Raw genomic sequence first — 70567 nt, 5'->3', positions numbered from 1 at the left:
ACAACATATATGAACAAAGATCGCTGCGCACACGTGCCCATGTTAACAAACTTGCGCAGCTCATGTGCTCGTGTGCACTATCAATTAGTACCGAAACACAGTGAGTGGTATATTAACCATAATTGCATTTACGTTTAGTCACAAATCGTCTCGAAGAGAATAGGAGGCCCATAGATCCAAGCACTACGGCAGATGAAAGTTTCGAATGCCAGAAGCAATCCAAGAGTAAAATGGCTTTACTGAACTGTACAGAAGCTGTATATAATTTCAACCTCCCCAAATTAGTTCAAAATCTATCATCTCTGTCAATAACTGTCCGTTCATTGACACACCCTGATTGCGCATAATCTGCACTGTTCATGTGTAGGCGCTGCGTGCTGAGCACAAGATTGCGGGATCGAATCACGTCCGCGGCGCCCGCATTTCGATGGAGGCGAAATGCAAAAACGCCCGTGTGCTTGCGTTGTAGTGCACGTTAAAGAACCCCAGGAAATCAAAATTAATCCGGAGCCCTCCACTTCGGCGTGCCTCATAATCAGAACTGGTTTTGGCACGTAAAAAACTCCAGAAAGAAGACGCGTTGCTGTGACTACTGTAGCGCTGCCTGTCGGCGCTCGTTAGTATCACAATGCAGTAGGTCATTTCAACTCTCCGAGATGGCGGCGTCATCCCTGTCAACAAAACATATTCTACTCGTTGGCGTTTTCAGGCATTGAGTGGCGCCTGACGGCGGCAAAAAAAAAAAATATTGCCGAGAGCTAGTGGGGCTATACTAATCCACGTGCAACGAAATTAGGAAGGCCCACTAAGCTTCAACAAAGTCACTCTCTCACCAGAACAGGAATTGCCCTCCCTGATGCAGTATTCGGCCACTATTTTTCTCATGGCTCCAGCAATTAATCCATGGCCGTCAGTCCCGAGCGGCTGCGAAGCACCTGACCAAGGCAGCGGTCAGATTGGCGACGCGGCAGAGGGTACTAAGGATCTCTGGGTCCGGACAGACCGCGACTGGAATCTTAACCTGGCAACAATCAACACGCGCATCCTGTCGAATGAGGCTAGCTTAGCAGCGCTATTTGAAGAATTATCAGGTATTGCCCGGGATATTACTGGCCTGAGTGAGGTTAGGAGAACTGGTGAGGCTTATACAGTGCTGACTAACGGTCACGTTCTCTGCTACAGATGTCTTCCAGATAAGAGAGAATTCGGAGTAGGATTTCTAGTCCATAAGGACATAGCGCGTAACATTTCTCAATTATACAGAATTAATGAGAGGGCAGCAGTCGTCGTAATAAAGCTGAATAGGAGGTATAGAATGAAGCTAGTAAAAGCCTACGCTCCAACCTCCAGTCACGACGATGAAGAAATAGAACAAACAGTTATAGAAGATGTTGAATTAACAATCAGAAAGGTGAAAATACAGTATGCTGTAGTCATGGGAGATTTTAATACCCAAGCCGGGAAAAACAGGCTGGTGAGCAAGCAATTGGCAACTACGGCATCGGTTCTAGGAACACTAGAGGAGAGATGTTGGTAGAATTCGCGGAAAGAAATAGGCTCCGAATAATGAATACCTTCCTCAGGAAGCGCAACAAGAGGATGTGGACCTGGAAAAGCCCTAATGGAGAAACAAGGAATGAAATAGATTTCATAGTCACTGCAGATCCCAGCATAGTGCAAGATGTAGCAGTGTTAGGTAGGGTAAAGTGCAGTGACCAAAGGTTAGTAAGGTCTAGGATTTCTCTCAATTTGAAGAGAGAAAATAAAATTAGTCAAGAAGAAACAGTTCAACCTATAGACGCAGTAAGGGTAAAAGCAGACTAATTCAGGGTGGTGCTCGCAAAGAAATATGCAGCTTTAGAACGGGAAGATGAAGACAACATAGAGGTAATGAATGAAACCGCAACTAGGCTGATCTCAGAAGCAGCAATTAAAGTGGGAGGTAGGACACCAAGGCAACCAGTTGGTAAGCTCTCCCAAGTAACAAAGGACCTAATGAAGAAATGGCAAAACATGAAAGTGTCAAGCTCGAGAGATCGGATAGAATTCGCGTAACTATCGAAACTGATCAAGAAAAAGAAAGTATACGGGATATCCGAAATTATAACGTGGAAAAGATTCAGGAATCAGTAAAATAGGGAGGCAGCATGAAATCAGTGAAGAGAAAACGTGGCTTGGGACAAGGTAAAATGTATGCACTGAAAGATAAGCAGCGTAATATCAGCAATTTCGATGACATAGTAAAAACAGCGGAAGAATTCTATACTGGCCTGTACAGTTCCCAGAGCAGCCAAGCAACTTTCATTCGAAGTAGTGAACAGGATACAGAGGCTCCTTCTATAACTAGCGATGAAGTGAGAAGGACCTTGCAAGCCATGACCAGGGGAAAAACTGCTGGATTAGATGGAATAACAGCCGATTTAATAAAAGATGGAGGAGATATCATGCTTGAAAAGCTTGCGGCCCTTTATACGCAATGCCTCACGACTTCAAGTGTACCAGAAAGCTGGAAGAACGCCAACATTATACTGATTGATAAGAAGGAAGACGTTAAAGAATTGAAGAATTATAGACCCATTAGCTCGCGTTTGGTATTGTATAAAATATTCACCAAGATAATTTCCAATTGAGTCAGGGAACCGAAGAAACCGAGGGAGCAGGCTGGCTTCAGGAAGGGATATTCTACGATGGATCATATGCCTGTCATAAATAAGGTAATAGAGAAATCTGCGGAGTACAATCAACCTCTCTATATGACTTTCATAGATTATGAAAAAGCATGTAATTCAGTAGAGATACCAGCAGTTATCAAGGCATTGCCTAATCAAGGAGTACAGGAAGCGTACGTGAATATGTTGGAAAATATCTACAAGGATTGTATCGACATCTAAGTGCCGAGTGAAACGCCGGGACAGCAGTAGAAGAGTGAACGACGTTGTTTATTGAATGCGGTAATATACTACCGCAGGGAGAGGGAAAAAAGGGGGTGTGTTCGTTGATAAAGACATGGGTGTTGGCGCACATGCGACAGTGCTGACAGTGCTTCGTATTGCTAACTTCGCCTTCTCGCGCTACTAATGTCCGCCTCTTCGACTAACCCAGCTCAACGATAACAATTATTCTACCTGCCACGGGCCATTTTTGAAAAATCCCGTAAAACTTAAAAATGAACACCAAGTATTTGATTATTCCTTCATTAGTCACTAGTGGTAATTGTAGTTTGCCTTTAACAAATTAAACATTATTCTTTATCAAAGTTTGTACGCTTGTATTTCTTATCCTGGTTCAACCTTTCAAGCATTAAAATAGGTAAATACGTTAGTAGATAACTGTGTTTCAGCCTTTTTAAAGCGCCCGAAAAAAAAGGTCGTTTAAACGATTAATCGACGCAAGATCTCGCATCGTAAGCGAATAATTGATTATAGGCTAAAACAACGAACGATTCATCGGTAATCGATTAAAAAATTGAATCGACCATCTCTAGCCTGCTGTTGTTGCGCATTCCTTTCCAACGAGCAAACTCGGGTAGAACTCGCGCGGACGAGAATCTCGGCGCATCTTGCATAGCACCCCCGCAGAGTGTTTTTAAAACGATGATGTAATAGAAAACAGCAACTCTTAGCCACGCCTGTGCGTCGCTTCTCATATGACGCTGCTGGCGTCAGGGGTTGTCGCACCATGCGCGCAAGCATGTGAAAGCTTACGCTACCGCGCGCTGTTCTGTCAACACTTCTCTGCTTCAGCATATTCTCTTCATCCGCACATCGAGCTGCCCCGGGTGCAGACGTTGACGGCATTCGGCTTCGATTGGCGGAGAAAACAACGGCTCTAGTGGCGACAGCAGCACCGCCGCCCCTCAGTGGGCTGCGCGTTGGGGTAGTCCTCTCCTCTCTAGTGGCGTCACTGGTATGGCGAGTGCATTGTTGCACTATTTGCTCGCGCTCTCTTGCAAGTGCTCATCGTTATCAAGTTATCGCGGCAGCACACAAGGGGCTGGCTGGATAGAAAACTGGACGAACACGTCGTTGCGATTTCTATAGCGAGGCAGGTTTGACTTATCAGATTGCATGTACGACGGCAAAGGTGTTTTTAAATGCGAAGCATTTCTTAGCGAACATTTGCTACTTTGACAGTATCTACCTATCTATCCATCTGTCTATCTATCTATCTAGCCGGCCACGTCTCTATGCTCTCATGGTTTTTTCGTTAACTTGGTATGTACCTAAATTGGCATGCTATGACAAGAGTATATGACGAACATAAATGATATGTCATGACGTGAATGTCATGACAATGTGTCATGGAGGTCATGGCAATAATCCAGCAAAACATATTAGCACTGAAAAACCACTTAAATGGGTTGTGACGTGGGTACTAACTGAAGGAAACACTAAAGCACGATGGTAGAAGTCATAGTCATGAGCATGACTCAGTGAAAATGACAATGAGTCATCGAAAAAAGTGTAGCACTCCAAAACCACTGAAATGGGTTCGGGCGTGGGTACTAAGGGAAGGAAGCGCTAAAGAATGCTGGTAGAGGTCATAGCCATGAGCATGACTCAGCGAAAATGACAATGACTCAGCGAAAAAAGAATAACACTCAAAAACCGCTGGAATGGGCTGGGATCATGGCACTAAGTGAAGGAAACACTAAAGGATGCTGGTAGATGTCATAGTCATGAGCATGACTCAGCAAAAATCACAATGACTCAGCGAAAAAAGATAACACTGAAGAACCACAGGAATGGGTTCGGACGTGGGCACTAAGTGAAGGAAACACTAAATGATGATGGTAGAGATCATAGTCATGAGCTTGACAGAACAAAAATGACAAGAAAAATGATTAACACTCAAAAACCACTGAAATGGGTTCGGACTTGAGTACTAAGTGAAGGAAACACTAAAGGATTGTGGTAGAAGTCATAGTCATAAGCATGAGTCAGCAAAATTGGCAATGGCTCAGCGAAAAAAAGGTTAACACTCAAAAACCACTGAAATGGATTGTGGGTACTAAGTGAAGGAAACACTAAAGGAGGGTGGTAGAAGTCATAGACATGAGCATGACTAAGCAAAACGTCAGTGACTCAGCGAAAAAGATCAACACTAAAAAACCCAATGGAATGGGTGTGGATGTGGTACTAAGTGAAGGAAAAGGCTAAAGGTTGATGGTTGAAGTCATTGTCTTAATCATGACTAAAGCTTTCGCCTTAAGGTCTCTTAGGTGTATCTAAATGGAGTCCTGAGGACTCATAACATGAATGTCATGGTATGCGTGTCATGTACGTCATGAAAGAGCCGCCTACGTATTGGTGCTCTTATGGTCATTTCGTTAACTTGGTAGGCTATCTGCACACTGCTTCGCATAACATCGAATCCCGCAGGGCGTGGGATCTGCCGGATTTTTTCAACCTGAAATATTTTTGAGCAACCACGTTTTCGGCGCAATGTGGGGAGACACAGGTGGAAATACCGATCCGATTGATGAAGTTCGAGTACATTTTACGAGCGCCGATTCTTGCCATTAGTGTAGTAATTTAGGGCTGCTTTTGATTCTGGATAACAGCTCTCTCATAAATAGGTGCGCATATTGATTCATTCTTCCTGATAATATTTCTGCTTTTCCATCAACACGCTGTGGCAAAAAAGATGAAAAGTTAGGGTAATCTACGTTAAGCGACGTTAAACCTTTTAAGTTAATTGCTATGCAAAAAGACACGCGGTGTGCGCAATTATAACTCATTTCCTAAGCATTTCTTGCACTTCTGCATATGGTGTATGTCTGCTATGTTTTAGAACCTGTCTAAATAAAAACTCAAGATCACATGTACACCTACGCCGGGGTCTCCTATCAACGTGGAATTCGAGAAGTTACGCACAGTCCGACGGCACGCTGAAAGGAAATAGAGAAGGACGAAATCCACGTACGATCTCACCCTTTGTTGCCGAGCTCAACGACAAATAAAGCGCCATCTCGAGAAATTAGGAAGGAAGCGCTGACGAAAGTTCTGTTCATCACTCGATCCTCGCAAGCCGCTGTAACGTATTTGGCATGTAGTCAGGAGCCTGCCTTCTCCCCCACAAGAAAGGTACCACTTCAGTGCTCTGGCCCTTTACCAACGTCGCACTGATGTAGAGGTAGCGGACGACTGATGTAGAGGTAGCGCACAACTCGGCTGGCCTCAATTCAATTCGAGGTTTTTGCGCCACCTTCCCCAAGTGACCACTACGACTTGCTCTTTACGATGCCTGAATTAGAGGCTGCTCTTGCGTCGTGTCACCATTCATCTGCCCCTGGCCCTGACGGGATTTCGTACTCGTCTCTCTCTCACCTTGGCAGGGCTGGTCACACTGCGCTGCTCAATTATTACAATGACACATGGGTCTCCGGTATTGTGCCGGAGCAGTGGAAGATAAGCCGCCTGGTTGCTCTCTAGAAGCCTGGAAAGAGTCCTTATGAGTTTACCTCATACCGGCCAGTTGCATTAGCCAGCTGTGTTGGAAAAGTTATGGAACGAATGCTCCTGGCGAGGCTCGAATGGTTTCTGGAGAGAAATGATCTGTATCCGAACATGATGACCTGCTTTCGGCGGGGTCGTTCTTCGATTGACAGTGTCATTGACCTCGTTATGACAGTGGAACATGAAAAACGTCCACGCCGACTTGTCGCCGCTGTTCTCTTAGATATCAAAGGGGCCTACGACAACATCCTTCGTGAAACCATTCTCGATGCCCTAGATGACTTGGGCATTGGCGGCCGGCTCTACCTGTGGATTGTGAGCTACCTCAGCGGCCGTTTCGTTTACATGTCCACGCCTGACGGAGAGACTAATCGTCATCAGGTATGCCGTGGAATTCCTTAGGGAGGAGTTCTCAGCCCAACATTACATAATGTGGCACTGATTGGCCTGGCGAGTGAACTTCCAGCTCACATCCACATCAGTGCATATGCAGATGACATCTCCATCTGGGCTTCTGGTACAACCCGCCCACAACTACGTGCCAGATTACAACGTGCTGTTTCATCTACTTCACGATACATAGGGCGTCAGGGTTTGCTCTTAGCTGCTGAGAAATGGGCTGTGGTTGCATTCACGCACAAATAAGTCTGCCGCTATCCAATCTCCCTTAACGGTGTTATATTACCTAATGTATCCCACCACAAATTCTTGGGCATTATCATTGACCGCCGTTTGTCATGGTCGAGGCATGTAAATATGTTGAAGCAATGACAATCTGTTTTGCCACGTTCTTCGCTTCGTAACAGAAATGAAATGGGGCCCCACGGAAGGCCCCTTACTACGACTTTATCAGTCTCTATTTGTAGGCTACATTCGATACAGCCTCCCGATACTCTCAAACTTGAGTATTTCCTGCTTACGGACATAGAGAGCGTTCAAGCGCAGGCTCTCAAAATATGCCTCGGCTTGCCGTGGCGTGGCTGCAACAAAGGCACAATTCAGGAAGCCCGCGTATGCCCATTATCGGTATACCTGTCCCATGAACCACTTCGTGTATATCTACGCTTAATAACATGGCACCATTGCCATCCATTCACGTCGGTTCTACATGAGCGGCCGGACAGCAGTTTCGCAGGTGCACTCCACTGCCATCTACCCCACGTAACATCAAGCTATGCCCTTCCATATCACCCCGTCAAACCACCGTATGCGTGCATGTCCTCGTCATACTCAAGAAATCATTGGTTCCCGTTAGCGGACTACAACAACTTGCTCTGGCATACACCTGGTCAGAATACCAGACCTATGTTCATGTTTACACAGATGGATCCGCGTCACCAAAGGCATCGACAGCAGCGGTGCTAATACCAGCCCAGCAGATGACTCGAGGTTTCATTCTAGATCGTAATTCAACATCAACCGCTGCAGAGCTGGTGGCTATTCGGGAAGCGGTTTGCCACATCTGCGGCGAAAGACCCTAAGAGTGGTGCATTTTCACGGACTCAAAACCCGCGCTGCAAATTTTGGCATGCTTTCTGCGCCACACCGCAAATCAGGTTCTGGCATTGCAGATCACTGAGCTGTATACTTTCATGCGCTCAAGAAAAACACGACTGCATAGTGTTCCAATGGATATCGGGACACTGTGGGCTCAATGGTAATGAGATGGCCGATGCTGAAGCAAGGCGCGCCCTCAGCAATGGCTTCTGAACTGTAGTGCCGTTCTCTAGACCGGACATCACACGCCTCCTGTCGAAATTAATGAAGAGTGCGACGAGAACATACTGGGCCCAGCCAGACGCTCGTCACGTCCGCCTTAAAAGGCTGGATCCCGATATGCAATTTCCTGTTCTGCTTGGAATTCCACGGCCTCATACATGCCTGATACACAGACTGCGATTAGACGTCTCTTTCACGCGCGAATACTTACACATCATTTGACGGACAGACTCCCCGGACTGTTCAGTGTATGGTGTTGAAGAGACTGTAGACCACGTGCTCGTGGTGTGCCCTGAGTACGCGCGCGAAAGACTGGCACTGGCAGCTATCTTGAGGCATTTATACAATAAACCACTGTCGGAGGACCTTTTGCTAGGCTCAGGGCCACAGAGTTGGCAGACGATAGAGGCACTGCGTGCTTTTTCACGTTTATTAGGAGACACGGGCCTGGACTCAGCTTGTGATAACATTTATGCAATGTGTCCTTTAACTTATTTTCTCCCATTACCATCCCCTATTGTGACCCTCTTTCTTCCCCTCTTGCCCTTCCCTTACGTAATGTAGCAGGCCAGATGCTCCATTTTCCGGCCGACCTCTCTACATTTTCCAATCATTAAACTACTTCTTCAAGATCACATGGTCTCATGGTAGGCGACGTAGATGGAGCGATGACTTGCACGTTATTGCAAGGTTTTGTGCGTGCTGAAGCAAGCATTGCGAGCAGAGATGTGTGGCACAGAGTTGTATCAAAGAGAGGGGCGCGTATTTAACGCCTTCAAGATCGCCGAATAATACGTGATCAAACACACCCGCCACCCAGCGAGATGTCCTTTCTCTTGCCTTTGTAAATATCCCTTGGCCTCAAGATACTTTCGATGCTTTTTCCTCATCGTGCCGTGGCTGTGAAACCATGCTACGTCTACTCAACGAGACACCGAAGTTCAACCCGCAGGAAGAGGCAAAGACACTATGTTCACACTTAAGTGACTGTAATGTGACAGCCCTATCATGGTTATCAGGATTGTACTGGAATGATGGAATAGCTCGCCTTAAAAACCACATTGGACATTTTAAATGACCACAGAGGCATTTTGAGCACGTGCGTATTCCGAAATATCCCGAAAGATGACTACAGAAGCACTAGCTGGATAGAAAAAAGGCACATTCAACACTTGAGCACGTGTGTGTGTGTGTGTGTGTGTGTGTGTGTGTGTGTGTGTGTGTGTGTGTGTGTGTCCAATTTGCGCTTCCTGAGTCATCCATGAAATGACCCATGTTGCAATGGTGTAGGGATCGATGAAGGAAGTCCAACCTAGGATTACGCAGTCTCTAGGACCGACTCAGCTTTGATTACAGCGTCTCACCGATCGGCTGACTTTTGAGTGCATTGCCTCCGGGATCGATGCGTTTTAATCGGCATTGAATTGAATAATGGACAGACAGGCAACCACAGTGCCAGTGTAGGAGCGGATGTGTAGGTAGAAGTTTTGCTTTAAAGGGCCCCTAAACAACCCAGAGGTCGAAATTTAGTTGTGGTGTTGCAGTTGTGCACGAGTCTACAACGAACACGTAGCCGCCAGAATTTTTCGAAATGGTGCCGTAATAGCGGTGTTACACGCGTTTGATGATCGAAAAACGGCCCTCGCTCGTTTCGCTATTTCCTTCGCTACTCTCCTCGTCGGCTGGTCTCCCCTTCTCGCCGAGTGCTGCTCGAAATGTCACGTGACATACGTCATCGCCAACGCGCTTCTCAAAACACTGCCTACTTCCGGTTAAGGCACGTCCACGCTAGCCATGCTTGCGCCACATATACGGACGACGATACGGCCTCCAGTCTGCCGCGCGAGAGGTGTCCAAAGTATACGACAGTTCGGCCGGCGCCCCGCCCGCTGCACGATCAACGGACACGACCGCGAAGCTGCGCGCCTCTGCCACCGGCAACGAAAACATCGCCTGCAGCTGAGTGCACGGCTACCGACGGGAGAAGACCGGCTCAGCTGTGCTCGCATCGCAGCCGACGGCGCCGCTAAAATCAGCGTATTTTTCTTCTGTGTGTACAACTATTGCGAAGAGCGATAACAACGATAATAAAATATTGCGGCTTGTGAGCGTCGGTAATTCATTTCGAAGCGCCGTCCGCTTTAGCTTTGAAGGGAATCGGAAAAGGCCTAGCGACGATATCGGCGCCGTCGGGCGATCAGCGGCGGTGAGGCTGCCGCACAAATGAGTCCCGGTCTCATCCTCTCTACGTACGCAAGGAAATCTCGCCGCTCGCGAGCAAAACCGCTGTCGAACGGCGGCCCGCGAATGGCAAACGGCGTGCGGCGAGTTAGCGTGCCGGTAACGTGGACGTGAACTCGGCGCTTCTCGGCTACCCGCTGTTGCTCCGGTGCCGGCGCGTGTTATACGAAGCGTGCCGCTATAGACCCTGTGTTGCGCGCATGTCTTGACAGGCCAACACTGTCGCACCTGTTCGCGCAACTAATGAGACCGCTAAGCATGACTGTGTTGGAACACGAGCGATTTGGCACTTGCGTTGCGGGCTGTAATTACCGATACGCAAGCGCGCACAAGCGAGCAATACGGCGAGGACGAGCAGGGAGCGCGCGTACCTGCTAGCAGACAAACCGGAAGTCGTAGGTTCTTGTTCGACCAATGGACATCGTTTCCGCCGTTGACATCACCAGATTCCCTCCTGCTGACATCATGACGACCGCTGGGGTTACCGGAAAGGTGAGTGGAGGTGGGAAGCATTGTTTTTTTTGGTTTTGTGGCGCGCCCGCGGCGCGTAGCGCTGCAGCGTTTGGCATCGTTGATCGTGACGGCATTCTGAACTCGATGCGCCTGTTTACTTGCAATGTTCAAAAAATATCTGAGGTGGTTTAGGGGCCCTTTAACATTTTTCAGTGGTATTAGTAACATGCAGATAAGAAATATAAGAACGTTACCTTGAAGAGCGTTGAACTCCCCCGCTAGCTGTCGTATACGCTCTTGAACGCTGGTATAGGAAGCCCGGGCCTTGGGCACTGACAGCACGCCGGATCGTTGCAGAAGCGACAATGCACAGAATGATGATTACACATTCCATAGTGTATTGACGCAAGTACCTGCATTTTTCATAAGTAGATAATTTTATTGAAGCTGGCCAAGGTTTCTTACCAAAAAAAAATTTAATTGTCGTCGGATATTTCATCTGCATGACTCTGCAGGGCAGCCTTGAAGTTATACAGGGCTTGTGCAGTCCACCATAGCAGTATTGCTAACTTACATGTCGACCACTGTGAACTATTGGAAGGCCTGATTTTTGCGCTTACGAAAAAAAAATAATTTTAACTTTTTAGAATTTTTCAAACGGGTGATTATATTTATTCGATTGTGATGAGAGCTAAATGCGAAGGTTACATTGACGGCCAATTTAGGTAGAGGTATTACTGAAATACAATATTACGAAGAGAAATAAGATGCCACTGATCAACATCATTTATTTTCTCACGATTGCATCGACGATTCAGTCTGATTAGAAAAATTGAGGCTAATTCCAGATTATTTCGCTATGAATAATATACGGATGTGAAATAGCGCTTTTTAACGACACTTAGGCCTGGAATATCTCCTTAATCTTAAATGTAACCTGTAACCATGTGGCTTGAACGGGGACGCATAGTAGTAGTAGTAGTAGTAGTAGTAGTAGTAGTAGTAGAAGAAGTAGTAGTAGCAGTAAAACTTTATTATATTCAGAAACTGGACAGGCTCCTACCTCAGTCCACAGAGGGGGTAGGGGGTTAAAGACGAAGTTTGTCCTGCAGGGTGGTGCCCCTATTCCAAGGCCCCACTAGCACGGACCATCCGCTCAGCTCGTTGGATCAGTCGTAGCTGATCTTCCAGTGCCGGGCTAGACAGCAGCACCTCCCATTCGTTCCACGTGCCGTTTGTTTCGTGTTCTTCTCCGTGTTCTGCACACTCCCACGTGATATGAAAGAGTGTTGGTGTTGCTCCACACCACGGGCATATGTCTCTGTATGCCGGGGGGTAGATAAGGTGGAGTGTGTGCAAATTTATGTAGGTGTTCGTCTGTAATCTTCGCAACACGGTTGCCTCCGCAGCGCTGAGTTTACCGTGCGGGGGTGGGGACGCATAGAAACAAAATATGCGGAAGACATACCCAATGCCTGCGCATATAAGCGAAGCTTTCTTAGTCTTTGAGAGTGGTTCATTGAAACACAACATATGGTGTGTACAATATGCAGCACTGTCGCGCCACCGCGCCCCTGTGCGTTTAGTGGCGCGCAACGGATAAACTCACCTGCTGTGCGAGACCTTGCAGGCCGAGGGGAAGCTTTAACCACCATTAAAGCATATTGAATCACAAGACACCACGTGCTCGGCTTTCTAGAAATGTGCCTTAGAGGCAAAACACGATGAGACAGGGACAGTAAATTTCAGTGGTGAGCACGTCCCGGTGCTTCCTTTTCATCCACATTTAATGCTCATGCTCACTTTTAATGCAAAACATTCTTGTGCGAGTTAACCCAGTTTTTTGCATTTATCTGGCATTTTCGTGGAATGACCCGAATAACAGTGCAGTGTAAAATTATGCACCAGCGACCACTACGTATGCGCCAATCGGCCTATGCAACTGAACCAGTGTGTGCAACTGGGTGTGCTCCGTTGGATATGTGCCCTTCGGCCACTCTTCAACGAACCACTTTGACTCCAAGCTGGGTATTTGCCACTGGGTATATTGCCCTAATCACGAGAAGTAAATTTACGTAAGAATAAAACTGGGTTGGAGTGCATACGGCAGGCATTGCCGGAGCTTACCACTGTCGTTGGAAAGAAAAGTGTACAATTAGTAGTTTACTACTAACTGTAGTAGTAATTAGTAGTTTACAATTAGTAGTAGTAATTAAAGTCCGACAACGAAGCCTAGGAATGTACGGGGAAAATAACGAAGCTTGAAAGTCAACTGCAGGAAATAGTAAAGAAAAGGGGAATGAAAGTCTACGAGAAGATAACTTGCCGCTGGTGGGCGCCGAACCCACACATCCGCGTTAGGTTTGACCGCTCGAGGCATTTTGTGTGTATCCGCGGGCACATTTAACGCTCAGCAAAATACTTTTATCTAGCACGTATTCGGAAAGAGCAAGCTGTATCGGGATTTATTCCTGTTGCTCGTCAATTTGTGTCATTGACACTTGTCATCCAATTATATTGAAAAAGTTCTCTTGAAAAGGTAATTCATTACGACTAATTATGTAATTAGGCGGAAGAGAAGAATAATTTGAGTATCTCCAAATGACGACAATTAACATTGCATTTGTTCTGTGCAGCTACGTGGCATTTGCATATCTTCAAAGTTTGGGTAAATTTACCTGGTACACCTTGAATACAGGGTGATCATGTTTAGGCTTTACGGATTTTTTAAAGATCGCCTGTACCAGATAGCGTAATTCTTGTCCATCATCTGGAATATTCGATGAGGCGGACATAACTAGCACGACAAATTGAAGTACATATTCAACTAATCAACAACAATTGACTAATTGTCTTCGTAATTACTTTACGGCAGATGTTGCAATTTGCGAATTGTAGCCGGTGAGCTTGCAAGACGTATTCATTTGAAATGAATTTGCAGGACGACACCAGTTTCGAGGTATTGTTTCCCAAAGTGTGGAATGAAATACGCGGGCGTTCCAGTTACTTTCGTGCTTCTGTTCATAAAAGAGTGTTTCGTTTAAAAAGTTAGGGAAACAACAGTGCATTTTTACGGCAAGTTTGATGGCACATATCTCCAAACTGTCATCATTCTGGAAATTCACTCCAAGTGGATACGCCTTGTAATCTCGCCGGCTAGAATTCGTAAATTGCAATAGGTGCCCTCAGGTAATAGATTCAAAAGATGATTAGTGGATTTTTGGTAATTAGCTGAAAATTTGTTTCGAGCTCGGGCAAGTAATGTCTGCCTCTCTGAATACTCCAGCTCAAGAACTAGAAGAAAGGGAACTGAGGGGCCCGATTTTTATTAATCATATCATAAGAAGCCAACAAACAATTACACCAATGACAACATAGGGGAACTTACGTCTACTTAATAATTGAAAAAAAAAGAAATGATAAGAAATGAAAATGGATGAAAAAACAACTCGCCGCAGGTGGGGAACGAACCCACGTCTTCACATTACGCGTGCGATGCTCTCACCATTAAGCTACCATGGCGCCGTTTTCCCATCCACATTCTGGGGTATTTATGTCTTACAGCTATAATTAACCTGGGAGTGTTAGCCAGCGCCACCACTCATAAACTAAGGCGGCGGATGTGGAACATCCTTTCTGACGCAGGCGTCAAGAGTACGTGATCTTTATTGGGTCAAAGCAGCTGGTCAATAAACCCACATATGCTACCTGCAGGCATCAGTGTTGCCGGATTCGAGACCCTCGTTATCTAATGAACGAGAATAAAGGGAACCGAGGGGCCCAATTTTTATTAATCATATCATAAGAAGCCAACAAACAATGACACCAAGGACAACATAGGGAAAACTTGAAAAAAAAATAGCTACATAACTAATCTCTCCCGTCGCAACGCTGGGCCAGAGAGCGCCAGCGTTGTGCGGATAACAAAAATTGGCAGCAGTGCACGAAATAAGGACTGGGGCCCGTAATCACAATAACAATGTCCAGGTTATAACTGTTGGTAAAACAAAATCACACCCAATCATGCTTACAGACATGATTTGCTGGCCAATGGGAAAGGACACTTGATATAAAAAAGGTTGGTGAATTAGGCCCTAGTTTATTGAGCAGGCTCTGAATCTCCCCAAAAGCCAATAGGTGCAACATATCACGCAAATAAAAAAAATGTGTACCACATGGCGGTAGAAGAATACCAGAAGAACATTGCAAGATTTCAAAAAGGAGAAATGAAACAGGAAAGGTAGGGATATATGCTAGAAAACTGTCTGGTTCACTACCATACGCTGCGTAAAGGGAAAAAAGTCACAGATCTGCGCGGCACACGCAGCACAGTCACAGCTTAAGCTGGTGGAGTGGCTCAAGAGTAACTCCAGTTTGGGCACCACGCACAACAGGGTCTTCGCGGCAGTCTGTTCGCCTCGTTTGGACGAGAACGATCTCTACCAGCAGCGCATGCGCATGCGCAGCAGCGCATGCGCACCAAGTTCACTCGAAGCGCAAATTTAGTCTGCTAGGCTCTTTCCACAAGCATGACACCACACCTGTTGTTCTATTTTGTATTGTTGTATTTGTTTTAACCGCACGTGCGCACTCCAGACGCCTTTCCTAGAGAAAGCGAAATGGACCCCTCGTCTGGTCGGAATAGAGAGTGGAGACGAAAACACCTCGATGGAGGCAACCTATGCGTTCGGTGATTGACGTAGAGCAGGGCGTCGCTCCTGTTGTGTTAACATCTTGGAGGCGGGGTGGAGTTTCGACGACGAGAGGGGACGGACCGTGTGCGCGTGTGTGTTTGTGTGAGAGAGATAGAGAAGAGACGCTCTTGAGAGACGCTCTTGAGAATGGAAGCGTCCCTGCTTATTGGAGACCGCAAGTGCTCGTCAACCCGGACGCGTGCTTTTTATAGCACATGCCACTGTATATATTGTCACGGTAGTAGTGACAGTGAAGAAAACTGTCGCAAAACTGTGAAAGACGAAACTAACTTTTCATTGGCCGAACCGGTGCCCACAAAAGTAAGTTACACTCAAAGCACAACGATAGCGGCGAACACAGTCGGCAATCGTCGACTCTTATAAATCACTCGTCGAAGGTTCCAGTGTAATCGCTGGTGCACACGTGGTATCCACAAACTACTACACAAACCGTGTCGCTCATGCAATCTGATTAACAAGGTTTGGTGAGGACATACAGAACACATACACCAATGATAACATTCGTGTAGGTTCTAAATCATGTAGTAACATCTTCCGCTGCGCGAAAACGTTTAACGTTTGTTGGCCGGTGAACGCGGTTACCGAAGACAGACAAACAAGTACACGTGTTAATATAGTCCATATGCGTCGTGAGGTGAAGAACAAAACGCCCAAAAAAGGACAAATAGTTGGCGCAGCACCTTTGAAACTGCTCGGTCGGTGGTTAGAGACCCGGTCTCTACGCTTCGACTTAAGGTCGCGTGTTTCCCGACAACTTGACAATATTGTCTCCCGGATCGATGCGTTTTACTCGGCCTTAAACTGATTGACGGACAGACTGGTAACGATGGTGACAGGGAAGGTGGCGAATGTGTAATCAAAAGAAGTTTTGCTTTATCATTTTTCAGTAATATTAGCGGCACATAGATAAGCGGGATAAGAAGGTTATACCTTCAAGAGCGTTGAAGTCCTCCGCTAGCTGCCGCATACGCTCTGGAACTCTGTTGTTCGAAACCAGGGCCTGGGGCATCGACAGCACGCTGTTCGTAACACAAGCGATGATGCACAGAATGGCAATTGCCGGTTCCATAGTGTCCTGCCACCTGTACCTGCGCTGGTCAGGCATTCGTTGTCATGCGGCCGTTCTGTGGCTGTCACTCCAGCTTCATCATCCGACACTCGTCACGCCGTCGTCGTGACGCGATCGCCGTAATGCCCTCGTCGTCATCGCATCATGCTCAAACCATTGTAAGGCTACCGCCATCATTGCGCGGTCGTCATAGTACGCCATTATTCGTTCTTTGCCATATTTTTGTCGTGATGCGGTCGTCGTCGTTCCATCGTCGTCATTCAAACTTCGTCATCCCACTTTTGTCATGTCGTCGTCGTCATATTATTGTCGTCATGTCGTCGTTGTCATGCTGTCCTTTTACTATCGTAAGCAGTTCAAAAACGTCACACCATTCAATTCGGGCTGTCGTCGATATGCTGCCTGCTTGGTTCCACCGATAACATCCTTTCTCGGTCATTCCAGGGCAATCATACCGTCGTCATTCAATCGCGATTATGCCGCTGTTCTGTTATCGTCGTCATTGCGTCGTGACCGCCATTGTCGTCATACTATCGTTAGATATTCAATACGGCATGTTTCACAGCCAAGCAGTGGAATTAGAATACAAAATTCTCACCTGATATATTTTGCCATATTCTTTATTTCAGGAAAAACACATTTGCCTTCCGCGCACGCCATTCTCAAAGATTCATAAGGTCAAGAATGCATGAGTGTTTTCGTTTATTCAACGACCACAAAGCCACAACCAACAAGCAGACAAGAATACGTTACATCATACTAGTCTTCTGTGCTTTCTCGTTTTGCTATATGTGCTGCAGCAAGGTAAAAGAAAACACAGCCTGTAGGTGAGCGATACCAAGTGTCAGCTTCTTGCGCGTCGAAATACGACTGATGGACTCTGGTAATAGAGCAGTGGGAATCCTTTAAGACTAGCCGACCAAAGAGCGCTGACCACTTAGCCTGACCCTGTTGGTCGGATCATCATTCGAACGTTTGGATAAGAGTAATGGTACAGAGTTTCGTGCGTGGCCCAGTCAATGCCGTCGCCCATACTATCGTGTGGCCCATTCAGATTGAGCCCGTTTAGGTTGCCACTTAGACAACTAGCGTACCACCATCCGCCACGGAAGCGGAAAGCGCAATTAGTACTGGAATCGTCATTGTCACTATCGAAGGTTGAGAATTTCTGGCCGGAAGCTAGCCGAATGGCGTCCCAACCTGGAAGAGAGAGTTTTGAAATGTGTTATGATTAAGCGGAACGCACAGTTGAGAGTAAACAGTCTGAATCGCTATAGAAATTGCCGTTAGGAGTGTTCACGCGATTGACTGTACTATTACAAATGTAGAGACAAAGGATGCATACAAAGACAGGTAGCTTAACCGTAGATAGTTTCGGTTGGCTTCCCGACACTGGGGTAGAAGTATAGAAAAATAGAGGAAGGAAAATAATAGGAGAGCGCATACCGCAACGCGATTGTCGCTGACTGTGGTGGTCCAACACGTAATGAAAACGTCAGAGCACGGACGATACGTCAGAGTGCGCGGTAGGTTTTTGTACTCCCGGTCAATTTTTTTTTCAATACCCATTCGAAACCATTTGTAACTTTTGAAATAAAGAAAAACAAGACCGAGGAAAGCGCAAAAATCTTTTTCCTTCCTACATGTGAGCAGCTGCCGGCCGAGCGCCCACCGAATAAAAACTACCGGTAACTAAACGTCTGGGCACATCTCGATTCTCCGTGATCTTGACGCAAAAGGTCAGGTGTTGGGCCACCACTGCTGGCTTCACGAAGCGTTCGCTTGCAAAGGCTGTCTGCGTGACGTAATGCTCCATCCTGTATTTTCCTTCCTCCATGGATAGAAAGAGAGCGACAGATGAGCACAAACCAACCGCGTACATTATAGAGCGATAGCGGGCGGCGTTATTATGGTCTATAATGAAGGTCAGTGGACGACACAAACCTTTTTAGCGCGAATAGAGCCTTCTGCTCGGACTTTCTTTGGGAGCACTAGCAAAGAACGCTTATTTCTTCTTTTAGAAGAATGCCTAATTGAAGAATTTCACATAGTATGCTATATACTTCTGCTCGTTAAGGTTGCCCTGTTTACCATGCGTAGTAATAAGATGATGACTCTTTGTGTAGTTATTTTCACCCATTCGCAAATTATTTTTAATATAATGGTGGTACTGAAGCAAGCCTTTATTACACTGATGCACTCACAAGCCTGTGTTGTATTTTCACTTCTTTTAAAAAAACAGGCCCGCGCGGCACACGCAGCACAGTCACAGCGTAAGCTGGAGTAGCGGCTCAAGAGTAGCTCCAATTTCGGCGCCACGCACAATAGGGTCTTCGCGGCGAAGTATCTTCACCTCGTTTTCAAGAGAACAATCTGAACTGTGCGCCCGGCATCGAACGCGAGCTGCGGCTTGTACTGCTCTCTGCACAGCAGTCTGCCGAGCCCGATGATACCTGGTTGCAGCCGCGCATGTAGCTCTACGATTCGATTCTTCAGCAGCGGCTCGTACATTGTGAGGAGGCGCCATGACGTGTATGAAGAGGTATCCGGAATACATGGCCCACATCTCACATCCCTTGACCCATGGCACGGTACATTGTTATTGATGATGATGATGGTGTACTGGCATCTTCGAAACGGTGTGGTGACAAATAGTAACACAGCCTGTTTGACGTAACCAGGTCCAGCTACATGCAGCATGCAACTGCTATATGCAACTGCTACATGTCGGGACACGTAGTGGAATATTACCGAACTGAAAAGGAAATTTTGTACGTATTCAAGCTACGCGGCACACATGTCTCAAGGCGTGTCAAACAGCACGATACGATGCTAATGATGATGGTTATGATGTAATGGCGTTTCTTTTAAAACGGGATGGTGACAAACTGTCACCTAGCCAGCTTCAATCAATCAGGTATGCCGGACATGTTTTCATTACATCAATATTTATACATCCCCAGAATCGGCTTTTCTTTTTTCCTCAAGACTTCTGGATGGATGGATGGATGGATGGATGGATGGATGGATGGATGCCATGAGCGTCCCCTTTGAAACGGGGTGGTGGGTTGCGCCACCAAGCTCTTGTTAATATTTTGCCTAATGTCGTACATTTAGTTTTGAGAAACACACAAACACAAAGAATTCCAAACATCAGCCTCTTTAAACCATTACTGGGAACTCTGCTTCTGTAGGTCTCCGTTATTGGTGGTCTCCCTACTTTTCTGCCACTAAACCACCAAGCGCCTCTTACTAATCTTTATAGCAGACATACATATAGCAGACTATAGCATACGGGGCAGAAACTTGGAGGTTAACAAAGAAGCTCGAGAACAAGTTAAGGACCGCACAAAGAGCAATGGAACGAAAAATCTTAGGAGTAACGTTAAGAGACAGGAAGAGAGCGGTGTGGATCAGAGAACAAATGTCTTACACCGTTCACCACCAGATCAAAGAACAAACACCAGATCAGAGAACAAACGGGGGTAGACGATATTCTAGTTGACATTAAGCGGAAGAAATGGAGCTGGGCAGGCCATGTAATGCGTAGGATGGATAACCGGTGGACCATTAGGGTTACAGAATGGATACCAACAGAAGGGAAGCGCAGTCGAGGACGGCAGAAAGTTAGGTGGGATGATGAGGTTAGGAAATTCGCAGGCGCAAGTTGGAATTCGCTAGCGCAAGACAGGGGTAATTGGAGATCGCAGGGAGAGGCCTTCGTCCTGCAGTGGACATAAATATAGGCTGATGATGATGATGATGATGATGATGATGATAGCAGACATGTTTACTTTTCCCCCTGCTATCCCTGAACCCAAGGGCTTCAAGGAGGTCAGAAGAGGCTACAGTTGCAGCTGGGTAGATTTATTCACATTCTAATAAATCATGTTCCCCCGATTCTCTAGCCTTACCACAGCAAGCACATACGTCGGTGTCCTTCGTGTACCTCGCTTTATAACTACGCGTTCTAAGGCATCTTGATCTCGCTTCGAAAAGTAAAAAATTAATTATGGGGTTTTACGTGCCAAAACCACGATCTGATTATGAGGCACGCCGTACTGGGGGACTCCGGAAATTTAGACCACCTGGGGTTCTTTAACGTGCGCCTAAATCTAAGTACACGGCTGTTTTAGCATTTCGCCCCCATCGAAATGCGGCCGCTGTGGCCGGGATTCAATCCCGCGACCTCGTGCTCAGCAATCCAATACCATAGCCACTGAGCAACCACGGGGGGTCTTCGAAAAGTAAGGAGCTTCCCTTTGAGTTATCATAAATTGTTTCTTTCGTGATTTCTCCATCCACCTTGTAATGCCACCTATGCAACTGTTACATGGCGTGCCACCTGGGGCAATAATTTGCTACTGCAATGCAAATGGTGCACGTATAGATGCTACGCGGCGCCCATCTCACATCGCAAGGCAAGTGGCAGGATGCGATGCTAATGATGGTGATGATTTATAGACAGCTACCCAGCATGATTTAATCAGGTACACAATCTATATTTTTTCTATCATTCATGTATACAACTGCTTAAAATTCTGTTTCATCCTCAAATATTCTGCCTTGTAGCGCTAACTGTGCAACTGCGACATGGCGTTCTACCTGGTGTAATAATATGCAACTGCAATGCAAAATGTGCACGTATCGACGCTACGTGGCACGTATGCCACATCGCGCTTATTGATAAAAAAAAGCAATGAAGACCGGAACTTTCACAGTCTTAGGTAGCGGCACAAGGCAAATAAAAAAGATTCAGGAGATGTATACAGAAATGCTAGATAAAAACATGTATAGCATATCTGATTAAATCAAGCAGGCTAAGTGACCATTTGTAACAGCCCAGTTTCAGAGGGGATGCAATTAAATCATTGTCACCATCATTGTGTCTCCTCGGGCGCTAGGGCGCGTTTATAGGGCATTTTTCCGTTGCCTGATTGCAAGCGCTTGCGTGGCTCAGTTATTCTGCTCCCGGTCACCGACGCGTGCGGACACAGGATGGTTTGCTCTGAGCGAGCTGCGACAGCGGTCGTCAATGGTCGTGGTAGCCCGTCGTTTTCCGTGCCCAAGGACTACAGGATTATTCTGCCCAACGTTTCATCAGGTGAAGCTATGAAGCGTGCAGTCATGATGCACTGCGACATCTCAGGTCGTCCATATCGCATCGAAAACTTTCGAAAGCCTTTGCCAGACACCGGCGTCATCAAGGCCGTCGCTGTAATAGGTGCCTACCAGATGTCCCACGTCTGGCTCGTTAACCTGTGGACAGATGAAGCTAAAAAGATGCTTATAGAAGCGGGAAGGTTGGTCGTCAAGGATCCTCTTTGTATCGTCATCGACCCCAACAGGCAAGAGGTGCGTCTGAAGTTGCATTGGGTGGCTTTGGATGTAATGAACGATAACATGCGGAGGGCATTCAGTGAATACGGCGAAGTGAAGGAGGTGACCAATGACAGGTGGAAGTGGAGGCCTTCGAATGTGCTGACTCTCTGACAAAGTTTGCGCGATTTTTTTTTGAAAGAGGGTATCTCACTGGACCACATACCGCACCAGATGCGCCTTGGCAGCGGCACAGTGCTCATTGTGGCGCCAGGACGAGCCCTTCTTTGTCTTCGTTGCAAGCACACGGGTCATATACAGCGTGATTGCAGGATACCGAAGTGCGCCGAATGCCGTGCGTTTGGCCATGGACAGGAGGCATGTACTCGCAGCTACGCCAGAGCCGTTGGTAGATCTACGGTTGTAGACCAAAGCTAGCTTGTCATGGACGAGGAAGAGGCAGAGCAAGCTGCGGCACCCGCGACAGCTGACAAGAGCGGAACCGATCAGGGAGCTGACAAGGAAGACCGCGTCTCGGGGCTACAGACGCCGGCCATGACGGTGTCCAGCATCGGTGAGCACCAAGACACTAGACAGTTTTAGCAGAGCGTTCACGGTCCGCTCCGCTCAGACCATCGTGTCCGAACGATTCGCGCAGAGCCGCTCAGCGGAACGCTAGCGGGAACGCTAATGCGCGTGCGCACAACGCTCATATCGGCAGCGGAACGAAGAACGCGGCCCACGGTCCGCTACGAAGCCATTTGAGCGGAGCGTTTGGGTGCGTCTACTGGTGGCTTTGCGGTTTTACAGTCGCGCTGAGCGCCCGTGGCCGGCGTCTCTGGCAGACGCGCTTGTCAAACAAGCCAAATCAACGCAGTTCACGCAGCCAGTGGTGTGCGTGAAACGTTAGCGGAGCGGAGCGTAAGCAACGCTCTGCTAAAACTGTCTACTGCTACAGCGAACACGGTTGGCGTTGGTCTGGTGCTCCAGGATGAGGGCCCCACGGGAATGTCCTCGGACGCGACCAGCGTCTCTCAAACGCGGCAGGCAGCAAGCATAAAGCCAGCGGTCGACGAAAGTGCTGTGGGAAAGATGGACGTGGAGGCAACCCCGGCAAAGCGTCGCCATGACGACGTGGTTGCTGTGTCGCAGGAGCAGCGTCTGAGGCTGGTCGAAGCTTCACTGGAAGCGAATGGGGTGAAGAAGAAACCTCGCAGCGCCGTTCGGACGCGCGCGTCGTCCCTGACAAGGGGCGGCAAAGAGGTGAACTCTTGGACGCCACTATGGCGACTGCACAAAGAGTCGAGATGGGAATTGAGGGCGTCTTGCCGGCGGTCTCGTCCGACAGGAAAATTGTGTCGTTGGAAAAGTCCCTGCGCGTAGGAACAAATAATGTACGAAGATTAGGGACTAAAAGAGGGCAAAATCAGTTGTATCGTATTGCGATGGAACAACAATTAGATATAATCGCAGAGCAGGAAACAAAACTTCAAGGCGAGGACCAGACCGACGGCATGTTACGCCCGTTCTCGGCGCATTCTAATGCGTCAGTCAGTGTGGTGGGGACGTCAGGAGGGTGTGTATTATTTGTGCGTAGTTGCTTAGGAATTGTTATACAGTCTGTTATAAGCTGTCCATCTGGCCGCTTTGTAGTTTGTGACTTTGTTTTTGCCGGCAATGAATGGTGCGTGGTTTGTTTGTATGCTCCAACTGACGTTGCACAGCGTCTAGATTTTTTCTGCCACATTATTATGTATTGTAACACTGATCGTATACTCATCCTTCTCGGTGATTTTAATTGTGTATGCTCAGCACGAGACAAAACGAGTACAACGCCGCACCGCGAGACTAGCACGATAATGTTAACGGATATCATCTACGAACTCGCCCTTGAAGATGTGGGAGAATGTATTACCAGTGGGCATAATGTCAAACTCACGCATTTTCAATGTTCTAGTCACGCACGCTTAGATCGTGCATATGTGTCGCTGGATATTGTGCCTCTGTGTAAGGATTATTGCGTAACAGCTCTCTCCTTCACTGACCATTGTCTCGTGATGTTTAGAATTTGCAGCAAAACAGAAAGAAAGGGAAAATTTAACTGGGATTCATGGAAAATAATAATAAACTACTTGATGATGATGTTTTCAATGTTTTAGTACATGAGGGCATACAAGAACTATACCGTGACAATAACTCAGAAGTTGGGTCTAAATGGGAAGCATTTAAGCAAAAAATTAAAATGAAAGCTGTAGAAAGAAGCAGCATACTTAAGCATGAAGAACGAATTCGTGAGAGACTGTTACGTTCAACTTGCAAACTCTTGTCAAAGAAGAGTGTCTAACGCCTGGAAGCTTTAAGGGAGATATCCGTGTGGTGAAAGAAAAATTGGAGTTGTTAGACATGGAAAGATTTCGGGGTGCAATTATAAGAGCGAGAGCAGAGTAAACGGTAATGGCCGAAAGGCCTACAAAGCGCGCGCTAGGGACGGAAAAGAGTTACGCGCAACGTAATATAATTGCAGAAATAACATATAATGGTGCCTTGAGAAGTGCGAAAGACGAGATTGAGAAAGCCTTTTACAAGTATTATAGTGCTCTGTTTTCTTTAGGTACGGTAGATAGCGACCACTTCAAAAGTGAATTTTTGTCCATCATGCCACATTTAGATGACCAAACAAAGTATAGAGTGGAACTTTCAATCTCGGTAGGAGAGGTAGAGAAAGCAATCGAAGACCTAAATCCCGGGAAGTCCCCTGGCCCTGACGGGTAAGTGCGGCTTTGTTTATGACCTTCAAGCGAGAAATATCTCCGATATTAGGGCGCTTATTCAATGAAGCCTTTGAGTTTAAATCTCTGCCTCCATCATTTCTCACTTCCCATACCATTTTTATTTCTAAAACAAACGATTCTATCAAACTTCGGCAGGTATCAGCCTACCGTCCTATTAGTCTGACAAATGTAGATTACAAAATTTTTATGAAAATAGTGGCTAGAAGGTTGCAAAGCGTAATAAAAGAAATAGTGGGCCCGCATCAAACATGTGGAATAAAGGACAGAAGCATTTTTACCAACATTCACAAAGCGAGGTGTGTATTACAGTGTTGTGACGTCATGAAGGGTGCAGTTGCGATGCTCCAGATTGATTTTGAGAAGGCCTTTGTCCACGTGCCACATGACTTGCTTATAACTATCTTAGAACATGCAAATGTTGGTACAGTAATAACTGAAGCTGTTCGTATGGCGTACAGTGGTTGTAGTACCAGGCTCATTGTTAATAAAGAAGTCCAAATCCCATCCAAGTGCGGCGCTCAGTTCGCCAAGGATGTCCTATTTCCCCTCTATTTTTTGCATGTTTATTGAAAGCTTTTGCCTAAGTATTATAAACCGCAATACAATTAGTGCCTTCAGGCTACATGCATCTGAAGTACGCGTTCTGGCCTATGCAGACGATATAGGTGTTTTTTGTTCAAATCTCGAAAGTATAGTGGAGGTTATTACCATTGTAAAACGTTTTTGTCAGGTAAGCAGTAGTGCAGTGTATTAGGGAAGATGTATTGGTTTTTGGCATGGCGATTGGGACCTCACGCCGCAGTTCTTCCTAAATGTGCAGAGGGTAACGACCCCGGTGAAGTATTTAGGCGTACGCTTAGAACATTACACCGACAGCGATCCCTATTGGCAGAGAAAGACAGAGGAAATCCGAGAAAAAGCCGAGAAATGGAAGGGCAGAGATTTATCTATCTTTTCTCGTGCTACGGTTTGCAATTTGTTTTTCATTAGTAAATTGTGGTATGTGTTGCAAGTGCTGTACTGTTCTCGAGTGCAAGTGCTCTACTGTTCTCTACTGTTCTCGCGGTGTTTATATGGGGATCAACATGGGAACGAACAAGTCGGACAAACCTTTTTCGACGTGTTCGTAATGGGGGCTTAAGTTTATCGCATTTATTTCTGAGACAGCTTGTAAATCGTTTTTTTGTACCTTCGAGATGTTCGGGATCCTTTCCTGCGCACAGTTTGTCAAGTACGACTGGTCAATGCTTTGCCGAACTTTGTCATCTCTTCCAATAAACTGGAAGGTCGACTACATGGTTAACTTAAAGAGGTTGTTGAGTCGTGCCGCTTCCTGGAGGCTCGTTTCTCAATTGAATATTTAAGCGCAGTGTCCCGTAAAAAATTGTATAATGATTTATGTGATATTGTCTTGACTGTTATACCAATGCAATAAAGAAAAAAAAAGCTTGCGTGGCTCAGTGGTAGAGTATCTGACTCTCACGCAGCGGGCGAAGGTTCGATCCTGGCTAGAACGGGGTACTTCTTTTTCTGAGAAGTAGCTATGTCTTCATAGCTACCACATAATACGCTAGCCCAAGACAGGGGTAATTGGAGATCGCAGGGAGAGGCCTTCGTCTTGCAGTGGACATAAAATATAGGCTGATGATGATGATGATGATGTCTTCAGTACCAGAGAAAAGCTACCCACCGCAGTGGCCCAGTCAACTAAGGCGTTGCGCTGCTCAGCACGAGATCGCGGGATCGAATCCCGGCCGCGGCGGCCGCATTTCGGTGGAGTCGAAATGCAAAAATTACACTATCTTCCCGTAGGGGAACCCCGAGTAGTATGCGAAGCAGCCATGCATGGGGTCGACTCAAGGTAGTTTTATCAGCTGTATAAACTTAGCAGCAGCACCAGCAATCAGCTGTATAAACATGCAGCAGCACCAGCAACACGCAGAACTGTTGTCGACGCCGTCGGCGTTTTGCCCGCGTTCGCACCGAACGCGCGTGGCGTTGGTGACTGTTGCCGGTGCCTCTGGAGCTCCTACCGTCGCGCCTCTAACCTAAGCTGCTTCGCATTATCGCGCGCGGAGCCGCAGATGTTGCCATTCGTTGCGCAATCTGGAGAGGAGAGGAGCGTTGGAGAGGAGAGGAGGAATGCCGAGAGGAGAGGAGATGAGACGAGGAGAGGAGGGGGAGGAGGGAGGAGATGAGATGAGACAAGGAGAGGTAGGAGGATGCGCATGCGCAGTAGGGGTGTGGACGCCGCACAGCGGAGGGAGGGAGGGTGTGACATAGCCCCGACCTTAAGATGCTTCGCATCTAAAACGCCCGTGTGCTTGCGTTGTAGACCGCGTTAAAGAACCCCTGTGGTCAAAATTAATCCGGAGCCCTTCACTACTGCGTGCCTCATAATCAGAACTGGTTTTGGCACGTAAAACCACAGAAATAACCAGAGAAAAACTCTAGTGACACCCGCGCTGTGCTAGTGAAGATTAATGTGTGTTTTTGTGTATCATTTCCATGTAATATTGATTTTATCTTATAACCGAAATTACAGATGTGTGTTGGTACTAATGACACATGCTGCTTAGTTGAAAATCTGGGTAAACACATCGCTCTGAATTCATGCAAAGCACTCAAGGTTCACCATGCGTTCCGTTACAGAATGAGGTCTATAAATATAGATGGGAGTATTCGCCTTCGGTTGCGATTCGATACTGTGGATAATGTTCTCACCTAATACGCCTCATTTGTATTGTTGTGTGCTCAGTATAAGCGATATCATAGCGATGTGATATGAGCTGGCGCTGTAGATTACTTGGCGCAAAAAGCCTCGAACGGCAAATGTTGATTTCTTTTACCGCGGAGAAGTTGGCCCCGCGAAATGTAGAACGCGTTGCCGAGCCTCCACAAGCCGCCATTGCAGGACGTATGGGCTTCCTTGGCACCTTCACTACCATACGTAAATATAACTTGGTTTAATCTCTTACGCTGCCTCTTAAACCGTGTTTGTTGCTCCAGCTTTCACAGCATGCACGCTCGCGCACTACTTTTTGCAGTATTATTGCGATATCAATTATATGAATACTCCGGGTGCATTTTTGCCGACGTTGTGGGCGTCGTCATTGGTGTCGCCGTGTTGTTCCCTATAAAGTCCAAGGGTCATAACATCATCGCCAAACGCCGTATTATGTAGTTGCGAGGGAAAGCGTGCGAGGGGAGCTGACGATCGCGGCTCAATCTCGCCGCGCAAGGAAGGAAAGCGGGGACGATGCGCGCCGTCTTCCGTCGCGCTGAAAGCACCGGCGACAGCTGCCTAGTCCGCGGCGGCGCGTGGTCACGCGGGCGTACCTGGAAAGCGATCTGCGTTGGGGGCAGAGTCTAGGTGCGCCAACGGTTCGTACCTTTGTGCGTGCTGTGTTCTCGCCTCAGAGTTTGCGTTGAAGCGATGGACAGCACGATGGTTGCTTCACTCGCTGCAGCTGCAACGATTCCTCACGCCAGAGTTTTGACAGCGTCTAAGGTCATCGAGGGCGATGTGTGACAGTGTGGCTGTGCGCGCTGGCACCAAGCGTGTTAATAAGCGTATGTTTACAAATTTATACGGCCGATAAAACTACTATCATTACTTCATATATACCTGTCTACTAATTTGCTTTCGCAATCGATGCTTCGCATTTCGGGCGAAAACTGCGACTTTTTTTTAACCGGTGATGTTTACCACTAACCTTACTTAAGGCGCAAATTTATTGATAGATCATGAAGGGCGGGGAAAGTATTGTCAATTGCTATTTGGAATTGACTATTGCTATCCTTTAGTTAGTCGGAATTTTTCGTGGGGTGCTCACCCAAACAACGGGAGCTTGAAAAGGGGTTTGTGCTTAAGTTACCGCCTAGCACAATTATGTTTTCGCGCATATTCTCATTACCATCTGACGCTACCATGTCCGTAGGTTGCGTGTAAGTCATGCTTGACGAATTTTCTGACACATTTTGCTTTAATCAAATAAATTAGTTCAATAAGGCACTTACGCAAGGCGGAGGGCCCAAAAACATACGGCTGCTGGAAGGCATTTTGTGTGAGTTACCGCTTAACGGAATAAAGTTTCTCGTAAATTTCAATTACAATCCGATGCTATCATATCTGCGGGTTGTGTGTATATTGTACATTACTAATTTTCTGGCACATTTTACGCTGGAAATTCAATTACTTCAGTAAAGAACCTTCGCTAGGCGGAATGCCTTACAAGAATGAGGATGTATGCTGTGCTAACGGTGCCGCCACCTAGCGGCCGTGGTCGCGTATACGGAAAACTTATCCCACGCAGAAGGGGGGCGCAGAGCTGCACGCCTATTGGCTCTCACCGCAGGCCACTACCGGCAGCATGGCGGTGCCCAGCGCAATGTTGGCTTCCGAGACTTGACGTTTGGTTTACGCGACGCGAGCGTCCGCTCTTGAGCAAGCGGATACTGCTCTCGTTTGCGCCCCGGTGCCGCGTTGGAAGCCGCGGTGTCGGGCGCCGACGCGAAGCGGCGGTCGTTGGGGTGTTGCGGAGCGCAGCGTAGCAACACCTCAAATAAAAAATTACTGCTCCACTCAGGTAGACTGCTGCCTCCCTGATAGTGAGAGTATATTTGGAACATCAAAACAGTGATGCGTTTATTTAGGAATAGCCGAAGGACGGGAAAAGGCAGACCGTGTCACCTACCAGGCTTGTAGGCAAAACTGTGGCTGCTGTTAAGGGATCGATGCTAGTCCTAAATAAACGCATCAGTGTATTGATGATCCAAGCCTGCGCATTGCCTCAGAAATGCACGGCGTGCAGGTGCATGCGAACGCCGAGATACAGGGAATGCGGCAACCGGGCTTCTCTCTCGCGCTTATTTCTGGACATGCGGAGCCATCTGGTAATATATGCAAAATAAAACGGGCAAAGCAAAGGAATGATGCAGGCTGCTGTTTGTGTACCTTCTAGGTAGACAGTGCGTGAACGCCGTGGATGAGACGTATGGTCCACACATAGTAGGCCTATATACTGACCTGAAGACATTTGCGCGCGTTGCTGAATACGACTCACTTACGCCTACCACTGCACCCCAATTATCGAAAATATCGTCGCTGTGTCACTGCAGCCGGTCACCGAAAGATAACGGACCGCTTTCCTGTGAACACTACGTGCAATGTACTGGCACCGCAGCGAAGACTGCGCGTGGCTTCCGAAACGCATGGCGCGCCAGCGCATGCGCTGAGAAACCCGTCATGCTGGAACCAGGCTCCAGCCTCGCGCTTCTTTCTGGACACGCTTTTAGATGCGAAGCAGCTTATGGTTGGGGCTATGTCCCTCCCTCCATCCGCCGTGAGGCGTCCACACCCCTACTGCGCATGCGCATCTTCCTCCCCCTCCTCTCCTCTCCTTGTCTCATCTCCTCTCCTCTTGGCATTCCTTCCTCTCCTCTCCGACGCTCCTCTACTCTCCGGATTGCGCAACGAATGGCAACACCTGCGGCTCCGCGCGCGATAATGCGAAGCAGCTTAGGTTAGAGGCGCGACGGTAGGCGCCACTGTAGCTCGCGGTATAATGACACGCGCGCGCTTTCCGCTCCTCTCATTCTCCTCCCGCAACGCACGGTAAATGTAACGGTGGGTACGTACCTACACCTAACGGAAACGACGAACTGAAACCTGATGGGAACTTGAGTCAACCCCATGGCTGCTTCGCATACTATTGAGGGTTCCCCATGGGAAGATGGTGTAATTTTTTCATCCCAATCTCACTCGTGTGGGACGTATCGTTGCGGAGGTTGTTAGCTTTATCTTAGGGCAGGAGGTAATGTTTTATCGCGTCGTTAAGCATAGCCACGGATATATTAGGAACCTTGTTCGATTTACTACCGGAAGCTTAAATGCCTATGCGGCTTCCGGTGAAGCGGAACGACTTGCCACGTTGGCCGCGGCGAGAAAATCGTTCCTAGACGAAGCGTGCTCATTATCTGGTTTTACGCCGGCTTGGGCGGAAAAGCGCATGAATTTCTTGGACTTCTGGCCACTTCCGCAAGCTTCGAGACGAAGTGTGAACTTTCAGCTAATGCTATCAATGAACAAATTCCAGTCGAACGGCGCCTACGTATATGAGTTGAGAGCTTGCTGCCTTACGTAGCAGCTCTTGCCATGTACATCTGGATTTCGCTCTACGATCCACAAATTTATATATTAGCGCAGGCGCTTCGCAGTCTCTATTCTTGCGTCTAGTAATTTACCCTCCCTTACTGCGGAATGCTTGGAATAGCGTCACACGTACTTGTGACTTTTTACACTGCTATGACGTCACATTCTTTCAATTATTACATTATTTTACTTTCTTTGCTAATTATTTGCATTCTTTTCTAAGGAAAACACAGTCCCGTTATAAATCGCTATCTATGAAAACGTTTACCACAAATGTCGCGTAAGTTCATGCTAAAAACAAACGTATCAGTGCTAACATTATCTTCCCCAATTAAATTTGAACTGTCATCACGTGCATGGTGTAAAATGTTTTGGAGAAAATTTTCAGCGAAGCCTGTATTCAAATTTTCATATCGATTTGGTTTCTTAAATCTTTCCTTGATACTGCTGGAATGCTATCACATAATACGTTTTCATATATCAGGAAATGTGAAATTACTGCTCCACAACTAATTTATTTAACGGCCGCAAGTTATTATCATCTGGTTTGGAGGAGAACTACCAAGTCCGTTGTTCCAAAGATTTCCATTTTGCGAAGAAATAGTACCCGTTTAGTTATTGATACTTCCTTCACGCGCACAGGAAGCATATTTTTGGTCAGCTCAACGTATTGCCTGCAGAAAACCCGTATAAATCGAGAGTTCAGTAGAGCAAAGTATGAGTGACTATATTTATTCGATGAAACATGCAGCTCTAACAGAGCAACTAAGCTTTTTGGACAAACCGAATAACGAAGTGTAAAATGTGAAAAACAAGTAAATTAGAGTTGCACATTAGGATTGTTCTCATGGAAAAGTATTGTTTCACTACCATTTTCCTGCGGGAATGGGGGAAAATAATTTCTTGAAGTTCGGAATGCCTTAGCCAGATAATTTCAGAGCTAAATGCATTATAGAAGTATAGAATTATTCAGAAGCGCTTTGTTTTTGTGTGTCAGGTGTCTACCTTAATTTGTACGTTACGTAGCCGTGTTATTTCTCAAGATATTGATGCTTTAGCGAGGGACTATGACATACCGCTTGTTCGACACTTGATGTTATCCTGGAAGGAGCGGCGAGTTCTGCAAAAAGGGTGCACGCCCGTTGAAATTCCATGATTTTATGTTCTGGGCCTCCAGCATATGCACTTGTTTCTCATGTGGAAATAAACTTGATTTTTTTTAAAGAACCGTCGGCAGGTGGTCGCAATGCCAAAGCGTTTTTATTTTTTGCTAACTCTCCATGGTGGCCAAAATAGCACTTTAGTCACATATCATATCGGTCAACACGAGTCTTTTCCCCCAGCACACACACAAAGAAAAGACACGGTGTTTCATTTCTTTGGAACCCTCGTATATCTATATTCAAATATATCGCTATCGCAAATGCAACTACAGGACTGGGATTCCCTCCCTGCTTTGCTCTGAGCATGGTATTCTTTTCATCTTTAAAACCACGAATTTTAAAGCTTAGTTTGCTTTGAACTGATCGAATTTAAATACGTCAGAATTTCTACACCTACGCAACGAAGAAACCAATCCGTCTGTTGGTCACGCAGCACGATCGCTTTCAAAATAAGGCCCGCAGCAGCGAGCGAATCGACCTTCGTGCTGCCTCTCGCTTCAATGCGAACTCAGCGGCGAGAACACAGCGCACACGAAGGTATCATCAGTATTCGGACTCTGTCCTCATCGCAGATTGGTTTCCAGATAGGGCCCGCGCGGCCGCGCCATACGCTGAAGCAGGCTAGTCGGTATTCCATTGAAAACATGATTTGTAGACAGCCCATTCATAGACAACTGGGCACCAAGAATGACGAAAGACAAGCGCCATATATACGCTACCACGAATTAAGGTTGGTCACGGTTCATAATGGCTGGACGCGGATGAATGATACGCTAAAGGGCGATAACGGCTTATAATGATCGAAACGGCACCGGCGCACTTGGCGCCGCCTGCAGTAGTTTGCTGGCGCCAACAATTCACCTTGCGCCCCCACCCCCCGCAGCAAATCGTGACGCCGCAGCGCTGTCATTTATACTGGTCGGATGAATTTTCATAACACTGATAATGACACAGGCTGCGTGGAGATGAGCAAGTTGCATAATGGTTACGCATGCTTAGCCAACTCTCAGCGGTGTTTCTGCGTGAATTTTTAGGGTGAAAAAGGTCTTCCGCTGCTGGTATGGTACCATCGATAATAGGTACCCGCGAATGGCAACAGGAATGTGAGACCTCGCAGTCAAATTAACAAGCAGTGAGAAATATAGAAACGACGCATTCATATGTCATGTTCGCATTAAAAGGGCTGTGTATTCGAACATAATCTACGTGGTTCTAATGCACAAAATTATATCGAATGCCACATTATAAATTCTCGGGAGACGTGTGTGCCGCTACTTACTTTTTAGAAATGTATCCTTGTGGTGTATTTGCGAAGTAAATACAATATGAAGATGAGGTCCTTGTGGGACGCTATTGAGTGTTTATCTTACCAAAGGGTGAATACGAGATATGAATAACACAACAATGTATAATAGCAAACCAAGGATGGTGCTCAAGTATTTATACTTTGAGGTCTCACCTGTGTTTCCCGTGTAATCTCCCAGTTTAAGCCTAAAGTGTTCCTCTTCACTCCCCACTGTGACATTCTTGTAGTCAAGGGACACAGTTTCTTCCGTACTGTTGCTCAATACGATCCGTAGGGCCATGTTCTCATCACCGGATGTGAGAGCGTGAAGTGCGCTGTTGCCTGTAAGCGAGAAAATGTATACTGAAAAAAATTGACTTAACAATTAGGCTATAGCTTCGCTATCTGTCAAAATGTTACTGGAAAACTGTTACGATTACAGGAACATAGCTTCCAGCGCAAACTCAATTGCGCTTCCTCGAAAAGCTCTCTATCCTCATTGTCATTTAGACTCAACCAGCTTCACGTAACTTTTCAAACTCCAATATATGATGTCGAGAAATGATGATAGTCCTTCTCAGAACTACTTGATAATAAAATTTACGAACACTTGCCGCCATGGCTCATGCGTATGGCCGCCATAATTAACACGACACCGGGACCGCAGTGGGCCGGGCTTAGTTAAACTGCAGTTTATGCAGAATTTTCTCGTTACCATCTTTCTCTTCTCTTCTTGAAATGAATAAATTTGATTGAATTCATTGCTTGAGTTCGATTACCAGAGGCCTTAACCCGATTGTGGCGAAATGAAAAAAAAATACGCACGAACAAAACAGTTGTGCATTACGCTATGGGTTCACGTTAAAAGGAAACTTTAGCGAGGTATCACTTTTAACTTCCCTACTAAAATACATGCTAGACACACATATGCTTTTAAGAGACAACCAGATTTGAATGAAATTTGTTGGATTTAGAGAAAGTGAAATTCCAGTAACTCTAGGAAGCATAACATTGACCAAAAACCTAAAGCTTTTTTACGAAAAATGCCAATAATCGGTAAGTTTATTAGAACTAAAAGCTTGAAGTTTACAAGTCGTTACCTCTACCCTAAAAACACATATCTCTAATAGCGCAATGTGGTGTTTTTGGGATTACACCCAATAAGTTTGAACTGGAATGATCATCTTCCTATACTTGGGAAATTTTGGCAAGTTCTCCCACAGATAGAGAATATTAGAGGAAATTGTGTTGCTTTCGCCCTTGGTCACCTAGTGCACAAATCCACCTGAATAAACGTAGGTTGCCAGACTGTTTAGGGTGGATGCGAAAGATAAATATTATAGAACTGCAGATTCCCAATGGGCTTTATACATTCAATACTTTTTCAAAGAGCACACCGGTGGAAAGCTATGGCTCCACTCACTCTTCAGTAATGAGAGCCTACTTTTGCGCTTTCATTGGAGGGCATCATCACTCATGTGCAATTGCCTAAAAAGCACTCAAAGCTGATGTGGCGAGCAGTAAACCTTGCAACTCTCTCTCATATCCAAAGTATTTCTTATCAAACACTTGAGGCTGCGTGTCGTACCAATCCAGTATTCTTCAGCGGGATTTCCGAATCCGTTGGTGTACTCGGTCCAGTTTCGGTAGAAGTAGTACACTGGATTTCCGTACTGTCCGCGGCGTTGGATAACCTAAAATAAAGAAAAATCATTATGGAAATCTCAACAAATGGGAATTTGTAGTACTGCCTTCCCCTTTACGGTACCGATTGACGGCCAAAGTCTGCGTAGATATTGAATTACTTTTGTGCAAGAAGGGGCCATATCTCAAAAGAGAACGTACGCTACGAAAGCGTCATGTTTACATATTATAATAAAATGTAGCCGTGCTATGGTGGTGTAAACATGTCGCAAGTATTTAGCAATGTAAAACTTAAAGTCAGATCGCTTGTCATCTTTGGAATAAACAACCCAGCATATGCTAACTTAATATAGTGGATACTGGCTGTGTCAATCAACCTAAATGATTAGTACTTGCGGCGAATAAGAGAAAGGTTGGATCTGTTTTAGACAAGGGTAAGAATAGAATTCATATTTAAAAAATCAGCCATACCTTAATTATTCAGAAGAGATGGTTGGTATAATTTAAAGGCGGCTTTTCAAGCGAACATTTTTTTCCCAACACTAGCGGGTTTGGTGTGGCTGCTGCTACCGTTCCTGCTGCTAGGTCGGTCATTATCTCGATCAACATATTATTCTGGTTATACATCAATGGTTTATTTGCGCCTAATGCAAGTACACGCAAGCCAGATTATCAACATCCGTATGCTGACCGACAAAGTAGTGCCAGTAGGCGTACTGTTGTTCTGCTGAATAATTCATCAATCAATCAGTATATAAATAAATAAATAAATAAATAAATAAATAAATAAATAAATAAATATTTTGACGTTCCTAGGAACAACAATGATGTATTGTTGTTGATGTAATAACTGAAACTGCGGCAGAACCCGTCACGAGGACCGTTGACGGTAATGCGCTAGCGTTGAATTATATATTGTTACGACGCTTAAATCACATATAAAGATGTATTTATACGATTTACAAGCAAGACAACGATACATAAACAAGATGGCTGCTGAGACCGATTCAGCCTCTACACGTCAAAACGCTTTCTGACTGGCGCCACTCTTGGTTACGCCGTAACATAACCCCCGCCTGTAAAGGCGCCGTCTCGGCGCTAACTATACGGGACGTGAACTCGTGGCAAAGTAAAGATTCAGACGAGACACTTTCACAACGTCAGTGGGGACAGGTGAGTTCAGTGGAGTGGAGATTCAGAGGAGGAAATCGAACGTCCCGATGTCGGGTGTCATACCGGATCTTCCGCGCGGCTTGAGACTCAGTGAGCCGGGATCCGGCAATCTTGCGCGCCTTGTAAGCCCTGGCGAAGACGTCTTGGGAATATTCAGTGGGAGTGTTCGTCGAGGAAGGAAGCAGTGTGTCAAAGGGCAGAGTAGGGTAGCGGCCGACCAGAAGGTAAAATGGTGAATATCCAGCGCTCTCGTCGCGCTAGATATAAGCGAAGGTCACTAAGGGCAACGTGCTGTCCTAATCACTGTGGTGGTCAGAAACGTACAGATTTCTGCCAACGTGCGATTGAGCCGATCCGTGAGTCCATTTGTCTGTGGTTGGTAGGCCGTGGAAAGCTTGTGTTTGGCAGAACAAGAGCGAAGGAGGTGTTCAACAACTCGGGACAAGAAGGTACGGCTACTATCAGTGAGGAGCTGCCGGATTGTGCTGTGATGGAGGATGACGTCATGTAAAAAGAAATTCGCCACCTCAGTTGCACAGCTTGTGGGCAAAGCTCGAGTGATCGCGTACCGGATCGCGTAATCAGTCGCGAGAACAACCTACTTTTTATTGCGATAGCAATTATATGGACACTCAAAAGCAGATTTCTGCCGTCGGCGTCGCCGTCGCCGTCGCCGTAGCCGTCGCCGTAGCCGTCGCCGTCGCCGTCGCCGTGAGGTTCCGTATGACGTCATTTGGAGAAGAAATCGTCACCGCGCGCCGAACGCTGTATGTGCGAGTGAAAGGGCGCGAGGGGCGCGTGTTTCACGGGGAGTGAACGCACGGCGGAGAACAAACGCGCGTTCTGCGCCGTGCTCGCTTAAGGGCTGCAAAAGTAGGCGTCTCTGTTCTCCTTCACAATCACCATGTATGTAGAGCAAACGCGCCTTCTTTCGACGAGCGAGAGGCCGTGGGGGAGGGGGAGGGAAGGGAGGCGACGTTTAGCTGCGGCACGCAGTGCCTATTTATATCAGAGGCTCCGGCAACAGTCACCAACGCCGCACGCATTTTGAGCGAACGCGGGCAAAACGCCGATGGCGTCTTCAACAGTTCTGCGTGTTGCCGATGTTGCTGCATGTCCAAGTTTATACAGCTGATAAAGCTAATATCATTACTCCGTATAGCTCTCTACAAGTTTGCTATCGCAATTGATGCTTCGCCTTTCAGGTGAAACTGCGACAACTTTTTTTATGAGCATTTCATTAAACGAAGATGACCACTATGAAGGCATTTCATGTGGTATGAATTTAGTTTTATTATCTCAATGGGGGCGTCCATGGCAAATGCCACAGAGTGTGACCTGAGGCACCATCACTTCGTCCATCTCGGCGAGTTATTTCGTCCATATACATGGAATAATGTGTCCGGCTCGACAGACTATATCGAAGCTACAACAGCAGTGTTACAACAACAGCTATATATTAGGCTGTGGAAGACATATGCGCTCCTACGCTAATAACACACTACCTGTACCCTGTTTAACTTCGTACATAATCGAACCGAAAAACTATCATTGATATTAGCGGCATCATGAGTTAACGTAGTCTGCATTTAATTGTACACTCGGTAGTGCACATATACCATGACAATGCATGAGATCGAATTGCAGAGACCATAAAGAGCTCCTTACTGTCCAACCTCCGCCGTCAGTGTCCATGTCGCAGTATACGTTCTGTCCTGAGGTGCCGGCGGCCTTATGGAACACAGTGTACACCCCGCTTGTGTTTTGGCCGTTGCGAAGGAGGTCTGCGCAGTGTCGAGGCTGGAAGGAGTCTGAAAGAAGAAGATAATGCCACCACAGTGTCTACAGCTCTACGGCATTATTTGTATATCTATGACTGTATGGTAATATGCAGTTGCCGTAGGATTGTTTTCGCCACGTTTGACATCGTGGCACGCGCTGACGGCGTCGCCTATAAAGCGCCAACGTCTTTCTGCTCCTGTAATAGCCACTTTCTGGACGCCAGGGGCCAAATTGCTAATGCTGTTCGTCCGTAATTGGCATTTGCCTTTTGCTGGCCATCTTCGCTATTTAAAACTTCCGAGATCAGAAATGGCCGGTATCGGTTCGCATTAACAGTTTAGCGGAATACGTTTTTTGGTCAACCCGTACGCAGATTCTTCCTGTGTACAGTCGCCATTTTTTTCAAACCTCTGTAAGGGCTAGCGCACATTGTATCGTGTAGCAAGCTGGCAATGCTGTACATGCCGGGCTTGTAAAAAACGTGTGGCTGATAATAAGCGTCACCGACTGCCGAGACGTTGATGCACGTGTGAAATCATTCACATACGTGGTGTGAGAAATGGCCCACCCGTGTCGATGGTCAGTGCGATAGCCGTGACAGAGCTTCCGCCACCGAAAACATCCCTGACAAGCGGCTAAAGTTGAGGCATCGAATACAGATTTCCTTCACCGCCAACGAGTCAAAGCAACCAGAAAAGCCATACAGCAAGGCTAAGAATGCAGCTATATTTCTTCAGCTCGCCGAGCAATAGTCCATCGTTTTCTGCATTCAACATCGGCGATAAGGAAGAAGCAGACTTCGACAAAATGGCGAAAGCTTTCGAGGTATAGTGCCTGCCGCAAAGCAACGAGCCGCATTCGAGGTACGTATTTCGCAGTACAATGCAAAGAGTTCTACAGGGACCTGCAGTTCAAACCAAGCAGCTGTGTTTCGGCAAACTGCGAGACTCGATGATGCGGGACCAGATAGTGTACGGAATGGCAAGCAAGAACCAGCGATAAAAGCTTTTACCCAAGACGGATTTAACCCTTGAGGTGGCCCTAGAGGCAACAAAACAGAAGAAGTTGCACTTGCACGTGGCAAAACGTGTGGCGAGGAAAGAACTCTATGCTGCGGTAAAGCTGACCAGGGACAAGCACCGGGACAAAACCAAAGAAAAGAAGTCGCAGTATCACCCGAAAGCCAATGCATCGATTGCGATAGCAAATTAGTGGACAGCTATACGAAGTAAGGATAGTAGTTTTATCGGCCATATGAACTTATAAACCTAGGCACACTAACCAAATTAACAAGCATGGTGTCACGTGCGCATAAGTAAACATGAACGCATCTTAGTCGATGACCATGGAAACACGCTATCAAAACGCTGGAGTCGTGAGTCGGCGCGGCAGCAGCTGAAGCGAACAAATTGAGCTTCCTGCCGGTGTTCGCATCAACGCGATCTAAGCCGCGGGAGCAGAGGGAGGGCGGACTCTGCCCCCGCCGCAAATAGCTTTCCAGATACAACGGCGCGGGCGGGCGCGCGCAGGCGACGGCGACGGCATAAATGCGTCTGGGGTTTCCATATAATTGATATCGCAATAAAAACAAGATGCGGCTACTGTGACAGAATGCGCAAGGCTGCACAACAAGGCCAGCTTTTGGTAAAACTGGTGCCAAATCCAACAAGCTGAACCGTTTTGCTGTGTGCTGCAGAACGAACCCGCCAAGGGTGACAACGCAGCACAGTGAAGCGAGGTAACGCAAGACAGCAATAGCAATTTCAACGTACACAAAATATTCGCGGCCGGTAGCCGCAGCATCGATAAGGCAAAGCGTGACTGGCTTGTTATTATTTGCTTCTTTGGCCTATGCCGTAAACCAAAGATTGCTCACAGGTGCTCAGGCGAACTTGAGTTCCCTCTGCATATTCGAGGCATTGAATGCCTGACAGCGTCTGCTCCCCCCCCCCCTCCCCTCCAAAAAAAAAAAAAATTTACGCGCCATCCCGGCACTGCGTAAGTGAATGCCGAGCTGAAAACCAATGGTGACAGGTTTTAGTGCTTCAGAGTTGTGGTAGTAATGGGAGTAATTATGATTTTGGCAGCACGCCGCCGCTGGTTGTATTAGCGTTGCTTTTCCCTTTGCTGCTCCACGTATTCACGCTGCTCCTCAGGAGTCCTAAATATGCGTTGCCTACTGATAGCTGTGCTACAACAACAATAAAATCAGTTGCTAGGCTAGTTGTTTTATATATGAAATGCTAGTAACGTCACTCCCCACGTCGCAAGCTGCCGTAGCCGCTGCAGCATGTGCAACAGTATTCTTTACCGGGAAACGTATGCGTTGAGCATTACGTGCTTCGCATTGTTATCAGGAGCGTCTTGTCGTCAGTTCTGTGATTCAGATGCTTATTTTGCGCTTGTTATTTATTGAAATCAATGCGTTGTATGCGTGATACCAAAAAAATGTGGTTGATCCCTCTTGTATAGGAATCGGTATAGAACACGAAAGTGAAACGTGTCTTCACAGAAGTAGTGTAATGTTTATTGCACATTGATATATAATGTCTATTGGTGTTTTGTGGCTAAAGCGCCCTTAGGCGTTGATGCACCCACGCTGACGCCTGGTGGCACGTCTCCTCCATCACGACTACCAACGTCGATGACCATGAGCAACCGTCGTGCATATGGAAGCTGCACTACGCTGCACACGCTAGCACAGCGCGAAAGACGAAGCACGTAACTGACACACTAATACAACGCGCAAGACAAAGCACGTAACTGAATCGTCACCGAGTCAAATGAGCGCGTACAGCGCGTCGTAATTGCAGCCTCCACGATCAACTTCAGAAACATTTTCAGAGCTAATTGCGGAGGCCACGCTCCGCTGTGCTGAGTACGGTGAACGCCACCTACCAACGCGTTGGTAGTGCTTCTTGATGCCAGCGTCCCTTCGAATGCTGGCATCGAGGCGTCGTAGTGCTGAGACCACTGCGTTGTATGCGTGATACCAAATAATGTCTGCACTTTTCGCTTCAATCACTGAGGGTACTCTTTTAATCGCTGAGGGTATTTTAGGGCGAAGCCTTATGGTGGCTCGTTGTACGATGGCCTTGAAAAAACGTGGCGTCTAGTCAAGTTGTACAAAAATGTCACAGGCCTGCGCGGCACACGCAGGACAGTCACAGCGTAAGCTGTGACTGTGCGCAACAGAGCAGCTCCAATTTGTGCACCACGCACAACAGGGTCTTCGAGGCAGTCTGTTCAACTCGTTTTGACGAGAATGGTCTGAACTGTCCGCCCGGCGTCCACGGCGAGCTGAGGTTTGTTATGCTCACTGCACAGCAGTCTGCTGAGCCCGATCAAGCCTTACAACTGCAACTTAATTGTCGGGCGCGCCGCGTTTGCAGGCACCTTAACTACATGGCGTCACCACACTGGCGGAGGCTCGGCAGCTCGGGAGCATGTTGATTGCGTGCCTCGTGTGAAAATCACATCGTCGTCTGTGCGTGAGGACGCTGCGTTTGCAGGCATCTTACCTAGATGGCGCCACCATACTGGCGGAGGCTCGAGTCGTCTCCTCCTGTGGGCTTGGGAGCGTTTTAAGACATGTTTCCGCTGCCTGTTAGCAAGCGCTTGCGTGGCTCGGTGGTAGAGTATCCGGCTCACACGAAGCGGGCGCGGGTTTGATCCCGGCGGGAATCGGGTACTTTTTCGCGTTTCCGGTGAGAGCGGTTACGCGGCGGTAGCCGCCGGCGGCTGCAACATCGCGACCCGCAACGGCTATTGGAATGAGCCCATAACAGCTTACGCTGTAAAAAAAATTAAAAAAACCCCGTGACCTTCTCCGAGTGAGCGGCGCGTGGAGAGAGGAACGAGCCACGCGCGTAGACACAAAAACAGGTGTTGCGTCGCTGACGTCATGCGGCGGCGGTTGTGGTGACGGGTTGTGGCGAAGCGAGAGAGACGGCAAGGGAGAACGCCATCCCGGGGCCTAGCGGATTTTGAACATCGAGAAGCCACCGTGGAGCCTTTGTGACGGTGTGTGGCCGGAGGATCTCTTTCCGGCGAACGACGCTGAAAATCACTTTGACTAATAAAGTGTCAAGACATACAGCAACTGTATGTCTTTAGTTGTATTCGGCTTGTGTTACACATTTGTAAAGCTTACTGGTCACAAGCATGCTGCAGTTTAAGTAATGCATTAAGTGCTCGCATGTGACGTTGAGGAGGTCGACATAAAGCGCCACACGTGTACTTCACACTGCGGCTCGTTATGTTTTGCAATAAGTCTGACCAGTCCGATCGTATAACTTAATGCATTACCAAGTGTGCAGCAGGCTTTCGCCTTCACGAGTTACAGTAGTGTAGCACGATGCCGAACATTTTTCCGGGCGGACGCACTACGAAAAATTTCTTAGCTGTGAAAGCTATTTTTCAGTTATGAAGGAAACGAAATTAAGCGCATGGGAAAGGTCCGCCTCTGTTCAGCTAGGGTCCCACAGCAGCCCGGTTCATTTTTTCATCTTGAATAAAGGAAGACAGGGCATACTGCGGCTTGAAGCGTGTGAGCAGTTCGGCTTGGTCAACGTTAACCAAGTCAACGTTTGACGTGCAAGGTGAAAGCCAACTGTCTAAGCGCTAACAACCCGAGCATAAAGACATGAAAGTGTTTTTAAAACTGCGCTATGGACGAGGATGAGAAGCACACAAAGGACCGGACGGGTGCTTAACTTCCAACTAGCATTTATTTCAATTGGCCGGCTATTTGTACACGCTGCGCATCAAGCGCACATCATCATACAAAAGATTTCGCAGGTCAATCGATTCACGTGTCCAGGATACCTTCAAACAAATGACTTTTTTTTTATCAGCGCCAAAGGACATTGGGCACACTTATCACCTGCTTGCCTTGTATAATACGCTTCAACTATTTCACATTCTGTCTTAGTTTTTCCTTTGCATAAAAATTCCTTTAGCACGTGTCCACAGGTATTGGCAAGCTGCAATGAAGGACTACCTTGAAGGACTATATCCGTCCAGTAGCTGAACAGGCTAGGCGTGTTCCCCTTGCTCGCCGGCCTCAAGTCAAGAAGAGCTGGATCGCCTGAAAGGAGCAGCGATCATCAGGAAAGTTCGAGAACTGTCTGACTGGGTAAGCCGACTGGTAATTGTCCGTTACAATTGCGGAAAGTTGTGTATTTGCACGGATTCCGGGAACTTGTATGAAGCGATGAAGAGGGAGCTTTTTCAACTTTCGCTCCAGGAACAGATTAAAAAAATAAATTGTTCTGTCTTACGTGCCAAAACCACCATCTGATTATGTTGCACGCCGCAGTGGGGGACTCCGCATTAATTTTGACCACCTGGGAATCTTTAACGGGCACCTAAATACAAGTACACGGGTGTTTTCTTCATTTCGCCCCCACCGAAATGCGGTCGTCGTGGCCGGGATTCCAACCCGCTACCTCGTGCTCAGCAGCCCAACACCATAGCCATTGAGCAGCCACGGCGGGTACAGGAACAAATTGAGAGCGAGATGGGAGGCGCAAAGTATTTCATTACATCTGACGCAAAGAGCGGCTTGCATCAAATCGCGCTAGACGCAGAAACTTCGCGAATCTGCACGTTCAGCAGCCGTTTTGGACGTTACCGGTTTTTAGAGCTATTATTTGCGATAGTTTTGGCACTGGAAGTTTTTCAGAGGACGGTGACATATATAATTGACGCTTTACACGGCCTGAGGGCTTACTCGTATGTGCAAGTGATCATTTTAAACTCAGTACTAATAAATGTTTTCTCTCTCAATGTCTCTCTCTCTGGAGATCCACGTCGAAAGAGCGTACGGAAAGTACCATACGGAAAATACCATTTCCAACACTGCTGGCGCCACTGGCTTAACGGTTAACTGTACAAACTCATACTTGGAACGTCAAAAATCGAATTCATGGGGGACAAAATCAGCGCTGCTAGAATAGAACCAAATGCGTTATGCTCGACGCCTTCAACCAAAGAAGACTTGCAATCACTCTTCGGTTCTCTGAACTGCTTTTCTAAGCACCTCCCAAACCTTACAGATAGAACCAAAACCTTCCTGCCTCACTCTGGGCTCGCACTTGACGCTAGGGAAAACAATCGTGTCTGCCGATGGTTTGCCCTCTACAACGTTGGTTTGGTGAAACTTGTTCGTTTTGGGGGCTTCTATCATCTCATCACAGATAAACGGAATGACAACGGCTTCCAATTGGAGAAATGCGTTGTCGTGTTGGCTCCGAACCATAACGATGACGACCTTTGCACGTCGAGTGTATTGGGATCGAGCTCGTTCTAACGTGCTGGTGACCAAATCTACCTTCCTAATGGAAGGTAGCTTAAGAGTCTTGTAGACGTTTTCTAATTTACAGCTTCGTATTCCATTCGACCTTCCACGACGGGACTGCACACTTCTAATCCGTCTATGGCTTGGAGTAGCATTTTCAAATGCGTACTCCTTTCGTATCGGAATGGCCAATAGCCCACTTTGTGAATCCTGCGGGTGCAACGAAACAATCGCACACCTTCTTTGTGAGTGCCCTCGTTTCAACCCGCAAAGAGCAGCTCTCTCAGCGACAATAGATCAACTGGACAAACGCCCAATAACAGAAAGGAACATCCTTGGAAACTGGCCTACACAAACAACGGCGCGAGCCACCCTGAAGGCACTGCTGCGTTACTTGAAAGACACCGGACTCAGTGACAAATTGTGACTCTGCATTGTGTTACTTAGGACGGAACGTTCAGACTATGCAACACGAGAACGCCTTCGCGGACTTCATGACAGTGCCCACAGAAACAGTTCTGTTTTGTGTGCGTGTGTGATTTTCTTGTTTCCTTCCTTTTTGTTTATTCTTTATTTTCACTTCTTTTCTCTCTCTCTCCTTTCGCATCCCTTTACCCCTCCCCCGGTACAGGGTAGCCAACCGGAGATAACCTCTGGTTAACCTCCCTGTCTTTCCTTTACCTTTTTCTCTCTCTCTTCTCGCAGAAAAGTTATCTGGCTACCATTGCACCACGGCCGTAACAAGAGTGCGTCGAAGTCGTCAGCCATGCACGGAACGTCTGGAGGAGAATCTCGTCGGCAATTTGAGGCGTTGCGCCGTTCGTGGCAACGTGCATGGCAGCATCCCGCGTTATTTCTAGTGCTTAAAAAGGCGAGTGTTCGTTAACTTCAGCTTTGCACGTCGTCGAAGCATGACGTGTGGTACACTGGATGCAGCGACGGCAGTCACCCACAAGTTGTCCCTTCGTCGTGCAGTTTAAGCATCCACCATCTTTTCTCAGCATAATGCGTTTGTCTTCGAGACTAATATCACTGAAGAATGGTTGTGAAAGACTTCTGCCTTGTGAAGCACCCTTGTAGCAATATTCAACCACATATTGAAGCTCTGACTGTATTGAAGACGTGTCTCGTTCATCCGTGGTGTCCTACTCTGAGCACACTTCTCCCAACATTCGACTTCTACCTGAAGAAATTTCAGCAGGTGCTCTAACTCCTGTTCAGATGAGTACTCAGTATTGCGTGCGTCTGTACGGACGGTGTAGTGGACTCGATGCTCTCGCGCTTGTAATAGTCTATTACCATATCTCGAGGTAAATCTTTCAGGAGTACCCGCCGTGGTTGCTCAGTGGCTATGGTGTTGGGCTGGTGAGCACGAGGTCGCGGGATTGAATCCCGGCCACGGCTGCCGCATTTCGATTAGGGCGAAATGCGAAAACACCCCTGTGCTTACATTTAGGTGCACCTTAAAGAACCCCAGGCGGTACAGATTTCCGGAGTCTCCCACTACGGCGTGCCTCATAATCAGATCGTGGTTTTGGCACGTAAAATCCCATAATTTCTTTCTTTCAGGAATATTTCACATAACATTGAAGCGTATGATGAAGCGCTCACCCTAAGGTTGACGAGTTTACTATGTTGAGTTGAGTCTCGTCGAACAACTGCAAGTCTGCAACGTTGTTCGAAGATGTCATCAATCCGAGCATTCGTAGGTTTTGCAAGAGCTTCTGCTCGATCAAACTGCAGTTTCCGTAGCTCTCCTTCAATATTCCAAGCGCGTCGTTGTAGCTTGATTCCGGCGACCGCTACAGCAGGAGCTCCGTCAAGTAGCGAAACCAAGTAATGCAAGCGATCCCTGCCAGACAGTCTCGGATTCTCGTGAACAAAATGAGGAAAGTATCCCAGAATGGCTGCCATCGGGTGATCATTCCGTCGAAACGCACAAGTTCTGAATTCGATTACCTGGTACCAAGCTTACGTGTTGAACATGTCATATCCGTCGAAGAAGCAGCCGGTTGGTTCTCGTCAGATGCGGTTGGTAGATGAGTTGTTGGAGGCGAGGAGAAAACCTAGAGCACGTCAATATTGTTTTCGAGCAAGGCCAAAGCGCTGGTGGCAGTGTCTTCATATTCCAGAACGGAATCATAATGTCCATGTGGCTTACTCACCGGTCACGAATGCTTCCATCTCGATGTCGAGCCTTGACAACTCCAACTTCGTCGCCTTTATGGCAGACTAAGGGCAGACTTGAAGGTCAAACTGTCCGGATTGAATGAACTCTTTCACCTCGTTTATGGTCCTCGTGCTTTGCGCTCGGCGAGAAATCCGCTTGTTCTTGATTCGCTCCGTGACGGTATGGCTGCAGTTGTCTCTCTCAGATGAAGCCATAAGTTGCAAAGGCGCTAGCTGGTTTCCCGTGTTTCGGAAAAAAAATACGATGCGGGAAAATACAATTCTGCAGGGTTTATTGGCGCAAAGTGTTAAGCCGTCCGAACATTACTAAACGCAACGTTACTAGCATAACATCCTCATTCTCTCAGTCGCGAGCCCATCTTACTACGACTTCCTCGGTGTGCCACGTGAGCTTGAATTCCAACTACTCCAAGCTAAGCTTCATGGAAGGTTGGTCTACAGATGTAACTATTACCAGGCCTTTTGTTTTAGGTCAGTAAGCAAGGTGTAGAAACTCTGACTGCTGTTGTAATGAAAGAGAACTGTACAAATAACACTTGGCGTTGTGACTTAGCGATAGATTTGAGCGCATTTCGCTTTGTTGCGTGACTTCATATTCGTTGATCATTCAGACAAAACTTCACCCTTGAATGTAGTGTGACGCATTATTCGACTTCACGGCAACCTGGTGCGGCTGCACAGGGTGTCACTCCCTCCCCCTTTTTCTCATAACCCACCATTAATACCTTTGAGAATGCTCTAGGCATGTTGCAGGGCTTACGTAACGAACACAATACTCGAGCCATTCCGGACTTCAAACCATTTATACACACAGAACTGGAGCGTTGAATATGCGTGTGCAATTTTGAGCGAAATAGTGAGCCTATAGAAAGCGACGATGTATTGCATGGTCAACGTCGCTTTGGCTGCGAATGTGGGCGACGAGCGAGTGTTGCATTTGTAATGTCTGTTCCCTCGGATGTTTTCGTTTATCATAAGCAGCCCGGTGGTGCTGTGCAGGATGCGCCGAGTTTGGCGAAACTCGGGATCTTCACGAGCTCTGGTGACACCCCGAGATGAAATACCTAATGGTACCAGGGCAAAGTTTTTCCGTCGACACGCCTCCAGTTTCATTGGTTTATCTTGATTCAATCCGAGTGGCTATCATCCCTTGCGCGTTGCCATAAGGGTGGTCGACAAACTGGGGCTCACGTGATGATACCGTCGGTGCATGGTCGTGCCTTCTTTCACTTGTTTGTCGTTCCACCGAGTGCATTACAGGTACAAGCAAGTTATAACATAAATGCATCTAGTACAATATTATTTGTCACTCTAACGTGGTTTATGAGCATTTTAATGTTTACAAGATCTACACTGAATGTGTATTGAACTAATTTGTAGAATTATACGTTTCGCGTTATACCACGAGGGGACGCTCCCCTTCCTCCTCTTTTCTCTCGATTAGATTGGCGCTGCTCACTACGGGCTTGCGCTCGCATTTCCGAGCACAGATTAGTGTGCGCCTGGTTTTCACCACTGGGCTTTCAACAAATCCCTCGTTGCTCGCGCTAAAGTAAGGCTGCGCGACGAACTGAGCGTCGGCTAGCGCAGAAGTGGTTTGCCGAGCTCTTACTGTGTAAGCACTCAGGAATGCCGCAAAGCATTCATGCAAGTATATAATTGGTCAGAAACCTACGCTTTATTTTCTTTTACTTTGTGATGCACCTTCATACTGGGTAGCCCTGAGTGATCCGTGGCTTCTAACAAACGCAAGAAAGGGCATTTGCAGCGCACGTGGATGTTAATTGATAGCCACCACATCCATCCAAGGTGGGACTCCAGCAGCGGTGCAGTTACCCTGTACCCACCGCTGGCGAGGGGGCGCTTCACTTCTACAGGGAAGCTGTTAAGGGCTCAGTCTTCAATGGTCATGTGCACGTGTAGAAAAACCCAGCTCAACGATAAGAATTATGCTACCTGCCACGGGCAATTTTTTTTAAATTCCGTAAAACTTAAAAGTGAACACCCGGTATATTGTTTATTCCTTCATTAGTCACTAGTGGTCATTATAGTTGGCCTTAAACGAATTACACATTATTCTTTATCAAAGTTTATACGCTTGTACTTCTTATCCTGGTCCAAACTGTCAAGCGTTAAAATAGGTAATTACGTGAGTAGATAACTGTGTTTCCGACTTTATAAAGAGCGCGGAAAGAAAGGTCGATTATTCGATTAATCGACGCAAAATCTCGCATGTAAAGCGATTAATTGATTATAGGCTAAACCAAGGAACGATTATTTGGTAATCGATTAAAAGAATTAATCAACCATCCCTTGTTGCGCGTTCCTTGCCATCGAGCAAACTCGGGTAGAACTCGTGCGAGCGAGAATCTCGGCGCATCCTGCATAGCACCCCCGCAGAGTGTTTTTAAAACGATGACGTAATAGAAAACAGCCACTCTTAGCCACGCCTGTGCGTCGCTTCTCATATGACGCTGCTGGCGTCAAGGCTTCTCGCGCCATGTGCACAACTATTTGAAAGCTTACGCTACCGCACGCTGTTCTGTCAGCACTTCTCTGCTTCAGCCTATGTTCTCTTCACCAGCACATCGAGCTGCCCCGGGTGCAGACGTTTACGGCATTCGGCTTCGATTGGCGGAGAAAACAACGGCTCAAGTGACGACGGCAGCACCGCCGCCACTCAGCGGGCTGCGCGTTGGGGTGCTCCTTTCCCCTCTAGTGGCGCCACTGGTACGGCGAGTCCGTTGTTGCACTATTTGCTCGTGCTCTCTTGCAAGTGCTCATCGTTATCAAGTTATCGCGGCAGCACACAAAAGGCTGGCTGGATACACAACTGGACGAACACGTCGTTGCCATTTCGATAGCGAGGCAGGTCTGACTTATCAGATTGCATGTAAGACGGCAATGGTGCTTTTTCAATATGAAATATTTGTCAGCAACCGCGTTTTCTGCACAATGTGTGGAGACACAGGTGCAAATACCGATGCGATTGGTGAAGGGCGAGTACATTTTACGAGCGCCGATTCTTGCCATTAGGGTAGTCAATTTAGGGCTGCTTTTGACTCTGGATAACTGTTCTCTCAATAATAGGTGCGAATGTTGAGTAATTATTTCTGGTAATATTTATGCTTTTCCGTCAACACACCGTAGCAAAAAAAGAAGAAAAGTTAGGGTAATCTACGTTAAGCGACGCTTTGTTGAACCGTTTAAATTATTTGCTATTGCATAAAGACACACGGTGCGTGCAATTATAAATTATTTCCTAAGCATTTCTTGCACTTTTGCATATGGTGTATGTCTGCTATGTTTTACAACCTATGCCTACCCAGGTAGCACACAGTCTTGAAAACGTTGTATTAGTGGATTCAACGTCGAAAACAGATTTTTGACCAAAATCGACGCTTTAAAAACGTCGCAGGCACGACAGCTTAAAAAGGAGGGGTGAATACGTCTTGAAAACGTTTTCATAAGATTAGCCGCATCTGTTCAATTACCTAGCGTACCGGGTTTTCGACAGGGCCGTTTTTGGAGGGATAATTCGTCATTTATCCAACCTTACGCAAGGTGGCGATACCGTCGTCACATCGGTCACATGACCACGGTGTACATGTCCAAGCTTGTGGCCGCGGCTTCCGGCTCCCACGTGAAACCGGCCTGTGCATAGTTCCGTAATTGCGCTTGGCTTGGGCTGTCGTGTGTTCTGCCTGTTTTCGGTTTTGCTGTCCTTTGTCATTGTGATGAGTGAAAGGAAACGATGACGACGAAGTTCGCGCGGGTTCTTTAGCGATTTGACCACGCATGTGAGTAATCTCGCCAAATCAGCGATGGCCCAGTGATATTGGGCCACGTATGGCGAGCACGTGGCGAAATGCTTCGTGGCGAGACACGTGGCTAGTCAGCGGGAGACGGAAGACAGCAGGCCGCCGTGTCGGACGCCGACAATGAAGGCTCCAAGGAACGCGGCCATCCATGCAGCTGCCGCCCGACCGTTGCCCTTCGCCAAGGGCAACTGCAGCTCGGAGCGGGGCTTGGCCTGCTGTGCTACCACTTGCCGCAAGCATTGCCGATCGCGGGCAAGGAGTCTCCTTGGTCAGTTTTTCGGCGGAGCACCGTTCGTGGCCTAGCTAATGGCTGCATATGCACCGAGCACTGCGGCTCACGCGCAAGCTGTCCGCTGGGCAGCCTGAGCATTCCTGCAACGTGCACTGCGGCTCGGATGAAGGCTGACCGATGAGCGCCATTGAGCGGTCGTCTCCAGTTCGGTCGTCGCTGGTTCGGTCCGGTTCGGTCGCTCCGCATCGTCTCCAACATCGAAGCGTGTCCTACGTCGTCACGTCATCACCCCTCACTTCAGCAAGCCCTCGCCTCATGTACACCGTACCGTGAGCTCTCTTGACTGTTTCTTTCTCGGACTGCTATCAACCCTAGCTGTTCTAGCCTTGTATGTATGTCGTGTCATGTGGCGTAAGGTTCTGCGTGGTTGTAGTTTGATTTTATAGTTTTCGTAAGTGTAGTTTGGTTTTAGTTTTCATAAAGGTAGTTTGGATTTTCCCATCACGAGTTCGACTGCTTTTCCTGCGTCCTTTTCCTCATCGCGCAGCACGACAAACAAGTTTGACGTATGTCGTCGTGATTTCCTTTACACTCATGCAAATATTGCAGTGTTGTGTTGTCTTACTCAACACTGCGTGTGCAGTTATTTGTTTGTATGGTTTTGATTTGTTGAGCAGCTTAGTTTTGCATTAAAGAGCGCCGAGTGGAGGGCACTAATTTGCTCTTCAATTTGATTCTCGTGTCGCTGTGTGAGGAGCCTTTTAAGTGATGTTGTATTTAAGGCGTTAAGCTCAGTATGAGTATGAAGGTCAGAAGAAATGTTGCTTTTGTGTGCCTGGCATCGGGATCCGCCGTCAGGAGTGAAACTATCAAGTTTGGCAGGATGCGAACAAAGGCGGGAATTGCTGTCTCTGCGCACTTTGTCTATATCCTTTAGACAGCTGTGATAGCGGTATTTCAGTTTCCCGTTTCGCAAGAATGTTGCAGACAAGATAACTGACATACAGGCTCTTTGTAAATGATTCATTACGGGTATGGTAGTGCGAGAGATGAGGTCAACTGCCCGTCCTATTCCCTTGCCTTGTGATACAGCGCACCCATAGAATATTGCGTACCACACCATGCTGTTATCGCTTGCGATTCAGGTTCTCTCGATTGTGTTTTGGCCCGTTTTATCTTACGTTATTGGTATTTCATGGTCTTTAGAGGAACTTCATTTTCAATGTGACACGGGCAAATTCGATTTTCTTTGGCACCTCGGCATGGTTGCGATAAATCACGCTGCTTATTGCAGCTTTCTTCTTCTTATAGTTTTTATAGTTAACGAATGGATACCGCATATACAGTGCACAACTCGCTAGTGGTGCTCCATATGTGAATCGTGAATCTCGTTGTCGTAAAATATCCTGTTACTCCAGGTAGTCACGATTATTTGCAGTTTGTGACTGGTGTCGGACACTACGCTGCGCGGCCTTCGTGGCATTTAGTCGGCCGTCTGCCGAGTTCGTGCGTGTACCAGTGTACGCACGGTGCTTGAGAAGTGCTCGCGCGGTTCTTTCGATTTGTGCGCTCTTCGTGCACTTCGCGCAGCAGGGCATGCCGCGGTTCTTGGTCCTTGTGCAACAAACTTCCCTATCGTACATCAGACAGAGCAGAGGAGCCTCTATTTAGGCATGTCAGCGCACTAAGTAAGTTGAAGTGTAAAAGTACATAGCATTTGCTGCTTAGAGTCCATGGGATGGGTTATTTACACAGCCATTTTAACCATGGTAGTGCGGAATGGATTCGTGCATGATTAGTTGCATAAATTGGTCCCTGCGGGGAGGTCTAAGTACAAAATACGGTTACAGGGCAACAGTGTACCAATAACTGCAGAAGTATCGGACGAATGCTTTGTGACTCAATGTGGTGTCTTGAATGGTAGTGAGCAGTTGACAGGTGACTTAAAACGTGATAATGCTTTAAGCGCATAGCGGCTTTAACTATTCTTGCTCCCTTGCAATGTGCCAACTGATCGTTCTCATTCAGTCCACTGGCATCAACACATCGGCCACTGGTGAAATTGCGGGAGAACACATGATCATACATTGGGACATCTTCCCTCGTCTGCTTTGAAGGGCGCTCTCGAAATCGCTTAAGAAGTGCAAGCAATCACACTGCTAGCACAGGAAGGGCGAGTGAACGCAATTTAATATGGTATTACATAAGCTGTCACTAATTTCACTTGAAATGCTTGGTAAATTTATTGTAGAATCTACATATGTGATTTCATTGAGCAGCCTCTTCAAAACAATTCCTTCAATAATTTTATAGTACCCCTCATTATGTTTGTTTTTATGATCCGGATACAGTGTTGTAGTTGCATATTTTGTGTACATATTACTTTCATAAGTCATAATAAAATTTAGTATGTCTTTAACATTGTAGCTTACTTGTGCTTCTATGTTTCATTACAAGCTGCAAAAAATTGAAAGAACGTGTAGGCCTCCCCACTTATCTAGCAAGCACACCTAGAGGAAAGTCTTCAGGGCTACACCTCAGTGCTACCTCTGGTGCTACCAAGTGAAGAGCAAATGCACATATAGGGTGTCCCAGATAACTTTAGCCAGAATTTTAAAATATGTCGATGCATTCTAACGCGACCAAACCCATGTTTCTTACCATTGCTATGGCGTAAGTCTCAATTTTTTATTCTGCTTAATTGCATAATTAGTAAATAATAATGATCCAACTTCTGAAGCAACGAAGTTAGGAAAGAAGAGTGGTTTGCAAAACGTCCAATTAAACAGTTTCTAATTTTCTAAAAAGTATTAGTATTTTCCCGCTTACTGCAGATGCCCTCAAAATAAACAAACTACCATGTGACATGCCCCTTGTGCGCCGTGATTGCAGTGCCCCCAAACGCTCCGCGTACAAACGAGCATAGCATTTAGCGGGATGTTGCAGCTTAAAAGGCGACAGGGCACGGGCGCAGGCGTTGGCTGCGCGATTTACGCCAGCAACCATTATCGCTTGCGCTGCGATAACGCATGCCCTGTCGCGTTTTAAGCGGCAGCACACCCTGCTAAGTGTTATGTTTGTTTGTACGCGGGACGTTTGGTAGCACTGCAATCACGGCGCGCAAGCGAGCATGTCACGTGGTATTTTTTTTATTTCGCAGGCATCTGTAGTAAGAGGAAAGAAACTAATATTTAATAAAAGAAAGTTAGAAACTGTTTAATCCGACGGTTTGTAGACCGCTCTACAACTTAATAATGTGAATTTTGTTTGCTTCGTTGGTTATTTAATATCAGCTAATTATGCAATTGATCCGAATACAAAAGATAGTGTGATTTACTGCAAACAATAGTCCGCAACATGCATTTGGTCGCGTTGTCTTAGTGTGCAGCGGCATATTTTTAACTCTGGCTAAAGTTAGCTGGGACACCCTGTATATGCCAGTGATAGTATGAGGGCAAGCATTTCTGCTGGAGCCAGTTTATTTGCATTCAAAACATTTCAACTACCAGCATAGTGCAGGATACGTGTCCACTTCGACAAAATAGAGCACTAGTGCAAATATCTGGGCGTACTTTTCCAAGGCAACAATTGTGTCTACATTAGAAACATTTCAAGTACCAGCATGTACGACAGTTCCATTGCAAGAGGCACTGAATAATGTTAAGTGGTGTGCTCCCAAGCTGTCCATCAATAGAATTCTGCCTGGACTGTGTGCCAAATAGTTTTGGATGTGAAAGTTGGGATTCTATCAGCCATCGTCATCTTCCTCGGCCGCCTTTTATATATGGCGGGCTCCGGCGAGTGCGTCTCGTGCCTCGTGCTGCGAGCTGCGAGGTTATAAAAAAAAGGGAGGGAGGTAAAAGCTTCTTCTGCTCCTGCCATCGGTCCGAACGGTTCTTAGATCTTCCGCTCGCTGACATACATTGTTGTAGTGGACCTAACCTCGATCACTATCGTTATAACGTGGTGACCCGGACGTGATCGTACGGCGACCACCCTGTCATGGACGGTGCCACCAACGAGAGACCAACGACCAGCGCAGAGGGCCTCGCCACGTTGGAGATTCACCTGCCGTCATTTTGGCCACAAAATCCAGCAACCTGATTTACTCAGGTGGAGTCCATATTCGACCTTCGGCAAATTACCTCGCAGCGCGCGTGGTTTCTCCATGCTGTCTCGGTACTCTCTACATACAGCGGTGGTTGAGGAGTTTCAAGAAGTTGTGGACTCGCCCCACGAAACCACACTCTATTACCACTTCAAATCGACGATGCAGGATTGCAAGTCTGTGTCTGCACGCAGGCGGCTTCAGCAGCTTCTAAACCAACAGGAGCTCGTCGAGCGTCGGACCTTCAATGTCGTACGCGGCGGCTTCTGATTGACTAGGCCGGACGCAATCAGGTCGCTGCTGCGTGAACTGTTCCTTCAGCGCCTGACGCAGAATCGGGTGGTCGCCTTGGCTGCTACACAAGAAGAAGACATGTCCCTCGACAATCATGCCGAGCTGGCCAACCGCATCGCTGACAATTCAGCAAGGGGTGCTGTAGCAACAACGACCGTTCCGCTGTAGCACCTCGAAGATCGGCAGTCTCGCCTTCAGTAAAGACCTGAGTACCGTTCGGACCGATAGCGGAAGCAGAAGAAGCTTTCTTGTTCTTTCTATTTTTTAACCTTGCACCACGAGACACGCGCCGGAGTTCGCCGTATACAGACTCGACATGGGAACAGCGCGAAAAGACTAAGGACGAGAAGGCGAACACACATCAGCTCTGGTGTGTGTTCCTGTTTTTGTCCTTCGTCGTTTCGCGCTGTTCCTCTGTCCAATATGTACCGACTAGCCCAAGCCTATAATTTCACCTTACTTGGGCCAAACTTCAAAAATGTGCAAAGGCGACGTAGCTGGACAGAACCAAGGTAATGTTTGCCGTCGCTTAGAGATACTCAGATTATACTTTGCATTCCGCCTAATTATATAATTGGTCTTAATAAATAATCAACTTTTCAGTTATACTTAAGTGTCAATGAGATAAGTGTCAAAATACACGCAAACTGGCTCGAGCGGCCAGTCGCGCGGCAGTTCTGAGTGTGATCGGGGGCTTCTATCACATTCGGAAAAACGGTTTTAAGTAGCACGTGTTGAGCAACAGAAAGCTGTATCGGGAGGTTTTCATGTTACTCTCCAATTTTCTCATTGACACTTATCTAAATATAATAATCGAGTAGTGGAAGAATTAATGAAGACGAATTATCTAATTAGGTGGAATTCAAAAAAATAATCTGAGGATCTTCAAGCGGCGACAAACATTGCCTTGATTCTGTCGGGCTACGTGGCATCTGCATATTTAAAGATTGGGCCAAGTTACGTGAAACACACTGTATAAAAAGCGGCTGAGGCAGATGACGGTGGCTGTTAGAGGGCGAACTGGTAAAGCGTTTGCTCGAGGTTACAGGTGCAAAAGCTTCGTGTCATTCAGAGTGCTTTTTTTACTTTAGGAAGCAGGAGATGTGTGTAAAATATAACAAGGCAGTGTGCAAACGCATTCACTAGTTTGCAGATGATTTATTGCGGCATTATGCGTTTTTTTACAGAGTGGTATATATGTGCCTCTTGTACAATGCTTTACATATAAACCAAGAATGACTTCCTTGGTTACTTGAATGAAGCTTCCAGTGCAATAGTTTTAATTTTCAGGTTTATATAAGTTTGTGATATGAGGATTATACATCCATGTCTCGTATACTAGAAGGCTAAGATTATTTTATTTATGTAGCATTATTTAGTCTCATCGTACACTGCAATACAATGATGCACACTTGTGGCACTGATTTCCCAGTTTGAGTATTCTATACCATTTTTACTTGATTGTTGCTTTTTGGTTTTATGGTTCTTTTAATTTACACCATTACATTATTTGACGTATCCCAAAGGCAGTATTGTTTATTTTAACATGTTCCCAGTGTTTGTTTTTGATACTATGCGGCGTTATTCCTTTTTGTGTTCTTTTCAAGCTCCTAGATTATTGGTAACATTGCTTGTTTGGCAGCTACCATGCGATTAAATCACACATTTCTCAGTATACTTCTTGCAGTTGCTGTGATATCAACCTCTAAATAACTCTAGTCTGTTTATTTGTCTGCACGGGCTGTTTACTTGCTAAATAAGAAACTTTATGAATTGTCATTGTATATTGTAGTCATTGTTTATCAATTTATCAATTTCTAGTTCCTTAAGAATTGTATCTGCGAACTTTAGTCATTGTTGGGGTACTTTTAACTCAATTTAACTTGTATTTCTTCTACATTTTGGTGAAATCTTGCACTTTTTCAATAAACTTTTGCTTTCTCGTACTGTCCTCATTCCATGCGCACTTGGCGCAAAAGCCCTGGCCTGGACGCTCGTCCAGACGCGCCCATTTTTTCTTAGCGGGATTTCATTCCCATTTTGGTGGTAAACATCGTTGCTGCATACCAAAGACAGCATTCTAGATTCATTTTCGTGGACATGTTCATTTTCATGTGACTTGGTAGAGGATGCGTCGGCGTCGATAGACAACAGTGCTTGGCGCTGCACCAGGAGCTCTTTTGCACTCGACATCGACGCTTCGACTCATCTGGAATCCGCGAAAATTAGCTTCAGATTATCGTAAACCTTTCAAGACCATTTCTAGACCAGCTTCTTGATAACGTCTTAAAAACGTTTAAAATTGAATATGAATAGCTTTGGCAAAGGGCTTATTTGTTTCTTCCCCAATCCTATTTCTAGACGAGCTTTTCGAATACGTTTTTAAGACATGTTATAGATCGTCTCAGAAAAGTGATTAAGCAGGACATTAGCCGATGTATACGACGTTTTACCGACAAAGTTGTCTCACTGGCGTCTTCCTTAAACTGTTTTTATCGTCTGGGATAAACGCTACGAAAACGTTAGGTATCTCTTTTGTGCTACCTGGGTAAATACAAGCTCAAGATCACATGGCCACATGGTAGGCGACGTAGATGGAGCGATTACTCGCAGGTTATTGCGAGGTTTTGCGCGTGTTGAAGGAAGTATTGGGAGCAAAGATGTGTGGCACAGAGTTGTATCAAATATAGGGGCGCGCGTTTAACGCCTTCAACATTGCCGAATAATACGTGATGAAATACACCCGCCGCCCAGCGAGATGTCCTTTCTCTTGCCTTTGTAAATATGCCTTGGCTTCTACATACTTTCGATGATTTTTCCTCATCGTGCCGTGGCCGTGAAACCATGCTACGTCTACTCAACGAGACACCGAGGTTCAACCCGAAGGAAGAGGCAAAGACACTATGTCCACACTTAAGTGACTGTAATGTGACAGCCCTATCATGGTTATCAATATTGTACTGCATGATTAAATGGCTCGCGTTAAAAACCACATTGAACATCTTAAATGATCACAGAGGCATTTTAGGCACGTGCGTATCCCGAAAGATGACTACAGAAGCACTAGCTGCATAGAAAAAAGGCACATTCAGCGCTTGAGCATGTGTGCGTGTGCGTGTGTGTGTGTGTGCAGTTTGCGCTTTCTTAGTCGTCCATGAAATTACCCATGCTGCAATGGTGTAGGGATCGATGAAGGAAGTCCAGCCTAGGGTTACGCAGTCTCCAGGACCGACTCAGCTTTGATTCAGCTCTGTCCACTAGACACACACGACATCACCAAGCTCATTCTTTAACCCCGTACTTTTCTAAAACTAACGCGTTTAAGTTTTCCTTTTTCCGGCGTACTGTGTTAGAATGAAACCGTCTAACCGATCTTAGCCAATTTTCTGCTACTTAGAACCTTGATACGTACTGTTAATTGGCATTTCCGTTTGCGTTATTTTTTCCCATGTTACGTACTGTTAATTAGTCATACGTACTATTATTTGATGTGATGTTTCCATATTGCGTAATATTTTTCTATGTTATCTTTTGTGTCTGTACGTTTATCCTACCGCTTGTACCTGTCCTGCTTGGACCAATTCTTGGTCTGCAGTATGAAATAAATAAAAAAAAATTACAGCGTCTCACCGATCCGCTGACTTTTGAGTGCACTGCCTCCGGGATCGATGTGTTTAAATCGGCATTGAATTGAATAGTGGACAGAAAGGTAACCACAGTGGCAGTGTAGGAGCGGATGTGTTGTTAGAAAAAGTTTTGCTTGAACATTTTTCAGTAGTATTAGTTACAGGCAGAGAAGAGATATAAGGTTACCTTGAAGAGCGTTGAACTCCTCCGCTAGCTGCTGTATGCGCTCTTGAACGCTGTTGTACGAAGTCCGGGCCTGGGGCACCGATAGCACGCCACCCGTTGCAGAAGCGACGATGCACAGAATGGTGATTACACGTTTCATAGTGTCTTGACGCAAGTACCTGCATTTTTCGCAAGTAGATAATTTTATTGGAGGCAGCCAAGGTTACTTACCAAAAAAAAACTGAAATTGTCTTCGGATATTTCACCTGCATTACCCTGCAGGGTAATGCAGGAGTACTGCTAACTTACATGTAGACCATTGTGAGCTCGTGGAAGGCCTGATTTTACCGCATACGCAATATATAATTTTAACTTGGTACTAACCTCCAACTCTATTTATGATTTTTTCAAGCGGGTGATTATATTTATTTGGTTGTGATGAGAGCTAAATGCGAAGGTTATATTGACGGCCAATTTAGGTTGAGCTATTACTGAAAGACAAAATTACGAAGAGAAATAGGATGCCACTAATCAACGTCATTTATTTTCTCACGACTGCATCGACGATCCAGTCTGAATAGAAAAATGCAAGTTACTTCTAGATTATTTCGCTATGTATATTATACGGATGTGAAATATCGCTTTTTACAGACACTTAAGCATAGAATAGCTCGTTACTCTTAATTGTAACCTGTAACCGTGAGGCTTGAACGGGGACGCATAGAAACAAAATATGCGGAAGACATACACAATGCCTGCGCATATAAGCGAAGCTTACTTAGTTTTTGAGAGTGGTTCATTGAAACACAACATATGGTGTGTACAATATGCAGCACTGTCCCGCCACCGCGCCCCAGTGCGTTTAGTCGCGCGCAGCGGATAAACTCACCTGCTGTGCGGGACCTTGCAGGCCGAGGGGAAGCTTTAACCACCATTAAATCATATTGAATCACAAGACACCACGTGCTCGACTTTGTAGAAATGTGCCTCAGAGCCAAAACGCGATTAGAGACGGGCAGCTAATTTTAGCGGTGAAGGCGTGCCCGCTGCTTTCTCTTCATCCACATTTCATGCCCATGCTCACTTCTAATGCAAAACATTCTTGTGAGAGTTAACCCAGTCTTTTTGCATTTATTTGGCAGTTAACGTGGAATGACCCGAAAGACAGTGCGGCGTAAAATTATGCACCACTACGGCCACTAAGTATGTGCCAATCGGCATATGCGACTGAATCAATGTGAATGTAGTACTGGGTGTGCTTCCCTGGATATGTGCCCTTGGGCCACCCTTCAATGAACCTCTTTGACTCCAATCTGGAAATTTTCCACTGGGTATATTGCCTTGATCACGTGAAGGAAATTTACATAAGAATAAAATTGGGTCAGAGTACATACGGTAGCCATTGCCAAATCCTGACTGGGAGCTTACCTCTGTCGTTGAAAAGCAAAGTGTAAAATCATTGTATTCTACCAGCGCTAACGTATGGGTCAGAGACTTGAAGTTTAAGAAAGAAGCTCGAGAACAAGATAAGGACGGCACAAAGAACGTTGGAACGAAAAATGTTAGGCCTAACGATAAGAGACAGGAGGACAGCGGTGTAGATTAGAGAGCAAACTGGCATAGCCGATATTCTAATGGACATTAAAAGAAAAAAATGGAGCTGCGGAGGCCACGTAATCCGCAGGATGGATAACCGGTGGACCATGAAAGTTACGGAATGGGTACCAAGAGAAGGGAAGCGCAGTCAAGGATGGCAGAAAACTAAGTGGTGTGATGAAGTTAGGAAATTTGCAGGCGCAAGTTGAAATGAGCTAGTGCATGACAGAGGTAATTGGAGGTCGCAGGGAGAGGCCTTTATCCTGCAGCTTACATAAAAAAATAGGCTGATTATTATGATGATGATGATATGCACTAGGTGTGTGTGGTTACTCTTCAATGGACCTTTTTGACGCCAACTTGGGTCAATGGGTACCACGTCAACAAACACCTACGTTATGTCATGCATTACGTAGATCTCAACTGTAGTTTATGTCGTTTGGACTTTTAAATAAGTAGATTGTTCTTATGCTACGCGAAAAAACGTATCAAATGCTTCAAAACGCTGGAAAGCTTACACGACGGAATTTCGCAAGGGTGCTCCACATTTTTAGGCATGCGTCTCTGGCCTCAAGGTAAGAGCAGCGGCTCTCTGCGCTGAAGGGAACGGGTTCGAAACCAACTATCGGAAATTTTCTTTCTCTCTCTCTTTCTCTCTCAATATATATATATATATATATATATACATATATATAGATATAAACGAGAGATGAGGAGAAACCAAGGGGCTCGATTTTTGTTAATCGCTACCATATAAAGTCCCACAACGAAGCCAAGGAATGTAAGGGGGAAATTAACTGCGGTTGAAATTCAACTGCAGGAAATATCAAAGAAAACGGAAATGAAAGTCTGCGAGAAGGTAACTTGCAGCCGGTGGGTGCCGAATCCACACCTCCGCATTGCGTGTGACCACTCGAGGCATTGTGTGTGTATCCACGGGCACTTTTAAAGCTCAGCAAAATACTTTTATCTTGCAGGTATTGGGAAGGAGCAAGCTGTATCGGTATTTTTTCATGTTGCTTGTCAATTTGTCTCATTGACACTTGTCATCCAATTATATTTAAAAAGTTCTCTTGCAAAGGTAATAATTAATTACGACTATATATGAAAGTAGGCGCAATGTAAGAATACTCTGAGTATCTACAAATGACCGCAATAATTATCACATTTGTTCTGTCCAGCTACGTGGAATTTGCATATCATTAAAGTTTGGCAAAATTTTCCTGGTACACCCTGAATACAGGGTGATCATATTTAGGTTTTATGGATTTTTAAAGATCACCAGTGCCAGATAGCATAATTCTTGTCCATCATCTGGAATATTCGAAGAGGCGGACATTACTAGCACGACATATCGAAGTACATATTCAACTAATCAACCATAATTCATTAATTAACATCGTAATTAGTTTACGGCAGATATTGCAATTCACGAATTGTAGCTGATGAGATTGCAAGACGTATCCATTTGAAATCAGTTTGCAGGACATCAGTTGCGAGATATTTCCCAAAGTGTGGAATGAAATACGCGGGCGTTCCAGTTATTTTTGTGCTTATGTTCATAAAAGAGCGTTTCGTTTAAAAAAGTTAGTGGAACAACAGTGCATTTTGACGGCAAGTTCTATGTCACATATCTCTAGACCGTCATCATTCTGTAAATTCACTTCAAATGAATGCGCCTTGTAATCTCACCGGCCACAATTCGTAAAGTGTAATATGTGCCCTCAAGTAATAGATTTAAAAGATGATTAGTGGTTTTTGTTGATTAGCTGAATATTTGTTTCGAGCTCGGACAAGTAATGTCCGCCTCTCTGAATACTCGCTCAAGAACTAGAAGAAAGGGAACCAAGGGGCCCGATTTTTATTAATTATATCATACGAAGCCAACAAACAGTGACACCAAGGACAACATAGGGAAAATTACTTGTACCTACTAATCGAATTAAAGAAATGACAAAATAATGAATATGAAAATGGATGAAATAACAAGTGGCCGCAGGTGGGGAACGAACCCACGTCTTCGCATTACGCGTGGGATGCTCTCACCGTTGAGCTACCGCGGCACCGTTTTCCCATCCACTTCCTGGGGTATTTATGTCTTACAGCTAGAATTAACCTGGGAGTGTTAGCCAGTGCCACTACTCACAGACCTAGGCGGCGGATGTGGAACATCCTTTCTGCCGCAGGCGTCACGAGTACGTGATCTTTTTTGGGACAAGACAACTGGGCAATCAAGCGCAAGCGCTTACGTGGCTCTGTGGTAGAGTATCCGAGTCCCACGCAGCAGGCATGGACTCGATCCCGGCGGGAATCGGGTACTTCTTTCGACATTTCCGGCGATAGCGGTTACGGCGGCGCACACCGCCGGCGGCGGCACCATCGCGAACCGCAACGGCTATTGGAATGAGCCCATAACAACTTTCGCTCTAAAATGGGGTCGAAAATGGGAAGAAGCGTACGCTCGGCCTAGTGCTCGGCGTTCTTCAAGCTTATACACTTGCGAAAAGAGCCTGCGCCCTTCATTTCTCGTCAAAAATCTTCTTGAGTCAAACAAAAAGTGACAGAGAATACTCGCAAGATGTGTCTACAATTTCGAGAGCAGCATGGCCCGCGGTAGTGGCTTGCGATGCTAAAAACTGAAAGGAACTGGAGCACATATGGACACATATATTATTTGCTATAAAAGCTTATTGGCGTGTGTAGAAGAATTTGCATATGAAAGGTTCTACGGAGGTCTCACAGAATTCTTATCCAAGCGAGAAGCATGCGAATAATGAAAGCGACACCGAGATGAAATCGTGTGACATACTTACTGCACTTCCTGAAGACACTGAGGAGCCAAAGCGTCGCAGAGACACTGTAGGCTGGTAAAGTGTTACAAGCTGTGCGATGCGCAGCCTTGGCCTTTTATAATGCAGTGGCCAATGTATTTTTATAGCAAACACAATGGTCTATAGGTGAAGAGCACCTGATAGAGCTGATTATCATTTGGCTTAAAGGACACTTCCAATAGGAAATATTCGATTACAGGTCGATTACAATGAAATGCGCATTGCGAGAAATCTGTCAGGCGACAACCGGATTGCGCAGATTTCCTCTCAAATAATGTGCTGGCACTCCATAGTCTTCCTTATCTGTCGTGTCGAAACGCAGCAAAGGCCAATTATTATCACTGCCTGTTGCAACATCAGATGTTGGAAATTGCATGTGTGACCGCGCTAGTCGGTGAATGTTCGTCAGGTGTTACACTCTTGTAACAAAAAAGGGGAAACGTCTAGTAACATATGAAGGTGTACAATTGGGGTTAGGGGCCAGATTCACAAAGCTTTCGTAAGTTCGCTTTGCCATTGGCTGGCCACATTCGCTAATGATATGTCTGGCATCCGGATTGGCTAAAATTCTTAGTTACGAAAAATTATAGCGTAAGAACGTTTTGTGAATTCGAACCTACACTTCTTTGTAAGACATATTGCTAATGCATTAAGTTATACAATCAGGGCTAAACTTCTTGCAACACATTTTCAGTCGCAATGATGAGTACACGTGTGGCACTAAGGCGGCATTCTGAAGGCCACATATGAAGACTTAACGTAGTACCTAAAGCACTGAATGCTAGTGCACCCACTAAGCCACACTTTTAGTCAGTGAGATGGCTGCGACTGGTCGCGTTCAATCACACAAGCAGTACGCGCACCTTCAGTAAGCAACAACCGCGTAGGAGCCGTGGCTTCAGGGAAGCATGCTCGTCTCGCACCCAGACCAAAACGTACCTAGTTTTCTTTTCAAAGCAACTCATTTACTTGGTTTCAGGAACCTCCCTGAGAAATGTGACGTCAATCCGAGTATTTTTTGAGGCATCGGCCATTTTTCGTCACTGCCCAGTTTCCCCAAGGTCACCGCCACCATTGGTACCTAAGGCTTTCGTCTCAATAAATTGTAAGCACGGGATCACGTGGGAATGCCTATTTGTGCTCTTTTTAATGAAGATCTTGGTTTCAAGTCAACACTTGTGTCCTGAGCTTCCTGTTCTCCGGTCGTTGGTGCACTGTTACTTATAATTAGTTAAGCGATCAGCGGAGGCAGGCAGTTCAGTTATATCTATATTATCAAGTAACGAGCGTCTGAGAAAAGCGTTCCCGGATGTACGAAGGGTTACCTATCGCCCCAACAGAATCTTTAACAACATGTTAGTGCATCCAAAAGTCAGCCAACATCATACCCCCGAAATAAAAGCATGTTCTCGCGCCAGGTGCAAAACCGTCAGACACCTACAAACTGACCTTAAAATAAAAAGCACCGCGAATAGCTGTACATACGAAGTGAAAACTAGCTTTACTTGCACTAGCTCCGATGTAATTTACACATGTATGCTTGAGTGTTCGTGCTGCAAGTAAACAAAATATCGGCGAAACGGGACAATCAATGAACGTCAGGCTATACGGACATCGCGCGGACACAGCTAAAAAGCTTCCCCAAGCCGTCAATGAGCATTTCAACCAACCAGGTCATAGCGTTGATGAACTTAAACTCTACCTACTAAAGTCAAATATCCGTTCTGCGTGAGACAGAAAATACAGAGACTCGTACCTCATCCATAAGTTCAAGACATTGCAACCAATAGGCATGAACGTTTCAAAGGGAGCTTTAGAACCTATTTGCTATGCTAAACTTCAAAGTATAGGCAACAGAACTTAGCCATTTTTCATTGAGTTGTTTAGCTTTTTTGCGGTATTCGATTGTCAATAATATTCCAACCTCCCTTTGATTTCACTCATTCCTATCGTTCTTTTATTTATATATTTATCCCTTTAGTTATTCGTCTAAGCTGTGCAAAATGTAGGCGCGAATGATGAAACTGCACTGCAATGAATATGAACAAGCTGGCGCTGCATTTTACGGGAAGGTGGCATGCTCTATGTCCAAACATAGAAGAGCAGGGAGTCATTCCGTAGAGTACACAGTGACTCATTCAGCTTTTCGACGGGCGAGGAAGTTATCCGAATGAGCTACGTCTCCTAGGAGTTGTAAAAAACTGTTGATTACTGAGACAATTGTTATAGCCGTGTAACGGCAAACCATTGTACAAGTCGCGTTTTAAACTAGATGGCATCTAAATAGAATGTATTCCCAAAACAAGAACATAAGATATATGCACACGTTTACTATCACGGTTTTTGTAGAAGAAACTTCATGGACATGACTCTCGGGAGCTGTGGATCTCATTTTTTGTGCTATACCAATTGCACGGATCACCGAGGCATTCGCAGCATCGGCACCGTCACCATCATCGTGCTCTCACGGTATCCGGCGCATGTGGGGTCCAGGGGCAGAGAGACGCGACGTGCAGTGGCCTTCAAAAACCACGTAGCCCAGTGGAAGTACCCTCACGTTTCACTCAAGCGGTTCTGCAACGAAGCTGCTTTGTATGAGCGCTGTGCGTACGAAGGCTAGCGTTCCAGCAGAACAGCGATGTACATACCACATCCTCGTCCATTTAGTGCTAGGAGTGGAACGGACAGCACAATTCACGCTCCATAAACCGATGGTTCTCCTTTGGTCCCATCTCGTATACCATCGAGGGTCGACGCCCACAGCGGTGCTGGTGGCGCTCCTCATCACGCTAGCGTAGGTTCATTCGTAATTTGAAAGTATCGTTACTCTGAACTTTACCGCCGCAGCGCGACCTCCTCGCCTCTTCCTGGCACCTTGCGCGTCCCCTTCCCGCGAAGCAGTTTTGCACCCGTTTTTCTGCACGACGATTGGTCTCCCTGCCGTCGCCCTTGGAAACACGCGGATCTTGCACTTTGTTGTGTTTTCTTTTGCGCTGGCCCCATTTTCTCCTTAGCTTGGCTGGCTCGGCGCAGCGAACGTCGCATGCTGTGTTTTCTGCGGTGTTGTGCTAGCGCTGTGCCGTGCTTTAGCGCATGTGACTGCAGCAAGAAGCCTGAACATCGATATGCAGCTTCTATGATACCGCAAGGAAAGCGTGATGGCTTGCGCAAGAAGCAGTGGGTGCACAACATTGGAAGAAAAAACGTAGTTCGGACCAAGAGCAGCATCGCTCAGGTAAGGCGCCTTTCGTCGTATCAAATCATCATCTAATGCTTCATTTTTTTTATTGTTCCGGCCAGCTCACGAGCGTTTTTGCTGCGACCGTTTACACGTTGCATAAAAATGAGGTTGTTCTCGGCATGTTGAATATTCTGCTGGGACTCTATCACCTCGCACGTCGTCAACTGTTATTCAGTCGGAAATGCACCGCTATACAGGTTATGCTTTCCGCTGTGAACAATTATGTGCGAAGATACAGCCTCTCGAATCGCACTTTTCGTCGTTGTAAAGGTCCGTTGCCAGTTTTATTGAAAATCAAAGTAGCGTCTTGTAGAGGAGCTTTCTTTCCAGCTTACTTCGATGTGTGCGTAAGCCACTTAGAATGAACGCAGGCCCTAAAAAAATTATTGCAAGTATAGCCAATGTATTGCAGCTGATGAGCGCTAGCTAGTCCCCATTGTGTTTTTTTTTTCAGTTTATTAATTTGCTTTCAATGGGGCTACCACGCACGCATTTGTAGCTGACGATTATTATTCGGTTTTCTCACGGAGACAGGCAGTGCGCAGGGGCTGTTCACGCAATCGCGCACGCTTGCTCGCACTGAAATTGCGCGAGAGTCAAATTCAGTGTAGAGACCACAGTGCAAAAGCAACTGTCACAGTGAGAAGAGAAACACATGGACGGACGATGCACTTCGCGCACAAGCAAGAAAAAAAAAAAGCCAAACACAGCGGGATGTGCCGCAATCAACACTGGATCAGATGCACAAAGCAAAGCGTCTTATCGTGTGGCAGAAAAAAAAATTCCGGAGTGTATGACTCGCCTCACAGCTCTTTTTACATTAGTATGCCCCATTCATACGGCTTTAGGGAGAAACCAACCTCCTCATAAACACAACCTTCACCAATCTCGATGCTGTTATCGCCATTTTTCAAAATTTTCTACACCACCGGGCGCGCAACAGGCCCAATATTATCCGGCTCTGTCGAATGCTGCGGCCGGTCCGCGGGAGCCAAGGAGAAAAAGCGTGCCGTGCTCAGCGCGCGCAGACGGCGCACGAGGAGAATCGACGAGGAAAGCGCCGCGGGGAGGAGAGTGTCGCTACTTTCAAATTATGAAGGAGCTTTCAAATTATGAAGGGGCTTCGCTTCGCCAGCGAAGCGAGGGGGCTGTTTCTGATGGAAGCTCCTGTTCTCCTTCACAATATCACTCTATTCCTCTGAGCTAGTGCTTCGCGTGCTATGTTGCGCTAACTTGTCCTCCTGTATATTGTTGAACACCATTCGAAGGGCTTCAGCATATCGCCGAACCTTGCTATCGCTTTCAATGTTTCACCTTTCGGGTAAAACTAGCTATTTTTTAGCAAGACTGTTTAGAGTTTCGAACATCTAATTTATTACACGAACTCTGCTCTACAACATGAATTATGAGGTGGTTATTTGGCAATAATCGTTCCTTGCTCGAATCGCTCCTTAAGCTACGTGCATTGAGTTAATGGAGAGTTGTAGGAAAGAACCAACTGCGCGAGCTCATGGGCTCGCGTCGCGCAATATGAGCCTTTTGTGGCAACTTAGTGACGCGTTATGTGTACGCAGTCATGTAATTACCGCCAAAATGGTTTCTACGAGCAGCCAGCTTACTGTATACTGCAATCGCTGTCGACTCTTCTATCGTCCCGGCTCATATCATCGGTGCGCGGCTTTTTACTAAAAGCTGCTTGACCGTTTGATATTTGCGACCGAATATTGACAATGATATCTAATGATCGTGTCACCCGCACTTTTTACCCGCGATTGCAATGCACGAAGCAAGCCGCAGGCTACAGCAAGCACATATGTCGTCTGAGATATAAGGGGTATGCTTGTCTTGCATAAGAAAGTTCATATTTCCCAAATATTTCTCGAAATAATGCTTTCATGTGCTTTCGTCTTTTCATTCGAAATGAAGGAAACCACGAGGGTACTTTACTGCAAGTGTTATTTTGCAGCAGAAAAACCCGATAACCAAATAGGCGAAGAGAAAGTGCTCTGAGTAAAGCGATGGCGAGGAGAAGGAGCGCTACTGGCTCGAGTTTACTGCTGGAAGCGGCAGTATCTATAGACCGTAATCACAGACAGAAAGGATGGCACATCAAGCGACATCTTTTTTGCGTCTAGCATTACAGCATCAATAACGAATTTTGCAGTACTTCGTCTGCTGATCGACACCTTCAAGAGTAGCTGATATTAAAACAGCAGAGCTATCAATCAATCACGATTGATTCACTAACGCTCCATGGCATGTCGGCACTACTCCGTTCGCTCGACAAGCGATCCTTGCACGATAATAAACTAAGGTTTTCAAGAATTTTAAGGCGAGCTTCGTTACAGATGTATTAAAATTTTTATAACATTCTAAGTTTTCAATATAACCAAGAAGCAAAAGTTTGAAATGAGGGCACAAGCAACTCAGAAATGTCTACGTGTGATGAAAAGGTCTACGTGGATGAAACGTTCAATAAAATTAACTCTATTCTTCACTGCCTCATAAGATACTGGTTGGCTCAGCAATTCTCATCAACTATGCATGCAGCAGTTCAGCTTGCGTCACTTTAGATTTTTGAAATAATTTAGGGAATAAATAGTATTTGCTTTTAAAAATTTTTTTCTGGCAGTTTCGCAATGATTAAAACTGCGTCATATTTTGGAGCGCATTAACACACTTGGCATAGAGAGAGCCTTAAGTTCATCCACTCCAGCCACGCGTTTTCAGCTACCTTGAACTTATAATATTTCGAATTTGCATTTTAAGTCATACTACTGCAAAGCGTTCTCAACAAAAAAATTTCATCAACATTTCAATAAATAATTGTTCGCCTAAACCGGAGTTTTTCATGAAAGGGTGACGACCAGGATTTCACAGAACGTTCTCCTATTTTGGTCTTTTTGACGCAGTCAAAATTCTCAAACACTGCCATGATCAGTCTCTCTCACTTAAGGATTGCAATGAAGTATCTAAATGTCAAACATTTAACTACGTTCAGGAGACACTATCAAATCCCTTGACCTCACGATGAGTTGGTCTTTGGAAGTTCAAGGCGGGCTTTGCCAGCTGTCTTCTAGGAATGCTTCGAACATGTCGATCGTTTACCTTAAGAGAGAAAGAGAGAGACTTTGGATAATAAAAGTAAAATATGTATATGTAAAAACGCCAGATCCTAAATGTGTCCTCAAAATCAGATGGTCTGTGGCAGCGGAAATTATTGTTGAAGTTGAGGTACATTTAGCTAACGTGTCGGCACGGCACATGACCCTGTGTACTCTTCAGATCCCACATATTTGTATTGCGTATGTTCGCTCACACCGGTGCACTCTGGTTCAGCTATGCTGCCAATAGTGCCAAGTAGAAGTGCATCAAGAATTTTAGTGACTGCCTTTATATTTTCGCATAGCGGAACTTCAATACGTGAGAAACGACAGAAAGTGGCCGTAAAATATACGCACCGGGTACTACACAAGAAAACCTTGCACAATTGCCGCACCGTGCGCAACGTGTAAAGAAGGGGAGTGATGCCACTTTTCTGCTGGTACACACAAATTTAGCGCCCGGAAGTGGCACGCCGTGAGCGCAAGGTTCGTCACGAACACGCGTGCTTAGGGCGTTCTAGACTGGTAGTGGCCAGCGTCGAAGCTCCAGGGCGAATATCGTCAGGGTGTACTGGCAGATGAGCAGACAGTTTAGTGCCAGCTGACTGACAGATGAGTAAATGGTCAGATTCACCATGAGCACCATACGTGACGTTCGGTACTGACGTAGTGTCTACGTGCCTACCATATTAGCGCATAACTTTCTGTGGCAATAGAATGAAATATGCAAAAGTTGAGTTGTTGCATATGTGTTACTGCTTGGTGTATTCTAGCAGCGTTTGACAACGCTTTTGCTTGTTTCTAAAAGATCAGCGCAGCATGCACTCGTATTTGAGGAAAGCACCTATTTTCAGTTATCATTCTCGGTAAATATCGCAGTATGTATATTATGTAAGTTTTTTTAAATACTATTGTGTTAATATAAATATTTTTAGTCTTGAGATGAATCTCCCTAATGGGACGATGAATAAAAATACCGTATTTACTTGTGTAATGAGCGTATCACCAAATTTTGTCGTCAAAATATGGATTTACTTTTTATCCCGCGTAATAAACGCACCCTGAACTTGCGGGCGTGAAGTAGAAGAGA

The 70567-nt window shown here is 46.2% G+C and overlaps 1 protein-coding gene across 1 annotated transcript; it reads right to left on the bottom strand.

Annotated features, from left to right (window-relative positions):
- Window positions 1-17286: 17286 nt before the first annotated feature.
- Window positions 17287-58879, bottom strand: LOC119445703 (techylectin-5A). The gene is made up of 5 exons (XM_037709987.2): window positions 58727-58879; window positions 37854-37996; window positions 34957-35062; window positions 33543-33710; window positions 17287-17855 (listed from the first exon to the last, which is right to left on the bottom strand). The coding sequence occupies exons 1-5, from the start codon at window positions 58863-58865 to the stop codon at window positions 17593-17595; spliced, it is 819 nt and encodes a 272-aa protein (XP_037565915.1). The 5' UTR covers window positions 58866-58879; the 3' UTR covers window positions 17287-17592.
- Between the last annotated feature and the right edge of the window lie 11688 nt (window positions 58880-70567).

The sequence above is a fragment of the Dermacentor silvarum genome, chromosome 3 (assembly GCF_013339745.2).
Source record: "Dermacentor silvarum isolate Dsil-2018 chromosome 3, BIME_Dsil_1.4, whole genome shotgun sequence".
Taxonomy (NCBI): Eukaryota; Metazoa; Arthropoda; class Arachnida; order Ixodida; family Ixodidae; genus Dermacentor; species Dermacentor silvarum.
The sequence above is the reverse complement of the archived record's forward strand: the minus strand, read 5'-3'. Positions and strand labels throughout refer to the sequence as shown.

Bases quoted from the DNA above. Each gene is read 5' to 3' on its own strand.
- LOC119445703 (XM_037709987.2), bottom strand. From the start codon at position 58,865: ATGAAACGTGTAATCACCATTCTGTGCATCGTCGCTTCTGCAACGGGT. The intron at 33,711-34,956 runs GTACGACACGCA...TCTCGCTTACAG, and splicing joins CGCTGAAGAATACTGGATTG to GCAACAGCGCACTTCACGCT. The intron at 17,856-33,542 runs GTGAGACCTCAA...TCTCTCTTCCAG, and splicing joins AGATTACACGGGAAACACAG to GTTGGGACGCCATTCGGCTA.